At 45.9% G+C, this 72,089-nt stretch overlaps 1 long non-coding RNA gene across 1 annotated transcript; it reads left to right on the top strand.

The window, feature by feature from the left end:
• Positions 1 to 24,366: 24,366 nt before the first annotated feature.
• LOC130272781 (uncharacterized) lies at positions 24,367 to 52,114 on the top strand. Its single transcript, XR_008843745.1, has 3 exons — positions 24,367 to 24,497; positions 39,517 to 39,677; positions 51,707 to 52,114. It is a non-coding gene; the product is annotated as an uncharacterized LOC130272781 (long non-coding RNA).
• The last annotated feature ends 19,975 nt before the right edge of the window (positions 52,115 to 72,089 follow it).

The following is a 72,089-nucleotide window of genomic DNA, read 5'->3' as shown; positions in this document are numbered from 1 at the left end:
CCCCAGTGCTGAGCAGAAGGATAACTACGAGGAGGAGTTGTGTCACAGTCAGCCTTTGGAGCGTGTTGCTGAGGTAGTGGAGGTGGAAGCAGTGGCGGAACATAGCACTAATGAGACTGGTGGTGGTAGGCGTGGTGGGGATAATGATGAGGGTGAGGAAGAAGCCCATGATCAGACATCAGAAGTTCCTACTGAGAGGAGTGACGACGATGATGAGGACTGGAGTTTGATGATAAGGATGATGAAGTTTTGGACAGGCTGTAGAAACCAGATTATGAGAAGTTCAAATGTACCAGACAGAGGCATGTTGGTCTGATCGGCTCAGGAGCAGGTGACGGGGATGTTGCTGCATCTATAGATTTGAGAAAAAAAGTCTTCCAGAGGAGGGGCACAATCTGGTGGTGGCGTACCTATATCTATGGAATCCTGCCATGTGGAAATTCTTTCCTACCTTACCAGATGGGAAACCAATGCTCAGTGCCCTATGTGCAAGCGGAAAGTAAGGCATGGCGAGGGCTAGAGTTTAATCATGTCACTAACCGAACCAAGCTGTTCAAAAGTTAAGATTGCTAAAATGCTAAGAAAATTGATAGAAGTAACATAGCAATGAACGATAACGCTAAGAAGCCTTCCTTCCTTTTTTCTCTCCTTCCTTTCTTCTCTCCCCCTCTTTCTTCCTTTCCTCCTCCTTTCTCACTGCCTTTCTATCTCCCTTCCTCCTTCCTTATTCCTTTCCATCCCTCCTTCCTTTTTTTCTCCCTTCTTCTCTTCCCGCCTCCCTTTCTTCCCTCTGTTCCTTCCTTCCTCTCCCCCTCCTTCCATACTTCATCCTTCATTTCTGCCTTTCCTCCCTCCCTCCATTCCTTCATTCCCTCTCTTCCTTCCTTCTCTCCCTCCTTCAGTCCCATTCTTCCTCCCTCTCATCCTCCCTTCCAACCCTCCTTCCCTTCCTCCCTCCCTCTGTCCCTTGCTTCCGCCCTCCCTCGCTCATTGTACCCTGACTGGAACTCATAGCATCATATGGGGTACTGATGCTGTAATTTGGGTTTGTAAACCTATGGTCAGGCTAGGACACTTAGCAGTAATAAGAAGGTTAAATTGATTCAATAATACGCTCTTTTATATCTGGTCTTAGACTGTGTCCATGTGATGCGCAGTAATACAGCACCATGTAGGAAGCCACGTCAGGTTTACAATGAATAATTTTTGGTTATGACAGGTGGAGCACAAGGATTTTAGTTGACTCACCGGTACTTACCGCAAAACTGCATGTTGATCACAATGCACTACGACCATAATATTAACCTGATTTTTAGGCATAGTCTGGAGGGCCATATTGCCTTTGATATGTCACAGATCAGGGATGTCAATAGACAGCCATAGTAGCCTTGTGGGACCTGGCATTATGGGCAGAAAAGCATAGAGGAGGGAGGAAACCATTGGAAAAAACATTTTCATATATGTTTATGTCTTTTTAGATAATACTTAAAATAATGAAAAAGAAAACTATGTGATATTTATAAGATACAAAATAATTGTGTTTGACAGGTTCGCTCTCCGGTTCCTCTCCGACTCTTCTCATATATACTTACCTGATAAATCTGACCTTTGGGGTTCTTCGCAAATAGTTTGCAATATCATAGTCTATCAATCATCCCATTTGGTTTATATTTGGAAAAACTAGCAGAAGTGATTCTCGTCGAGCTTGCAAAATGTTACTTCAATTTGTTGAATATTATTCCGTGTAGGATTTAGGTCAAGAGGGGTAACGCTAACTCCAAAGCACACAGAATGTGTCTGCAATAAAATTCCCTTCTTGAATAATTCATACAGAACAGCATAGGTGACTCTTCAAGCTTTTTGAATTAAATAGAATTGATTTCTCACTTTTTTTTATGTTCGGCCTCAGAAGCTTTTTTTTTCTTTTACTTTTACTTCTCCTTAACAAATAAAATATTGATTGGGCCTCATTGTACATATGTTTTATTTAAACTTTGACCTTTGTCAACTTGTTATGGCTTCGTGTGAAAATGCTGCAATATTTTTGACTCCGGGTAAATTGCCTTCTTCTATTGAAGGTAAGATTAAATAGAATGTTCTATATATATATATTACAACTGGTGGGGGATGGAAAAATAAAAGCAATCTCTTTGTGGGGGACTTTAAATGTGAACCTTGATTGGCCAACATATTAGTTAGTTCAGCAATGTGAAATTTCAATGGTTCCTCATGTTTGACCTTCGAGAGCCTCATATTTTAAAAAAAAAAAAAGTAGGAAAAAGCTAATGGCAATACTCTCGTAGGGCATTCTGAGCTAAAGAGCTTGTTGGGCAGGATAAAATAAAAACAGGGGCATACTGGCTTTAAAAATGTATAAAAAAGCAGTACTGACCTCATTCATTCCAACACTCTTTGGATCCCCGCTGATTTCACTTTCCTAGTCTTCCTAGTCTTTCGATACTCAAGTTCATTCATTCAGTCATTCAATGGGTGAAGTTGGAACTTGTCTCAGCCAGAGATTGGATATGTAGCATTTCCTATGGTCGAGAAGGATAAAAAAAAAAACACAGAGGACAAAGTGCAGAGCTTCACATAGGTTAAAGGGATACTCTGGTACTGAACAATTTATCCCCTATGCGTAGGAGATTGCTGAAATCCCCCACAATCTCCTGTCTGGTGCCCTGACTCTCCCTATGTAACGCTCTGTCTATGGAGCTGTCTTGACCTCCGCCAGAAGCGGTGGTTGACACGCTCCCTTCATATATCTCAATGGGAGAGCCGGAGATACAAGAGCGCTGTATCTCCATCTTTCTCACAGATATGCATAGAGGGGGTGTATAAAACAGAGGTCGACATGCCCCCTCACTGTATATCCATGGGAGAGCCGGAGATACATGAACGTGTCGACACAGCTCTTTGTATGAAGCGTTGGCCCCTCTGTGCCGTAAATTAGATCGCAGGGGCTCAAAGTGGTCAGACCCCCCACAATCAGACACTTATCCCCTATCCTGTAGATACAACATAAGTTGTTCAGTACTGTAGTACCACTTAATATTATCCAATAATGGATGGAGATCCACAAACACCCCTCTACCTCTGACTGCTGATCACCTAACATTGTTGTGTCAAGTTACAACAACTATAACAGCATACAATAAAAGCCCCAGATGGATCCTCATCCAGCTATAGGGAGCAGCTAGTACATATATACCACTCACTGAAACGGGTGTGGGGGGAGGGGTTGTAGTAAAATCCTATAGCAAGCAAACCAAAAATATATAACAATGCACCATGTTATCTGTCCATCCACCGATTAACGTCCAACCAATAACACATCTCAGGAAAGGTCCACCTTAAGTGAATGAAGGGATAATGTACATGCCCTGAAACTATTGGTTAGACATTAATAGAGAAGCCTTTGCATGCATTGATTTATTGGGGGACCCTGACGAGTATCAGAATGGCAGCATTAGTTGATCAGGCAGGGCAGGTAATTCCAGTTAACTATTTTTATTAGCAGTTTATTTATTTATTTTTATTTTTTTCAACCCAGCCTGCCTGCCTTTTATATTATATATTACCAGACAAGAGTAATCCAAAATTGGAGACTTACAATAAATAAAAGCTCCAAGGTATTCATTAAGGCCTCAGTAAATCATTGCAGATAACCAACAACAGGTTTCAGGGCTAGCTTAGTCCCTTCATCAGGTCCTTTAAAAGAGAGAGTCTCTTGTCTATTAGCTAATGGAGAACAGTAACAGCAAGCATCTCTCTCTTTTTGGAAGATTGGTTTCTTTGGGCTTCTTTTTTCCCTGTGGCTGTTTTCTTCAAAGGAAATGAACACTAGAAGCAGCAATATAAAAATCAACACAAGAATAGAAAAATTACTATTGGCACTTACCTATGTAAAAAAAAAATCACTTTATTTCATCCATATTAAAAAGTCTGCCACCTTCAGTACAGACAGAGGGCATCAGCCAAAGCTGAACACATTTTTAACATCTGGCTATGGCTGAACACGAAGAGTTAAAAACTCTTGTTGGGCTGGAGCTGCTGGGAGCTCACCTGTGTCGTCTGGGTGTGGTTCTCAGCTCTGCTACCTATCAGGAAGGTGTATCCCTGATCACCTGCCCATATAAGTTAGGAGCAGTGATAAGTTCATTGTCTGTGAAAGTTATACTTTAGCTGACACCTCCTGCTTACTGGATACCTGCTTATTTATTGATCTTTGGCTTTTCCCTTGATTCTTATCTTGCTCTGCATTCCTGTACTCTGCTATCTCCTGGTACCGACCTCGGATAGACTGACATTGATTTGACCGTCTGGGTGTCTTAGTGTATCTCTGTTAGTTTGTGTGCCTCTGACTCCTACTGTTTTTGTATTTCATTATTTTGACAACACTGCCCCAGCACTTAGCAGGGAGGGTTTGTCATCTGGGTTGTCGATCCGTCACTTAGGGTGGATAGGCAATAGGTAGGGACAGCTGTGGGTGAATTAGGGCTTCACTGTTCCCTGCCCATACTTGATAGCCTTCAGCTTCGGCTGATGCACTCTGTCTGTACTGCCAGGGGCAAGCTTTTAAATTCTGATTAAATAAAGTGATTTTTTTTTTAACATAGGTGAGTTCCAATAACAATTTTTCTATCTTTGTGTCAATGTTTGCACCACTATATCAAATTTTTGTTCAGATTTTTTTCCTGTGGATTTTTTTAGTGGTACCACAACATCTTTCTTCTCATTGTGCCTTGGTATATATATATATATATATATATATATATATATATATATATCAAGCTGCCAAGCGTTGTGTGTAAATTTTTTATTATTTCTTTACTATGGTGTTTTTTTATGGGATTGAACATGACCGACTACCCATCACTACCCAAGCGCATTGATGATCTTGGTATTTTTAGTAGGTACTTACCACTGCATACCAAAAATACCTTATGATACCTTCCTTTCTCAAGATGCTTTGACCAAGTCCTTACACTCGCCAATTTTTCCTGCTGCCAACATCCCTGATCACTTATATAGTTCATAAGGTTGAAAAAAGACCAGAGTCCATTAAGGTCAACCCATAACATTATTTTATCCCCACTGTGTTGATCCAAAAGAAAGCAAAAAAAAAAAAACTCATGAGGCCAATGTCAATTGCCCAATATGAGTAAAAAAAAAATCCTTCTGACTTCAAATATGGCATCAGAATTAATCCCTGGATCAACTGTCTGTCTCTATAAATATATTATCCATAACCTGTAATGTTATTACTCTCCAGAAATGTATCCAGGCCCTTCCTGATCACTTTTACAGAGTTCCCCATAACCACCTCCTCCGGGAGAAAATTCCACAGTCTCACTGCTCTTACAGTAAAGAACCCCATCTATGGTGGTGTAGAAACCTTCTTTCCTCTAGACATAGAGGATGCCCCCTTGTTATAGATACAGTCCTGAGTATAAATATGTCATGAGATAGATCTCTGTACTGCCCTCTGATATATTTATACATAGTTATTAGGTCACCTAACCCTTCTTTTTTCTAAACTAAATAACTAATTCTGATAATCTTTTTATGGTACTGTAGTCCTCCCATACCTCTTATTACTCTGGTTACACGTCTTTGAACTCTCTCCATCTCCACTATGTAAAAAGACAAGAAGCGCTCCATAGTGCATTAAAAGGGTAATATAACTAAGCCGATATTATCGGATGCGCTTACCCAATAGGTTGTGCAAAGTCAGGCACAACACTGTAAAAGGTATTCCTCAATGCAGCCAGTCCCACCACCGCAACGGTGTAGCAAATGTAGCAAAAACCTCCAAACTCCACAAGGACTTGAATCGGCGCAGAATGGATGAGGAACAAGAAGATCACTTGGAACAACACGTTTGGAACATTATTTGGAACAACACGTTTCGACGCCAGGACAGGCATCTTTTTCAAGTTCACAACTTGTAATGGTCACATAGACATATTTATACAAGCTTAAAACACAACTCAAGTAACTTACGGCGAGTGAATCCTCAAGACACGTCGGACAGGAAGTTGTCATCAGGGTCATGGCGCGTCAGAGGAAACACAAGATCAGGGTCACGGCGTATCAGAGGAAACACAAGATGAATGGACCGGAATGCATCCAAACAGTAAGTATCAATATATACATAAAAAATCATAAACTTAGAGGTCTACAGTGCATAAAAAAACATAAAACAAGCAATAAAACCTAAATGCATCAATTATGTTACATTTTCGATCGTCTCGTTTAAACCATCAGGATGAAGGCTTTTCAGTTTAAATATCCAGTAGGATTCCTTATTGATCAGTTTGCGAAAGCGATCTCTCTGATCTTCAGGGATCTCATCAATAATGATAAGTTTTAGAAGTTCCGGATTATTATTGTGTTTCAATGCAAAATGTCGGGATACACTATGCAGTGGATATCCCTTCCTGATGTTAAAGCGATGTGCGTTCATGCGGGACCGCACCGTCTGAACGGTGCGGCCCACATACTGTAATTGACACGGGCACTCTAATAGGTAAACCGCATAGTTTGTATCGCAGTTATAATTGCGTTTAATCTGAAAAGTTTCATTGGTAATATTAGATTTAAAATTAGAACACTTGTCCTGGAGAATATTGCATTTAAAATTAGATTAGATTAAAATTTGTGTTGCAATATTCTCCAGGACAAGTGTTCTAATTTTAAATCTAATATTACCAATGAAACTTTTCAGATTAAACGCAATTATAACTGCGATACAAACTATGGGGTTTACCTATTAGAGTGCCCGGGTCAATTACAGTATGTGGGCCGCACCGTTCAGACGGTGTGGTCCCGCATGAACGCACATCGCTTTAACATCAGGAAGGGATATCCACTGCATAGTGTATCCCGACATTTTGCATTGAAACACAATAATAGTCCGGAACTTCTAAAACTTATCATTATTGATGAGATCCCTGAAGATCAGAGAGATCGCTTTCACAAACTGATCAATAAGGAATCCTACTGGATATTTAAACTGAAAAGCCTTCATCCTGATGGTTTAAACGAGACGATCGAAAATGTAACATAATTGATGCATTTAGGTTTTATTGCTTGTTTTATGTTTTTTTATGCACTGTAGACCTCTAAGTTTATGATTTTTAATGTATATATTGATACTTACTGTTTGGATGCATTCCGGTCCATTCATCTTGTGTTTCCTCTGATACGCCGTGACCCTGATCTTGTGTTTCCTCTGACGCGCCATGACCCTGATGACAACTTCCGGTCCGACGTGTCTTGAGGATTCACTCGCCTTAAGTCACTTGAGTTGTGTTTTAAGCTTGTATAAATATGTCTATGTGACCATTACATGTTGTGAACTTGAAAAAGACGCCTGTCCTGGCATTGTTCCAAATAAATCGCCTAGTGATCTTCTTGTTCCTCATCCATTCTGCGCCGATTCAAGTCCTTGTGGAGTTTGGAGGTTTTTGCTCCATCTCCACTATATATTTCTTGTACACTGGTGCCCAGTACTGTACACAGTATTCTATGTGTGGTCTGACCAATACTGTACACAGTATTCCATGTGTGGTCTGACCAGTAATGTACACAGTATTCCATGTGTGGTCTGACCAGTAATGTACACAGTATTCTATGTGTGGTATGACTAGTACTGTACACAGTATTCCATTTGTGGTCTGACCAGTACTGTACACAGTATTCTATGTGTGGTCTGACCAATACTGTACACAGTATTCCATGTGTGGTCTGACCAGTAATGTACACAGTAATCCATGTGTGGTCTGACCAGTACTGTACACAGTATTCTATGTGTGGTCTGACTAGTACTGTACACAGTATTCCATTTGTGGTCTGACCAGTACTGTACACAGTATTCAATGTGTGGTCTCACCAGTAATGTACACAGTATTCCATGTGTGGTCTGACCCAGTGGCGTTGCGACCCGGGTGCGGGGGGTGCGGCCCGCACCGGGTGACACCAACCTAATGGGGTGACACCAAGACGCTCCGCAGCACCCCCCCACCCTCCCCTCCCCAGCTACACAGACACCCCCCTCATCTGTGCCCGACCGGCCTCCCATCCGTCAGCACCCCCGCCCTGCGCTGTGTGTGCGGTGCGCCCGTCCGTCAGCAAACCCCCTCTTTCTCCTTCACTGTGCGCCCGACCGTCATCACCCCCTCCCCCCTCCTCACCTTCACCAGTACTGTGCCCGTCCTCCGCTCCCACGTCTGCGCCGGCCTGACGTCACACCGCATGGCCGCGCAGGAGGACGTGAGTTACGTCACTCGCACGGCGCCCGGTGAGAAGGAGCGCTGCGCTGGATGGGTGAGTGTGTGTCTGTCTCTCTGTCTCTATCTATGCTTGTGTGTGACTGTGTGTATGTGACTGTGTGTGTTTGTGTGACTCTCTGAGTGTGTTTGTGTGACTCTGTGTGTGTGTGACTGTGTGACTCTGTGTGTGTGTCAGTCTGTCTGTGAGTGTGTGTCTCTCTGACTGTGTGTGTGTGTGTGTGTGTGTTTGTCTCTCTGTGTTGTATGTGTTTTTTTTTTTTTTGTGTGTGTGTGTGAGGGGGGGGGGGGGGGAGGGGGTATAACCAGCGATCTATTGTGGGGAAACTTTGACCCATTGTGGGGAACCTGCAAGGGAACCTGCGGCCTAATGTGGGGAAACTACTACCAAATGTGGGGAGTCTATGCTACCTAATGTGGGGAGTCTATGCTACCTAATGTGGGGAGTCTATGCTACCTAATGTGGGGAGTCTATGCTACCTAATGTGGGGAATCTGTGCTACCAAATGTGGGGAGTCTATGCTACCTTATGTGGGGAATCTGTGCTACCTAATGTGGGGAAATTGCTACCTAATGTGGGGTAACTGGTACCTACCTAATGTGGGGGAACTGGTACCAAATGTGGGGAATCTATGCTGCCTAATGTGGGGAATAGATGCTACCTAATGTGGGGAAACTGCGACCTACCTAATGTGGGGGCACTGCTGCCTACCTAATGCTCCCCCCCTGGCAGTAGCACCCTCATCATCCACCAGCAACACCCCCCCCCCCCAGCAGCACCTCCATCAAAATATCCTGAAGGTGGATGATGGAGGTGATCCTGCCGATGGATGATGGGGGTGATACTGCCAGGGGGGATGGCCAGTAGCACCCTCATCATCCTACAGCAACACCTCCCCAGTAGTAGCACCCCCATCATTCACTAGCAACACCACCAATACCCCCCTCCCGTGGTAATAGCATCAGCTAACGGATGTTGAGGGGTGTTACTTTGTTTGTGGTATTATATTCAGACGGTGCACTGTATGGCAACGTTATATTCAGAGGGCGCAGTGGGTGGTAGTATTATATTCAGAGGGCACAGTGGGTGGTAGTATTATATTCAGAGGGCGCAGTTTGTGGTAGTATTATTAGAGATGAGCGAACTTACAGTAAATTTGATTTGTCACGAACTTCTCGGCTCGGCAGTTGATGACTTATCCTGCGTAAATTAGTTCAGCTTTCAGGTGCTCCGGTGGGCTGGAAAAGGTGGATACATTCCTAGGAAAGAGTCTCCTAGGTCTGTATCCACCTTTTCCAGCCCACGGGAGCACCTGAAAGCTGAACTAATTTATGCAGGAAAAGTCATCAACTGCCGAGCAGAGAAGTTTGTGACGAGTTTAATTTACTGTAGTTTGCTCATCTCTAAGTATTATATTCAGAGGGTGCAGTGGGTGGTAGTATTATATTCAGAGGGTACAGTATGTGGCAGATTTATATTCAGAGGGTACAGTATGTGGCAGATTTATATTCAGAGGGTACAGTATGTGGCAGATTTATATTCAGAGGGTACAGTATGTGGCAGATTTAAATACAGTGCGTACAGTATGTGGCAGATTTATTTTCAGAGGGCGCAGTTTGTGGTAGTATTATATTCAGAGGGCGCAGTTTGTGGTAGTATTATATTCAGAGGGTATAGTGTGTGGCGGTATTATATTCAGGGGTACAGTATGTGGCAAATTTATATTCAGAGGGTACAGTATGTGTTGGTATTATATTCAGAATGTACAGTGTGTGGTAGTATTATATTCAGTGGGTATGGTGTATGGAAGGTTTATAATCAAAGAGTATAGTGTATAGTAGTATTATATTTAGAGGATACAGTGTCTGGCAGGTTTATAATAATAATTGTTTTCATATAGAGGATGAGAATGCGCTGACATAGTGAGGAGACGTCTGGGCGTCACATTCTGCAGACAGAAGTTTTAGCTGGACCAGGCGGTATGTACCATCTGAATTAGATAAGGAAAGACTATAGAGAAGACGTCACCTGTAGTCACTGATATCATTGTGTATTCTCCTCACTATGTCCCATCAGAGCTGTAGTCACTTGTCCGTTCTACAGTTAGGTCAGTGAAACTACAACTCCCAGCATAACCTCACCACTGCATAAAGGGGTACTCTACTGGAAAAACATTTTTTTAATCAGCTGGTGCTACAAAGTTAAACAGATTTGTAAATTACTTCTATTTAAAAATCTTAATCCTTCCAGTACTTATTAGCTGCTGTATAAGCGATTCACAGGAAGTTATTTTCTTTTTTAATTTATTTTCTGTCTGACCACAGTGCTCTGTGCTGACACCTCTGTCCATGTCAAGAACTGTCCATAGTAGGAGCAAATCCCCATAGCAAACCTATCCTGCTCTGGACAGTTCCTGACATGGACAGAGGTGTCAGCAAATAGCACTGTGGTCAGACTGGAAAGAACAACACAACTTCCTGTGGAGCATACACCAGCTTATAAGTACTGTAAGTATTAAGATTTTAAATAGAAGTAATTTAAAAATCTGCTTAACTTTCTGGCACCAGTTGATATAAAAGTAAACGTTTTCCAGTGGAGTACCCCTTTAAGTAATTCTGGGAGCTGTATATTTCAATGGTGAAAACTTCTTTAACACTTTCCTATTCTGTGGCAACTGGTATATCTGATTATTATACTGGAATTTCTCACAATGCGCTACAACAGTGGTGTCTGTCACAACAGGCTAAAAACTTTCTGGGGGGAGGGGGTAGGTATGGGGGTGACACCATTTTCTACCGCACCGGGTGACACCAACCCTAGCAACGCCACTGGTCTGACCAGTACTGTAGACAGTATTCCATGTGTGGTCTGACCAGTACTGTACACAGTATTCCATGTGTGGTCTGACCAGTACTGTAGACAGTATTCCATGTGTGGTCTGACCAGTACTGTACACAGTATTCTATGTGTGGTCTGACTAGTGATTTGTACAGCAGTAGGATTATTTCCTTGTCGTGGGCATATATGCCCTTATTGATGCCCCCCATGATTTTATTTGCCTTGGCAGCAGCTGCCCGACACTGGTCACTACAGCTAAATTTACTGTTAACTAAACTTTTAAATCCTTTTCCACGTCAGTCGTCCCCAATGTTTTACCTTTAAATACATAATCCCAGCCTGGATTTTTGCTCCTCATTTGCATTACCTTACATTTTTCACTTGACGCCTAATACATTCCCACCCCACCAAGCACGGACGACATTGTCACCAAATTATCATTGTTATTCCCTTCACCACTCCTTTTTTGGATGATCAGTGCATATATATATATATAGTGCTCTGGTCACATTGGCACTTTCTTCAGCTTGTTAAGGACGATTAACCTAATCTGTAGCATTATTCTTAAAAATAAACAAACAAAAAATAAAAACAAATATAAAAAAATTTCCATGTTTCATTTCCTAGAACTGAAATGTTATCAGTACGAAGATAATGCCGTCTAGACCGGACTAGAAAACCAGAGCCGGACGCATTGTTTAGGAGACACAATAAGCGCCCTAAACAGTTGTCATATTCTTCTACGACGACTGTAAAGCTATATTGACATTAAGTAGATGCAGTGAATCCTGGTTATTATTACGACAGCTGGATGGTGGCTGTTCTGGAATAATATGTATTACATTCTGTCTTTTCAGATTATTCGTAAGGAAACGTGACGGCTGAATACAATCGCGCTTATGTTTTCATCCCGTCTCCTGTTTACAGGAATATAATGCTCTGTCTACACCATTATGAAGCTTATCTAATAGCAGAACACTGCTATCCTCTGCAGTAACATTAGATTTGTATTACTCAAGTATTAAGTGTATTTGAATTAATATTTTATTTATTGATTGATTTATTAAATTTTTTATTGATTTATTTATATTTATCTATTTATTTATTATTATTTTTTTTTTTTTTTTTTTTTTTTTGCTGTCTCGGTTTCTAAAGATACAGAGTAGTCTTTTTTCAAGGAGTTATTTTAACAGATGGAATGTTTTTGGCAGATTGTGTTTGTATGTGCTTATTGATGTTTTAAGCTACTTTGATCCTTATTAATGTAGGAAATGGATATTATTTCACAAGATAATCCTTTAGTGGAGAAGAGGTAGCCCAGTGAACCCGATCTTGCTCAGAACTTTAGGGTAAAAGTGTCTGGCAGAACTTTCAATCTTTGCCAGGCTCGGCTTGCATGAGCCTGGCATTGGCACTATTTTATTAGCAGAAAGGATGAGGACAAGTGGCGTTTTGGTGTCTGAATGGATAAAGGAATTACTAGGAACAGTGAGATGAAGTCAAGGTAGCCCAGCATACCTTGTAGCTAGCAGTAAGATCACATGACCCCAGGTTCGCCAATTATTGCTTGCATTATATAACATACAGCTTCCAGGCCAATCAGGAGACAGTAAAGGGGTTGGTTTAACCCCTTAAGGACACACCCCTTTTTCACCTTAAGGACTGAGCCCTTTTTCGCATTTCTGACCATCGTCGCTTTACGAATTAATAACTCGAAAACGCTTTTACCGAATATTCTGATTCTGAGATAGTTGTTTTGTGATATATTCTACTTTATTTTGGTGCTAAATTTTCGGCGTTACTTGCATCCTTTTTCGTGAAAAATCCCCAAATTTCATGAAAATTTTGAAAATGTAAAATTTTTTTTTACTTTGAAGCTCTCTACTTGTAAGGAAAATGGATATTCCAAACAAATTTAATTTTTATTCACAAATACAATATGTCCACTTTATGTTGGCATCATAAAATGGACATATTTTTGCTTTTTGAAAAATTTTGAGGGCTTCAAAGTAGAGCAGCAATTTTCAAAAATGTCATGAAAATTGCAAAATCTGAAGGGACAGATGTTACAGAACTACAACTCCCAGAAAGCCTGGGCAGTCTAGGCATGCTGAGAGTTGTAGTTTGGCAACATCTGGAGGGCTACCGTTTGGGCACCACTGTAACAGTGGTCTCCAAACTGTGACCCTCCAGATGTTGCAAAACTACAACTCCCAGCATGCCCAGACAGCCTTTGGCTGTCTGGGCATGCTGGGAGTTGCAGTTTGGCCTTCCTAGTGGTTGCCACAGTAAAGATCACTTTACTTTCCCTTTCATCCCCCCCCCCAACGTGGTTTCCCTACCTGAGCCAGGATCCAGCAGTCTCCAGCGACGATTCGGGGTCCCCAGGCATCTTCTCCTCCAGGTACCGGCCTCCATCTTCTTCCCCTGATCCCCTCGACATCCAGGGGTGGGCAGAATGGGGGGTTGCCATGGCAACCCACTGTCCTGCCCTGCCGTTGGTCAGAATCAGTTCTGACCAATGGCAGGGGATAGGAGGAGATCGCAGCACTGCGACCTCGCTCCTATCCCTCAGGATGATCAGGACTGTCCCTGACCTCTCTGATCATCCCTATTTTCTGGGTGATCAGGTCACCAGAGACCCGATCAGCCCGGAATAGCAGAAAATCGCATGTCTGAATTGACATGCGATTTTCTGCGATCGACGATATGGGGGGAGGGGGGGGTCTCAGGACCCCTCTCGGCGATGTGCCGGGATGCCTGCTGAATGATTTCAGCAGGCATTCCGGTACGGTCCCCAAGCGGCTAGCGGCGGGGACCGGAATTCCCACGGGCGTATGCATACGCCCCACGTCCTTATGGACTCGGGATGCAGGGCGTATGCATACGCCCGGTGTCCTTAAAAGGTTAAGAGGCTGAAAAAGCCCTATGCACTTCCATGTGGCCACAATCTTAGAGGTAGTGCACCATGGAACTACAGATTCCAACAAGCCTTCACAAATCCAACAGACCTGACAGTGACCTCCTGTCACCTGTATTTCTGTGTCAAGTGGTGCACTACAGATCCCAGTTGTATCACTCGCCTTTCTAGATGGTCTGTTCTATCATCTCTGTTTTTTCCCCTCTTCCCATCACTAGTGCTAAGAAGAAGGAAAGCATTAGCCATGAGGAGGAGTTGTATGAGGACAATCAGCTTTTAGACAGGGCAGCAGAACTTAAATGGGCACTCCGCTGCTAGACATCTTATTCCCTATCCAAAGGATAGTGGATAAGATGTCTATCAGCTGGGGTCCCACTGCTGGGGCCCCCCTCGATCTTCCGCAGCACCCGGTGCTCTAAACAAATGCGGATTCCTGCAGCAGTGGTCTTGATGTCATGGCCACACCCTCTTGTGATGTCACACCATATCCCATCCACTGATGTCTATGGGAGGGGTTGTGTCATCTGACACGCCCCCTCTCATAGACATGACTGGAGGCGGTGTGACGTGACATCACAAGGGGGAATGTCCCTGACATCACGATCACGTCCTCTGGCTCCAATCATTCTGAACAATATGTTCAGAATGCTGGAGCACCGGAGAACCCCTTCAAAAAAGCTTTTTTTAAAGTTTGGTTTAGCGATTTTCCGATAAAGTTTGTTTAGAAGAGAACCGGCAATGCATTTATAACATTGCCTCAGAGCTCTAAACTGCTGTCTAACACTGCTATATGCTTATGTAAGTAGTTTTAAAGTGGTTTTAATGCTCAGTTATGGTGACATGCGGTAACCATTGGTAACTAACAACTTCATTAATGCGCTGTTGGATATTGTTGGCTTATTAACAATAAAATAGAGATGCACAAATTATCCCCGGTTGTCAGTAGATACCTACATGTGTTAAAATACACACGGAGGTATCGGAAGACAGTGGCTTTTTCCAAGAGGACCTAGAATTCTTGGAACACGGAGGCAGCGTGTGATTGACCTGTTGTCCCTGCTCTATGATTGGCCAATCAGTCCCGCTATCAGTGAGGCTGGTAGCCCTAGCAATGGAACAATGCTCCCTACTGACATATATATATATATATATATATATATATATATATATAGTACAGGGGCATTGCTAGGTCTGCATAAGACCGGGGATTAGAGCCCATAGCCCAAGCCACGCCCCTAACCACACCCCAGTGACATCCCTAACCACACCCCAGTCTCTCCCCTAACCACGCCCCAGTCACACCCCTAACCAAGCCCTCATTCACACCCAATCGCGCGCAGTATACTAGTATACAAGGACAATTATCACCATACATACTACCACCATACTGTTAGTGACCATATCTAACCAAAACTAAGACCAATATTACCAATAATACTAGTACAAAAAAATAATAATTCTAAGCATCTCCAAACAAAGGTGCACACTGCTAGTTTTGTGTGTTACCAGTAGGAACAAATAACACCGCCATACAATGACCACCGCCACCATTACCACTGATGTCACGATGCCGGCTGGCAGAAGGTGGATCCTCTGTGCCAGAGAGGGATTGGCGTGGACCGTGCTAGTGGATCGGTTCTAAGTCACTACTGGTGTTCACCAGAGCCCGCCGCAAAGCGGGATGGTCTTGCTGCGGCGGTAGGGACCAGGTCGTATCCACTAGCAACGGCTCAACCTCTCTGACTGCTGAAGATAGGCGCGGTACAAGGGAGTAGACAGAAGCAAGGTCGGACGTAGCAGAAGGTCGGGGCAGGCAGCAAGGATCGTAGTCAGGGGCAACGGCAGGAGGTCTGGAACACAGGCTAGGAACACACAAGGAAACGCTTTCACTGGCACAATGGCAACAAGATCCGGCGAGGGAGTGCAGGGGAAGTGAGGTATACATAGGGAGTGCACAGGTGAACACACTGATTAGAACCACTGCGCCAATCAGCGGCGCAGTGGCCCTTTAAATCGCAGAGACCCGGCGCGCGCGCGCCCTAGGGAGCGGGGCCACGCGCGCCGGGACAGGACCGACGGAGAGCGAGTCAGGTACGGGAGCCAGGGTGCGCATCGCGATCGGGCGCCACCCGCATCGCGAATCGCATCCCGGCTGGAGGCAGGATCGCAGCGCACCGGGTCAGTGGATCTGACCGGAGCGCTGCAATAGCGAGAGTGTAGCGAGCGCTCCGGGGAGGAGCGGGGACCCGGAGCGCTCGGCGTAACAGTACCCCCCCCCCTTGGGTCTCCCCCTCTTCTTGAAGCCTGAGAACCTGAGGACCAGACTTTTGTCTAGGATATTGTCCTCAGGTTCCCAGGATCTCTCTTCAGGACCACAGCCCTCCCAATCGACCAAAAAAAAGGTTTTCCCTCTGACCTTCTTGGAGGCCAGTATCTCCTTTACGGAGAAGATGTCCGAGGAGCCGGAAACAGGAGTGGGAGAAACAAGTTTGGGAGAGAAACGGTTGATGATGAGTGGTTTAAGAAGAGAAACGTGAAAGGCATTAGGAATACGAAGAGAAGGAGGAAGAAGAAGTTTGTAAGAGACAGGATTAATCTGGCACAAAATTTTGAAAGGACCAAGATAGCGTGGTCCCAATTTGTAGCTGGGAACACGGAAGCGGACATATTTAGCGGAGAGCCATACCTTGTCTCCGGGAGAAAAAATGGGGGGAGCTCTTCTTTTCTTATCAGCAAACTTCTTCATGCGTGATGAAGCCTGTAAGAGAGAATTTTGGGTCTCTTTCCATATGGTGGAAAGATCACGAGTTATTTCATCCACAGCGGGCAAACCAGAGGGCAAGGGAGTAGGGAGGGGGGGGGGGAAGAGGGTGACGGCCGTACACCACGAAAAATGGGGATTTGGAAGAAGACTCAGAGACTCTGAAGTTATACGAGAATTCGGCCCATGGTAGAAGATCTGCCCAGTCATCCTGGCGGGAGGAAACAAAATGCCGTAAATAATCACCCAGGACCTGGTTAACTCTTTCTACTTGCCCATTGGACTGAGGATGATAAGCAGAAGAAAAGTTTAATTTAATCTTGAGTTGTTTACAGAGAGCCCTCCAGAATTTTGACACGAATTGGACGCCTCTATCCGAGACGATCTGCGTGGGCAACCCGTGAAGACGAAAAATGTGTACAAAAAATTGTTTTGCCAACTGAGGCGCTGAAGGAAGACCAGGAAGAGGAATAAAATGTGCCATCTTGGAAAATCGATCAACGACCACCCAAACAACAGTGTTGCCATGGGATGGAGGTAAGTCTGTAATAAAGTCCATACCAATCAGAGACCAAGGCTGTTCGGGGACAGGCAGAGGATGAAGAAGACCAGCGGGCTTCTGGCGAGGAGTCTTATCCCGGGCACAGACAGTGCAGGCCCGCACAAAATCAACAACATCCGTCTCCAGAGTCGGCCACCAATAGAAACGAGAGATGAGTTGCACGGATTTCTTGATGCCCGCATGGCCTGCGAGATGGGAGGAGTGACCCCATTTGAGGATTCCGAGGCGTTGGCGTGGAGAGACAAAGGTCTTCCCTGGAGGAGTTTGCCTGATGGAGGCTGGAGAAGTGGAGATCAGGCAGTCAGGAGGAATGATGTGTTGCGGAGAGAGCTCTACTTCCGAGGCGTCCGAGGAACGAGAGAGAGCATCGGCCCTAATGTTCTTATCGGCAGGGCGAAAGTGAATTTCAAAATTAAACCGGGCAAAGAACAGAGACCACCTGGCCTGGCGAGGATTCAGCCGTTGGGCAGACTGGAGATAGGAGAGATTCTTGTGATCGGTGTAAATAATAACTGGAAATTTTGATCCCTCCAGCAGATGCCTCCATTCCTGAAGTGCTAATTTAATGGTCAGTATTTCTTGATCCCCAATGGAGTAGTTCCTCTCCGCCGGAGAAAAGGTCCTAGAAAAAAAACCACAAGTAACAGCATGCCCGGAAGAATTTTTTTGTAGAAGAACCGCTCCAGCTCCTACTGAGGAGGCATCAACCTCCAATAGGAAGGGTTTAGATGGGTCAGGTCTGGAGAGCACGGGAGCAGAAGAAAAGGCAGCCTTGAGCCGTTTAAAGGCGTCTTCCGCTTGAGGAGGCCATGACTTAGGATTGGCATTCTTTTTGGTTAAAGCCACGATAGGGGCCACAATGGTGGAAAAATGAGGAATAAATTGTCTGTAATAATTGGCGAACCCCAAAAAACGTTGGATAGCACGGAGTCCGGAGGGGCGTGGCCAATCTAAGACGGCAGAGAGTTTGTCTGGATCCATTTGTAGTCCCTGGCCAGAGACCAAGTATCCTAGGAAAGGAAGAGATTGACATTCAAACAGACATTTCTCCATCTTGGCATAAAGTTGATTGTCACGAAGTCTCTGAAGAACCATGCGGACATGTTGGCGGTGTTCTTCTAGGTTGGCAGAAAAAATCAGAATATCGTCCAGATACACAACAACACAGGAATATAAGAGATCACGAAAAATTTCATTAACAAAGTCTTGGAAGACGGCAGGGGCGTTGCACAGGCCAAAGGGCATGACCAGATACTCAAAGTGTCCATCTCTAGTGTTAAATGCCGTTTTCCATTCATCCCCCTCCCTGATGCGGATGAGATTATAAGCACCTCTTAAGTCCAGTTTGGTAAAGATGTGGGCACCTTGGAGGCGATCAAAGAGTTCAGAGATAAGAGGTAGAGGATAGCGGTTCTTTACCGTGATTTTACTAAGACCGCGGTAGTCAATGCAAGGACGTAGGGAGCCATCTTTTTTGGACACAAAGAAAAATCCAGCTCCGGCAGGAGAGGAGGATTTGCGGATAAAGCCCTTTTTTAAATTTTCCTGGATGTACTCAGACATAGCAAGAGTCTCTGGGGCGGACAGAGGATAAATTCTGCCCCGGGGTGGAGTAGTGCCCGGGAGGAGGTCAATAGGACAGTCATAAGGCCTGTGAGGAGGTAGAGTCTCAGCTTGTTTTTTGCAAAATACATCAGCAAAGTCCATATAGGCCTTAGGGAGACCGGTTACAGGGGGAACCACAGGGTCACGGCAGGGAGTACTGGGAACCGGTTTAAGGCAGTCCTTGAAACAAGAGGTACCCCAAGTCTTGATCTCCCCTGTGGACCAATCCAGGGTTGGGGAATGGTGTTGAAGCCAGGGTAGTCCAAGGAGAATTTCAGAAGTGCAATTGGGGAGGACCAAAAACTCAATTTTTTCGTGATGAGGTCCGATGCACATTAGGAGGGGCTCCGTGCGAAAACGTATGGTACAGTCCAATCTTTCATTGTTAACACAATTGATGTAGAGGGGTCTGGCGAGACTGGTCACCGGGATGTTGAACCTGTTGATGAGAGAGGCCAAGATAAAATTTCCTGCAGATCCGGAATCCAAGAAGGCCATAGTAGAGAAGGAGAAGGTAGAGGCAGATATCCGCACAGGCACAGTAAGACGTGGAGAAGCAGAGTTGACATCAAGGACTGTCTCACCTTTGTGCGGAGTCAGCGTACGTCTTTCCAGGCGGGGAGGACGGATAGGACAATCCTTCAGGAAGTGTTCGGTACCGGCACAGTACAGGCAGAGATTCTCCATGCGACGTCGTGTCCTCTCTTGAGGTGTCAGGCGAGACCGGTCAACTTGCATAGCCTCCACGGCGGGAGGCACAGGAACGGATTGCAGGGGACCAGAGGAGAGAGGAGCCGGGGAGAAAAAACGCCTCGTGCGAACAAAGTCCATATCCTGGCGGAGCTCCTGACGCCTTTCGGAAAAACGCATGTCAATGCGAGTGGCAAGATGAATGAGTTCATGTAGGTTAGCAGGGATTTCTCGTGCGGCCAGAACATCTTTAATGTTGCTGGATAGGCCTTTTTTAAAGGTCGCGCAGAGGGCCTCATTATTCCAGGATAGTTCTGAAGCAAGAGTACGGAATTGTACGGCGTACTCGCCAACGGAAGAATTACCCTGGACCAGGTTCAACAGGGCAGTCTCAGCAGAAGAGGCTCGGGCAGGTTCCTCAAAGACACTTCGAATTTCCGAGAAGAAGGAGTGTACGGAGGCAGTGACGGGGTCATTTCGGTCCCAGAGCGGTGTGGCCCATGACAGAGCTTTTCCAGACAGAAGGCTGACTACGAAAGCCACCTTAGACCTTTCAGTAGGAAACTGGTCCGACATCATCTCCAAGTGCAGGGAACATTGAGAAAGAAAGCCACGGCAAAATTTAGAGTCCCCATCAAATTTATCCGGCAAGGATAGTCGTAGGCCTGAAGCGGCCACTCGCTTCGGAGGAGGTGCAGGAGCTGGCGGAGGAGATGATTGCTGAAGCTGAGGTAGTAGCTGCTGTAGCATCACGGTCAGTTGAGACAGCTGGTGGCCTTGTTGCGCTATCTGTTGTGACTGCTGGGCGACCACCTTGGTGAGGTCGGCGACAACTGGCAGAGGAACTTCAGCGGGATCCATGGCCGGATCTACTGTCACGATGCCGGCTGGCAGAAGGTGGATCCTCTGTGCCAGAGAGGGATTGGCGTGGACCGTGCTAGTGGACCGGTTCTAAGTCACTACTGGTGTTCACCAGAGCCCGCCGCAAAGCGGGATGGTCTTGCTGCGGCGGTAGTGACCAGGTCGTATCCACTAGCAACGGCTCAACCTCTCTGACTGCTGAAGATAAGCGCAGTACAAGGGAGTAGACAAGAGCAAGGTCGGACGTAGCAGAAGGTCGGGGCAGGCAGCAAGGATCGTAGTCAGGGGCAACGGCAGGAGGTCTGGAACACAGGCTAGGAACACACAAGGAAACGCTTTCACTGGCACAATGGCAACAAGATCCGGCGAGGGAGTGCAGGGGAAGTGAGGTATACATAGGGAGTGCACAGGTGAACACACTGATTAGAACCACTGCGCCAATCAGCGGCGCAGTGGCCCTTTAAATCGCAGAGACCCGGCGCGCGCGCGCCCTAGGGAGCGGGGCCGCGCGCGCCGGGACAGGACCGACGGAGAGCGAGTCAGGTACGGGAGCCAGGGTGCGCATCGCGATCGGGCGCCACCCGCATCGCGAATCGCATCCCGGCTGGAGGCAGGATCGCAGCGCACCGGGTCAGTGGATCTGACCGGAGCGCTGCAATAGCGAGAGTGTAGCGAGCGCTCCGGGGAGGAGCGGGGACCCGGAGCGCTCGGCGTAACAACTGACTTATAAAACGATATTTGTTATTGAATAAAATAAACTATACAAAAGACCATGGGAAAGATTTATCAAAACCTGTCCAGAGAAAAAGTTGCTGAGTTGCCCATAGAAACCAATCAGATTGCTTCTTTCATTTTTCAGAGTCCTTTTCAAATTGGTTTCTATGGGCAACTCTGGACAGGCTTTGATAAATCTCCCCCATATTTCCAAATACATTCACCATACAGAGGTAGATACTATCTGTACACAGGATCTGTATACCATGTAAGTGATGATATACAGAACCATGTAAAGGTATATACCAGCTGTACCCGGGTTCTGTATACCATATAAGTGATTATATACAGGACCATGTAGAGGTATATACCAGCTGTACACGGGCTCTGTATACCATATACGTGATTATATACAGGATCATATAGAGGTAGTGGGCAGCAAAATCTACTAAAGGAAACCTGCAGCAGAAAATATGTACATGTGAATGTAGCCATAAAATCACATCTAGGGACTCACAGATGGTGTCTTTTCTGATCAGCGGCATCCTCTTTTCTTTTCTTCTCCATTCGGATCATGCCAACATGACGGCTTTTTCCAGCCAAAACTTCATATCTTTGGCATTTCAGGACAAACATGTTAGCATTTTTCCAGTGCCCTCCTCAACACAATCTCCCCATCTATAGGACTTCACACTATAAAACATGCCCCCTCGGTGTCCCGCTCAGTAAAAATGGGCACATAGGTAGCCAAGTAGTCAGGTATGTAGGTAGGTAACTAGCCAGGTACTTAGGTAGCCATTTTATTAGGTAAATAGGTAGGTAGTCAGGTATGTAGCTAGGCAGTTAGGTAGGCATGCAAGTAGATAAGTTAGGTAGCCCAGTATGACAGTAGGTGAGTGTTTCCCAATCAGGGTGCCTTCAGCTGTTGCAAAACTATAACTCTTAACATGCTCAAACAGCCTTTGGCTGTCTAGGCATGCTGGGAGTTGTAGTTTTGAAACACCTGGAGGCACCCTGGTTGTGATACACTGTCTTGGAAGGCTTCTAATTCAGCGTTCCCCAACTAATGTACCTCAAGCTGTTGCAAAACTGCAACTCTCAGTTTGCTCAAACAGCCTTTGACTGTCTGAGCATGCTGGGAGTTGTAGTTTTGCAACATCTGGAGGCACCCTGGTTGTGGAACACTGTCTTGGAAGCCTTTCAATGCAGTGTTTTTTTGCAACCAAGGTGCCTCTAGATGTTGCAAAACTACAACTCCCAGCAAGCCCAGTCCTACATCTACAGAGGGACATAAGATGGCGGTGGGGTCATGGTGTGGCCAACAACTCTACCCCACCTCTTCAAAATGTGGGTCAATGTGGACAGCATAGTTCCCCCACATTAGTTAGGCAGCATAGTTTCCCCACATTTGGTATGCATACAAAATGCCAACATCTATGTGTATGTTCCCATACCATGCAAAATTAAAAACATCAAAGAAAAACCAAGGTATTCTGGGACACAAAATTCAATCTTTATTGTTTAGGAAAAAGACATACATTTAAAAACATTTAAAAAAGGTCACAAATTACCAAGATGGTCCTACAAATACACAACCGGAGGTCCATAGAACAAGGGGTTAATCCCCAAGAATACCCATATATACAAATAGCTAAAAGAGCTTACTTTATAATAACAAAGTGTCCCAAATAGTGGCTGCACCCAGTAAGGTAGCAGCCCTATACATTTATACACACAGCAAGAGGTTGTTAACTTCACCTTCTAAGGACACACCAGGGCCTTCGTCACCCTCCGTTACATTAATTAGGCAGCATAGTTTCCCCACATTCGGTAGGCAGCATAGTTTCCCCACATTAGGTAGCAGTTTCCCCACATAAGGTAGCACAGTTTCCCAACATTAGGTAGCATAGTTTCCCCACATTAGGTAGAATAGTTTCCCCACATTAGGTAGCATAGCTTTCCCACATTAGGTAGCATGGTTTCCATACATTAGGTAGCATAGATTTCACACATCAGGTAGCATAGATTCCCCACATTAGGTAGCAGTTTCCCCACATTAGGAAGCAGTTTCCCTACATTAGAAAGCAGTTTTCCCACATTAGGAAGCACAGTTTCCCCACATTAGGAAGTGCAGTTTCCCCTCATTGGGTAGTGCAGTTTCCTCACATTAGGTAGTATAGTTTCCCCACATTAGGTAGCATAGTTTCTACACATTAGGTAGCAGTTTCCTCACATTAGGAAGCAGTTTCCCCACATTAAGAAGAATAGTTTTCTCACATTAGGAAGCATAGTTTCTCCACATTAGGTGGCACAGTTTCCCCACATTAGGTAACGCAGTTTCCCCACATTAGGTAGCGCAGTTTTCCCACATTAGGTAGTGTAGTTTCCCCACATTAGGTAGCACAGTTTCCCCACATTAGGGAGCATAGTTTTCCCACATTAGGTAGCATAGTTTCCCCACATTAGATAGCGGTTCCTCCACATTAGGTAGCAGTTTCCCCACATTAGGTAGCCGTTTCTCCTCATTAGGTAGCATAGTTCCCCCCAACACAGACAGACAGACACACACACACAGACACACACACCCTCACCTGGCAGTGCTTATTTTCTCCGGCGGGTCGTTGGAGGAACATCACTTGCGCAACGTCCCATGCCAGACTCCGGCCGGCAGGCTCACTGTCTTAAAGGGGTACTCCGGTGGTTAAGATTTTTGGCTATATTGCATCTTCTTTTAATGTTCATGTTTTTTGCAATTGACATGTATTATATGTTTGTGTAGCATGTGTCTTTTTTTTCTTACCTGTTTGTGGGCCAGGAGGTTCTGTAGTTCTGTGTTGGATCTCTGACTGTTGTCCACAGGTTAGGGTTAGGCTGTGGACAAGATGTCAGAGCTTTTTTCTTTCTCTGTTCTTTGTGAACTGCATGAGAGATAGGCCATGCCCCCTCATCTCACCCTCCAGGTGGTCACAGGTGTGCATGACAGCAATAGGCCACGCCCCCTCATCTCCCCCTCCAGGTGGTCACAGGTGTGCATGAGAGAGGCCACGCCCCCTCATCTCCCCCTCCAGGTGGTCACAGGTGTGCATGACAGCAATAGGCCACGCCCCCTCATCTCCCCCTCCAGGTGGTCACAGGTGTGCATGAGAGCAAGGAGCTCCTACACAGCCCCTCACCTCCCCCTCCCCCGTCTTGTGAGGACGTAGGTCTGCACTGAAAGAAGACAGAGAAGATGTATGTGAAGGGATAACAAGGTGCACAGGCTGGGGATGTAGGGGGAGATTTATCAAAACCTGTGCAGAGGAAAACTTGCCCAGTTGCCCATAGCAACCAATCAGATCACTACTTTCATTTTTAGGAAGGCCTTTGAAAAATTAAACAAGCGATCTGATTGGTTGCTATGGGCAACTGGGCAACTTTCCCTCTGCACAGGTTTTGATGAATCTCCCCCGTATAGACTGCAGGGGAATAAATCTCAGACTGGGGATGATTTCTGTGTGTGAAGGGCGAGGGGGGGGGGGGGGGGGTTGACTCCTGAATGACACATGCTGGGAGTTGTAGTCCCTGTTATGTGTGTGTATGCTAGTGTTTACAAACCAGTCTGCCTCCAGCTGTTGCAAAACTACAACTCCCAGCATTCCTGGACAGACTTTGGGCATGCTGGGAGTTGTAGTCTTGCAACAGCTGGAGCCACACTGATTGGGAAACACTGGCCTAGCCTATTCAGTATATTACAAACAAAGTGCATTGTTTTCCAACCAGGGTGTCTTCAGCTGTATCAAAACTAAAACTCCCAGCATGCTGGTAGTAGTAGTTTTGCAACACCTGGAGGCACCCTGGTTGGGAAACACTGGTGTATGCCCTATAGAGGTGTGGTGAACTACAACCCCCAGGAGACTACAGAGGCAGCATGCTGGTGTTATACCACAGACTGAAGACTCCTGAATGACACATGCTGGGAGTAGTAGTCCCTTCTGTGTGTGTATGCCAGTGTATCCTAACCAGGGCTGATTATATTAGTGTGCTGTGTATAAGGGGGCTGACCCGGGAAAATAGTAGGGGGTGGGTTGGAACAAACAAAACAAAAAAAAAAGGAACCGCCCCAAACCAAGCAAGGCATGTGGCATGCTGGGATTTGTAGTTTTAAGCTCAGCAAGAAACAGGAAATAGAAGCAAAGATAGGAAAACAAAGTGGGGGATAAAAAGACAACAAAGAACGGAAATAGAGTCTCCTAAACAACAAGAATAGAAATGAAACAAAAGAAATAGGGTAAGTCACCAATGGAAAAACACATTGACCTCCGGAGTACCCCTTTAAAGTGGCCGCTGTGCTACTTTGCCGCAGTGGTTTTAAATCAGTGAGCAGTGGCGGCTCCGAGACCCGGGACTATTGGGGTTACACCCGAGGCTATAGACCCATTAGCCCCCTGGCGAATGTCTCTCTGTCTCTCTCTCTCTGTTTGCAGGTACGCCCTGGGTTAAAGAGGACCCATGGCCAACCACCCCCCCCAAAAAAAAAGAAAGGGGTCATTAAAGGGGTACTCCAGTGCTCCAGTGTTCTGAGCATTTTGTTCAGAACACTTGGAGCTGGAGGCTGTGATTGTGGCCACGCCCCCTCGTGATGTCACACAATGCCCCCTCTATTCATGTCTATGGGAGGGGCGTGACGACCGACCGGATGGGGCGTGACGTGACTCCACGGGAGGGCGTAGCAGTGACATCATGACCACTGCTGCAGGAACCCGGTGTTTGTTTAGAGGGTTTGTTTAGGGACCCCCCCCGATCAGACATATTATCCCTTATCCTTTGGATAAGGGAAAAGATGTCTAGCAGCAGAGTATACCTTTAAATATCTTAGGGTGCCTTGATCACACACATTTTTACAATTTCTTAATACGTCCTCCCATTCCCCAGATATTTGGGTTTATAGTTTGTCTGAAAATTTAGGGTATCAGTCAGAAGGGACTTAGTTTTCATAATGGGAGTAACTATCAGGTAATGGGCGGGATTATACATTTATGGATTGTAAATTGTTTACATTGAGTGACATGTATGAATCATAACATAATAACATAGTTCATAAGGTTGAAAAAGACCAAAGTCCATCAAGTTCAACCTATAACCCTAATGAGTCCCTACTGAATTGATCCAGAGGAAGGAAAAAAAAAAAACTAAAACCCTAAAAATTCCTTCCCGACTCCAAATATGGCATCAAAATAAATCCCTGGATCAATGTTCTGTCCCTATAAATCTAGAATCCATAACCTGTAATGTTATTATTCTCGAAAAATGCATCCAGACCTCTTTTAAATTCTATTACAGAGTTCCCCATGACACCTCCTCCGGGAGAGAATTCCACAGTCTCACTGCTCTTACAGTAAAGAACCCCGTCTGCGCTGGTGTAGAATCCTTCTTTCCTCTAGATGTAGAGGATGCCCCCTTGTTATAGATACAGTCCTGGGTATAAATAGATCATGGGGAGATCTCTGTACGGCCCCCTGATATATTTATACATAGTTATTAGGTCGCCCCTAAACCTTCTTTTTTCTAATCTAAATAACCCTAATTCTGATAATCTTTCTGGGTACTGTAGTCCTCCCATTCCCCGTATTACTCTGGTTTCACGTCTTTGAACCCTCTTCAGCTCCACTATATCTTTCTTGTACACTGGTGCCCAGTACTGTACACAGTATTCTATGTGTGTTCTGACCAGTACTGTACACAGTATTCTATGTGTGGTCTGACCAGTACTGTACACAGTATTCCATGTGTGGTCTGACCAGTACTGTACACAGTATTCCATGTGTGGTCTGACCAGTACTGTACACAGTATTCTATGTGTGGTCTGACCAGTACTGGACACAGTATTCTATGTGTGGTCTGACCAGTACTGTACACAGTATTCTATGTGTGGTCTGCCCAGTACTGTACACAGTATTCTATGTGTGGTCTGCCCAGTACTGTACACAGTATTCTATGTGTGGTCTGACCAGTACTGTACACAGTATTCTATGTGTGGTCTGACCAGTACTGTACACAGTATTCCATGTGTGGTCTGACCAGTACTGTACACAGTATTCTATGTGTGGTCTGACCAGTACTGTACACAGTATTCTATGTGTGGTCTGACCAGTACTGTACACAGTATTCTATGTGTGGTCTGCCCAGTACTGTACACAGTATTCTATGTGTGGTCTGCCCAGTACTGTACACAGTATTCTATGTGTGGTCTGCCCAGTACTGTACACAGTATTCTATGTGTGGTCTGACCAGTACTGTACACAGTATTCTATGTGTGGTCTGACCAGTACTGTACACAGTATTCCATGTGTGGTCTGACCAGTACTGTACATATTATTCTATGTGTGGTCTGACCAGTACTGTACTTAGTATTCTATGTGTGGTCTGACCAGTATTGTACACAGTATTCCATGTGTGGTCTGACCAGTACTGTACACAGTATTCTATGTGTGGTCTGACTAGTGATTTGTACAGCGGTAGAATTCTTTCCTTGTCGTGGGCATCTATGCTCGTATTGATGTCCCCCATGATTTTATTTGCCTTGGCAGCAGCTGCCCGACACTGGTCACTACAGCTAAATTTACTGTTAACTAAGACTCCCAAGTCCTTTTCCACGTCAGCCGTTCCAAGTGTTCTCCCATTTAATACATAATCCCAGCCTGGATTTTTCTTCCCCATGTGCATTACCTTACATTTATCAGTGTTGAACCTCATCTGCCACTTCCCAGCCCAAACCTCCAACCTATCCAGATCCATTTGTAACAGTGCACTGTCCTCTATTGTGTTTACCGCTTTACAAAGTTTAGTATCATCTGCAAAGATTTCCACTTTACTATTCAACCAATTTACAAGGTGAATAATAAATATATTAAACAGAACAGGATCCAATACTGACCCCTGTGGTCCCCACTAGTAACAGTCACCCAATCAGAAAAAGTAACATTAATGACCACTCTGTTTCCTATCACTGAGCCAGTTACTTACCCACTTACACACATTCTCCCCCAGCCCAATCCCTCTCATTTTATGCACCAACCTTTTATGTGGAACCATAAAAAATACTTTGGAAAAATCCAGATATATGACATCCAGCGATTCCCCCTGGTCCAGTCTGGAGCTCACCTCCTCATAAAAGCTGATCAGGTTAGTCTGACAGGACCGATCCCTCATAAAGCCATGCTGATATGGTGTCATACATTTATTTTTATCAAGATCTTCCAAAATAGCATCTCTTAGGAAACCCTCAAACAATTTACATACAACAGAGGTTAAACTAACTGGTCTATAATTCCCCGGGGTCACCTTTTGTCCCCTTTTTAAATATTGGCACCACATTTGCCATGCACCAGTCCTGGGGAACAGTCCATGTTACTATAGAGTCCATGAAAATTAAAAATAGGGGTCTGTCTATTACATTACTTAATTCCTTTAGAACACAGGGGGGTGAATGCCATCTGGACCTGGCGATTTGTCTATTTTGACCCCACCCATCACCTGCATTCAAAGATGAAGTTAGAGGCATGCAAAGGAACAACACATTCAGCAAGTTTTCAGACCCTTTCATTTGTTCACATTTCATTCTGCACTCAATACCCCATAATAACAATTTAAAATAATGTTTTACTATTTTTGCTAATTTATTAACCCCTTAACAACACCTCAATTTTTCGTTTTTCACATTTTAATTTTCTCCTCCTTGCCTTTTAAAATCCATAACTCTTCCAATTTTTTATCAGTTTTCTATCTATAGGGCTTGTTGTTTGCAGAACTTATTGTACTTTGTAATGACATCATTTTATCACAAAATATATGGTGAAGCCAAAAAAAAAATATTTGTGGGGCAAAATAAAAAAAAATAAAAAAAAAGCCATTATGCAACTTTTAGGGAGTTGCATTTCTATGTAGTGCACTGTTTGGTAAAAATAACATATTGGGGGAGATTTAGCAAGACCTGTGCAGAGGAAAAGTTGCCCAGTTGCCCAGAGTGACCAATCAGATCGCTTCTTTCATTTTTAACAAGGTCTCTGAAAAATAAAAGAAGCGATCTAGTTGCTATGGGCAACTGATCAACTTTTCCTCTGCACAGGTTTTCATAAATCTCCCCAGTTATCTTTATTCTGTAGGTCCATACGATTACAATGATATCCAATTTATATAGATTTTCTTTATTTTGCTAGTGAAAAAAATATATATAACATTTTGTAAGAAAATTAGTAGGCTTCAAATCGTCATCTTCTGACCCCTATAACTTTTTTATTTTGCTGTATACGGGGCTATATAGGGCTTAATTTTTTTGTGCCCTGATCTTTAGTTTTTAACAGTACAATTTTTTTTGGGACTTTTTTTTTATCACTTTTTAAGATTTTTTTTTCTGCTATGTGAAGTGACCAAAAATGTGCAGTTCTAGACTTTGGTATTGTTTTTGTTTGCATCATTAAAGGGGTACTCCGGTGAAAAACTTTTTTTTTTATTTATTTTTTTAATCAGCTGGTGCCAGAAAGTTAAACAGATTTGTAAATTACTTCTATTAAAAAATCTTAATCCTTCCTGTACTTATTGGCTGCTGAATACTACAGTGGAAATTCTTTTCCGTTTGAAACACAGAGCTCTCTGCTGACATCATGAGCACAGTGCTGACATCTCTGTCCATTTTAGGAACTGTCCACGGTAAAAGGAAATCCCCATAGCAAACATATGCTGTTCTGGACAGTTCATAAAATGGACAGAGATGTCAGCAGAGAGCACTGTGCTCGTGATTCAGCAGGGAGCTCTGTGTTTCAAACGGAAAAGAATTTCCACTGTAGTATTCAGCAGCTAATAATTACAGGAAGGATTACGATTTTTTAATAGAAGTAATTAACATAGTTACATAGTTACATAGTTACATAGTTAGTACGGTCGAAAAAAGACATATGTCCATCAAGTTCAAACAGGGAATTAAGGGGTAGGGGTGTGGCGCGATATTGGGAAGGGATGAGATTTTATATTTCTTCATAAGCATTAATGTTATTTTGTTCCAGGAATGTATCTAATCCTGTTTTAAAGCTGTAAATTGTTCCAGCTGTGACCAGTTCCTGAGGTAGACTGTTCCATAAATTCACAGTCCTCAAGGTAAAGAAGGCGTGTCGCCCCTTGAGACTAAACTTTTTCTTCTCCAGACGGAGGGAGTGCCCCCTCGTCCTTTGGGGGGGTTTAACCTGGAACAGTTTTTCTCCATATTTTTTGTATGGGCCATTAATATACTTATATACGTTTATCATATCCCCCCTTAAACGTCTCTTCTCAAGACTAAACAATTGTAACTCCTTTAATCGCTCCTCATAGCTAAGATGTTCCATGCCCCATATTAGTTTAGTCGCGCGTCTCTGCACCCTTTCCAACTCCGCAGAGTCCCTTTTATGGACAGGTGCCCAAAACTGAACAGCATATTCCAGGTGAGGCCGTACCAATGATTTATAAAGGGGGAGTATTATGTCCCTGCCCCTCGAGTCCATGCCTCTTTTGATACATGACAATATCCTGCCGGTTTTGGAAGCAGCAGCCTGACATTGCATGCTATTCTGTAGTCTGTGATCTACAAGTACACCCAGATCCTTCTCTACCAGTGACTCTGTCAGTTTAATCCCCCCTAAGACATACGATGCATGCAGGTTATTAGTACCCAGATGCATAACTTTACATTTATCCACATTGAACCTCATTTGCCAAGTGGATGCCCAGACACTTAGTCTATCCAAGTCATCTTGTAACTTATGCACATCCTCTATAGACTGTACCGTGCTACAAAGCTTGGTGTCATCTGCAAAGATAGAAACAGAGCTGTTAATACCATCCTCTATATATACACAGCCCCCCTCTATATACACAGCCCCCCTCTATATACAGAGCTGTTAATGCCATCCTCTATATCATTGATAAATAAATTAAACAACAGCGGGCCCAGTACTGAACCTTGGGGTACACCACTAATAACCGGGGACCAATCAGAGTACGAATCATTGACCACCACTCTCTGGGTACGATCCATAGATTTGTAACAAATCTAACAAACTAGTGACTTTGTATCCAGCGACGGGAGGTACGGAAGTAGGCAGTGCCGAATTTCTCTATTTTGTTTCATTTACAAATCTGTTTAACTTTCTGGCACCAGTTGATTTTAAAAAAAAATTGTTTTTCTCCGGAGTACCCCTTTAATAGTGCAATTTAATTAACATTATAACTTAATAATTCGGACATTTATTTTATTTTTTTGCATTATTTTATTGATTCATATTTTTATTAGGGGGAGGGGTTATACACATTTATTACTTTTTTTTATAATTTATTTATTTTTTCACATTTATTTTAGTCTCTATAAGGGACTATAACATATAATCTTGCACAGCATTGATCAGTGTTATCTGCGCTCTGCTGCTTGAGCCTGCCAAAGGCTGGAGCCACAGAATAAAGATCGGATGGTGATTTCCCTGCGGTGGTCCCGATCACCCACAGCAACCAGCCGGCAGCAATGAGCTGATCAGCTTTGATCATCAGGATCTAAAGGGTTAATAGCCTCACAGGCTATTAGCTGTGGCCCCTGACTGATGATTCCAGATAAGGGCCATGCAGTATGGAGTTGGATGACATCACAATCCCACTCTTTAGCTCCCCCCCCCCCCCCATTCCCAGGACATACCCATATGTCCTGGGGAGGGAAGGGGTTAAATAAGAAAAGTTTTAATTTTGCATAAACATAATTATTCAGACCCTTTGCTGTGACAGTCGATATTTAGCTCTGGCTTCTCCCATTTTTCTTGAATATCTCAGATGTTTATCCACCTTGATTGGAGACACCTGTGGGAAATTAAGGTGACTGGACAGAATTTGGGGGGACGCAGCCCTGTCTATAAGACTTTCTGAATGTATTGTCAACCATTGACACATAGACCTAAAGGTTGGGTTCATACGTTGCTCAAAAAAATTAAGTGAACACTAAGATAACACATCCTAGATCTGAATGAATGAACTATTCATATGAAATACTTTTGTCTTTACATAGTTGAATGCGCTGACAACAAAATCACACAAAAATTATCAATGGAAATCAAATGTATCAACCCATGGAGGTCTGGATATGGAGTCACACTCAAAATCACAGTGGAAAACCCCACTACAGGCTGATCCAACTTTATGTAATGTCCTTAATACAAGTCACAATGAGGCTCAGTAGTGTGTGTGGCTTCTACGTGCCCGTATGACCTCCCTACAATGCATGGGCATGATCCTGATGAGGTGGGGGATGGTCTCCTGAGGGATGTCCTCCCAGACCGGGACTAAAGCATCCGCTAACTCCTGGAGAGTCTGTGGTGGATGGAGCGAGACGTCCCAGATGTGCTCAGTCGGATTCAGGGGATCGGGCGGCCAGTCCATAGCATCAATGCCTTCCTCTTATAGGAAATGCTGACACACTCCAGCCACATGAGGTCTAGCATTGTCTTGTATTAGGAGGAACCCAGGGCCAACCGCACCAGCATATGGTCTCACAAGGGTCTGAGGATCTCATCTCGGTACCTAATGGCAGTCAGGCTATCTCTGGCAAGCACATGGAGAGCTGTGCGTCCCCCCAAAGAAATGCCACCCCACACCATTACTGACCCACCACCAAACCGGTCATGTTGGAGGATGTTGCAAACAGCAAAATGTTCTCCACTGCATCTCCAGACTCGGTCATGTCTGTCACATGTGCTCAGTGTGAACCTGCTTTCATCTGTGAAGAGCACAGGGCGCCAGTGGTGAATTTGCCAATCTTGGTGTTCTCTGGCAAATGCCAAACATCCTGCACGGTGTTGGGCTGTAAGCACAACCCCCACCTGTGGACGTCGGGCTCTCATACAACCATCATGGAATCTGTTTCTGACTATTTGAGTGGACACATGCACATTTGTGGCCTGCTGGAGGTCATTTTGCAGGTCATCTTGCAGTGCTCCTCCTGCTCCTCCTTGTACAAAGGCAGAGGTAGCGGTCCTGCTGCTGGGTTGTTGCCCTCCTATGACCTCCTCCACATCTCCTGATGTACTGGCCTGGACACTATGCTGACAGACACAGCAAACCTTCTTGCCACAGCTCGCATTGATGTGCCATCCTGGATGAACTGCACTACCTTAACCACTTGTGTGGGTTGTATACTCCGTCTCATGCTACCACTAGAGTGAATGCACCGCCAACATTCAAAAGTGACCAAAACATCAGCCAGGAAGCATAGGAACTAATAAGTGGTCTGTGGTCACCATCTGCAGAACCACTCCTTTATTGGGCTTGTCTTGCTAATTGCCTAACATTTCCACCTGTTGTCAGTTCCATTTGCACAACAGAATGTGAAATTGATTGTCAATAAGTGTTGCTTCCTGAGTGGACAGTGTGATTTCACAGAAGTGTCATTGACTTTGAGTTACATTGTGTTGTTTAAGTGTCCTCTTTATTTTTCTGAGCAGTGTACTATGGGATTTCTGAGCAGAATTCCACTTTGGTTCCAATTCAGGTGCAGCAGGGTCTCATTGCTGTTAAAGGGATTCAGCTTCTGCATACACTACGGAATTTCTGCGGTGGAGCTTCCCGCCTCTGAAATATCTCCGCCGGAAGAATGATCTTGTTCATTATTTTGGCAGAATACCACATAGAATACATTGCCGTCTATGAGAATTGGGCATCGAGAGCTCAGTCTTAGCGCAGAGTGATTCAGTTGTTGCGGGCCATCTGCATAGTCTCCACAAGGAATATTTTTGGGCAGAGAGTCTGTAGTGTGAATCCGGTCTAAGGGCATAATACTATGGCATCATACAGCTACTGCAGGAATGTATGGGTAAGATTGATGCCAGAGACCAAAAATATTAAGGAATATTTCTAAGTGTCCCAGAAGTGTCCATGCATTAAATATCCCAAGCTGACATTTCACTTTGTCCACATTAGTTATAGAAACTTTATTCCAAATGCAAATGAAAGTGAAATGATTAGCTGAAATAATTCTGAATACATTAACTATTAATAGCGGATCGTTCCATCGTGAAATCATTGCGTGTTATGATCTTCAATTTGAAGGCATCAGAAAAAGATTCGGAAGTGAGATAATTTATGGATCTAATGGCTACAAAACCGAATGACAATTTGACTGTCTGTATGAGACGATGCTGAACTCTTTCACAACACTTAGAAAAAGTTCTAAACCTATACTGGCTTGCCTGTAAGGGATGTTATACATCAGATATGTGTCGGCCATTCCCACAAATTTTTGCAAGACTGGACTATCATCCAATCAGTATGGGGGCTTTCTGCCTCTCTCAACTACAGATATTAGGGGAAAGAATTATTAAATATAAAAGCAGCCCTGGCGCACAGCAAGAGATGGAAAAACACCAAATGACATGGTCACATTCTAGTGACTTCCATCTTGAGCAATTACGCCCACATTATAAAACCACAATTCACCAGTGGCTGCCAGCTATCTGAAATATTTGGATAATTTAAGTCCTGAACTTAAATAGGAGCCAATTCAACTATCACTATGTCTTAAGTCTACGGGAGGAGACTACATTACAGCACACACAGATGTTGGTGTTGGTTGCCTTCTAATCTAAACAGTGCTAACAGTGCTAACCACTGCGCGGCTGTGCTGTTATACCAGTATAGGTGTTATTATCCCCTTTGACGACATGTTTTTATTTTTTATTTTTTTTGGCCTCTTTGCATTCCAGCAGTCATAAGTGGCCCTTATAAGGGTCATAAGGGTGGTTGTATAGTACCAAAAGTTTGGACACATCTTTTGTACATTTTCAAAATTGGAGATTCATATTGTAGACAAGAAAACCCTAAAGGAACACTTATACAGTAAACAAAAAAAGTGCTAAACAAATCAGAATCTGTTTTATAATTTAGATTCTTCAGTAGCCCCCTCTTTTGCTTTAGTGACAGATTTTCTCTCAATCGGCAATATCTTTGCCTTGTCAAGATTTAATTTGTGCAATTTTTTTAGATAATTACTGTATTTTTCGCCGTATAAGACGCACTTTTTCTTCCCCAAAACTGGGGGGGGGAAAAGTCGGTGCATCTTATACGGCGAATACACCCCTATCGCGGCGGTCCCTGCGGCCATCAACGGCCGGGACCCGCGGCTAATACAGGACATCACCGATCGCGGTGATGCGCTGTGTTAACCCTTCAGATGCGGTGATCAAAGCTGACCGCCGCGTCTGAAGGGAAAGTGACACTAACCCGGCTGTTCAGTCGGGCTGTTCAGGACCCGGACAGCCCGACTGAATAGCCGGGTTAGTGCTTACAGGACACCGGGAGGGACCTTACCTGCCTCCTCGGTGTCTTCTCCGTTCAGGGATCCCCTGTATGCCGGCGCTCTCCTTCCTCGTCATCACGTCGTCGCGTACGTGCGTCGGCGTGCGTAACGACGTGATGGCGGCGACGGAGAGCGAGGATACCCGGCCGGCAGCAGAGAAGTTCCGGAGCAACGGGGACACGGTGACAGCGATGGAGCGACATCCAGGGCAGTGGTGACGGGTCCGGAGCGGCGGGGACACGTGAGAACTACCTCCTATGCAGCGGTCTTCAATCTGCGGACCTCCAGATGTTGCAAAACTACAACTCCCAGCATGCCCGGACAGCCAACGGCTGTCCGGGCATGCTGGGAGTTGTAGTTTTGCAACATCTGGAAGTCCGCAGGTTGAAGACCACTATTGGGTTCAAAATCTTTATTTTTTTAGATTTTGCCCCTAAAAATTGGGTGCGTCTTATACGCCGGTGCGTCCTATAGGGCGAAAAATACGGTAGTTGCAGTGAATGAATGAATACATTAATTAATTACTTGTGTTAGTATTAATTGATTAATAAATTGTGTTGTACAGAGGTAGGATTGGTGCACATTACTATACAGTATTTAGCCCTACTCAACTACTGTTCTGCTCCACTTCATGGCAAGAACCACTCAACTAAGAAAAAAGAAACCACAGTCCATCGACACTAGAGATGAGCGAACTGGATGACCGACCAGCCATAAGCACCGACAGGTTGGTGGTCTTGGCAATGGAGATGCTACCACGCAGAGCAGAGCAATTCCTCCATGGCTAATGTCTTGCTTCTTAAAGGTAGCTTACTGATTTAAATACACCATCGAGCAGGAGTGGATGCTCAGCCAGAGACCTGATTTGCTTGGTGTCCAAACACTGATCAGCCATGAACAGTTATAGATTGGTGGCCATGGCTACCATGCTAAGTATAAAAAGCTACCAGCACTCACGTTAATACCAGGATCTTTCTATACTTACCATGAATAATTTCTAGTATGTCTGTGAGCATCAGGACGTGTCAACTGAGTGCAGAGCTCCTACCCCACCATTATTGGCTTCCATGCTAACCAGAGTATTTTACAGAAACACAGTATACATAAGGTGTGTGGGGGTGGGGGTGGATCAATTTCATTCCCTTGGATTAAAGGCATCTTAAAGGAGTACTTTGTTTTGTAAAAACTTATCCCCTATCCTAAGGATAAGTGTCAGATCACAGGGTTCTGGCCAATGGGACCCCGTACAGGGCCCTGGCAGTCCACAGGAAGGGGGAGTGTTTGACCACTGCAAGAAGCAACGTCTGATGCTCCCTAAACTTTATGGGAGAGCGAGAGCGCTGCACTTGGCAATCTCAGGCTCTGCCATAGCGCTGCATTGAGGAGGGCTGGGGTGTCGTTCGTCGCTTCATGCGGTGGTTGACACACGCTATTTGGACAGAGAGCCGGGGCCCTGTATGGGAGATATCTGAAACGTATCCACTATCCTTAGTTTTTATTTGCCAGAGTACTCCTTTAACCTTTGAAGGACCTGTATGCCCTGGTCCCATTACTGGGGTTTAAAGCGTGTTCACGTGCTATCAGCACATACACGTAAAAAAAATACCAAAGTCCAAAATTGTGCATTTTTGGTCACTTAATATACCTTACATTTTTTTTTATAAAATGCGATCAAAAAGTCCCATTAAAACAAAAAATGGTACTGAAAAATACTTCAGACCACGGCGCGAAAAATTTGCCTTCATATAGACCCGCATGCGGAAAAATTAAAAAGTTCAAAAGATGACAATTTTAAACATACTAATTTTGGTGCATGTAGTTCTATTTTCTTTTACGTAGTAAAATACAATAAAACCTATATAAATTGGGTATCCTAGTAACCGTATGGACCTACAGAATAAAAATCAGGTGTCATTTTTACTGAAAAGTTCACTGTGTAGAAACGGAAGTCGTACAATTTGCTGAATTGCATTTTTTTTATTTAACCCCACAAATAAGTTTTTATTTGTTTCACTGTAGATTATGTTATAAAATAAGTGATGTCATTGCAAAGTACAATTGGTGACACAAAAAACAAGTCCTTATTTGGGTCTGTAGGTATTTAAAATTCAACGCATTAGGATTTTTAGAAGGTGAGGTGGAAAGAACAAGAGAGTGCAAAAACAAAAATTGGCCTTAAAGGGGTACTCTGCCCCTAGACATCTTATCCCCTATCCAAAGGATAGGGGATAAGATGTCAGATCGCCGGGGTCCCGCTGCTGGGGACCCCGGGGATCGCCGCTGCAGCACCCCGCTATCATTACTGCGCAGAGCGAGATCGCTCTGCACGTAATGACGGGCAATACAGGGGCCGGAGCATCGTTACGTCACGGCTCCACCCCTCGTGACGTCACGGCCTGCCCCCCGTGATGTTACGCCCCCTGCCATAGACTTGCATTAAGGGGACGGACCGTGATGTCATGAGGGGCGGAGCCATGAGATCACGCTGCTCCGGCCCCTGTATCGCCTGTCATTACGCACAGAGCGAACTCGCTCTGTGCAGTAATGATGGCGGGGTGCCGCAGCGGCGATCCCCGGGGTCCCCGCGGCGATCTGACATCTTATCCCCTATCCTTTGGATAGGGGATAAGATGCCAGGGGCGGAGTACCCCTTTAAAGGGGTACTGCACCCCTAGACATCTTATCCCCTATCTAAAGGATAGGGGATAAGATGTCTGATCGTGGGGGTCCCGCCGCTGGGGACCCCCGCAATATAGCATGCGGCACCCACCTGTTTCTGGTCCGGAAGCGCTGGAGTCCGGAACGGAAGTTTGTGATGTCATGACTCCGCCCCGTGTGATGTCACGCCCCGTCCCCTCAATGCAAGTCTATGGGAGGGGGCGTGACGGCCGTCACGCCCCCTCCCATAGACTTGCATTGAGGGGATGGGGCATGACGTCACATGGGGGTGGAGTCATGACATCACGAACTTCTGTGATCCCCCGCTATCGGACATCTTATCCCCTATCCTTTGGATAGGGGATAAGATGTCTAGGAATGCAATACCCCTTTAAGGTGAAAATGGGCCGAGTCCTTAAGGAGTTAAAACCAGCCCCTATAATAATAGTATTTATTCATTTTTGTTACAGTATATTGTTTTGCTATACAAAATGTAATGCAAAAACATAGACAGTTTTTCTATTGTAGAATTGGTTGGTGAAATTCAAATTAATTTGTTGTTTATTTAAAAAAATAAAAATGTTGACCTTTATTCTGAACACAGAAAATTGAGAAAAGGGAAATTGTGTTTCAGTCAAGGAGCGGATAATCCGAAGCTAGGGGAATTGTCGGAGACCTGTGGAATATATTCTTGGAAGACAATGAGTTTCTTCTGCCGGGATCCTCTGTCTGGGAAGTGTATTCTTACAACTCATAAAAGTTCAATCTTGTACAATGTAATAGGCTATATACTACAGACTGTAAACAAATAAAAGCACTAACTGGCAACTATTGCAGGTCCCTCGGTGACACACACAGAAATGTCACGTCACTTCTACAGGAGAGCCGAGTCTTAGCCAGAAATGAAATAAAAAATCAAACGCGTCTTCTCAAGGATACATTGACCATGAGCCCCAATGTATATTACCATGGGGGTCGGGAAATATAAATAATAAAAAAAAAAACATGAACAAATGTAGCAGGGTTGACTTTAGCATTTGGAGAAAAAAAAACAAAAAACGATTTGTAATATTAATATGTGCTATCATTAGTTTTTCACTGAACTATACATTTCTTATATCTTTATTTTTTTTACTTGTTAGAAAAGTAAAATACATGAAATTTTGAAATTAAATAAATATTTATAGGACTTATTTTGCCCCACGGCTTTGTATAACAACCAATAAGTTAAAGGCTTATTCCGGCTTTATACATCTTATACCCTTATGCCGCAGCCTGCAATCCATCTATACTTCACAGAACTTCCCGTACCTGCTGTAGCTAGTGTCGCATGCGTGAACTAGCAAACCATTACAGAACAGTCACGCTACAGTGAGAGGATCAACATGGCATGTCAGCCACTACGAGCCCACTGACCATCAACACCCAGGAGCAGGTAAGATCTACCCTGTGTATTACTTTGAATAAACACTGCTCAAAAAATTAAAAGGAACACTAAGATAACACATCCTAGATCTGAATGAATGAACTAATTGTATGAAATACTTTCGTCTTTACATGGTTGAATGTGCTGATAAGAAAATCACGCAACAAAATATCAATGGAAATGAAATGTATCAACCCATGGAGGTCTGGATATGGAGTCACACTCAAAATCACAGTGGAAAACCCCACTACAAGCTGATCCAACTTTATGTAATGTCCTTAAAACAAGTCACAATGAGGCCCAGTAGTGTGTGTGGCCTCCACGTGCCCGTATGACCTCCCTACAACGCCTGGGCATTCTCCTGATGAGGTGCGGATGGTCTCCTGAGGGATGTCCTCCCAGACCTGGAGTAAAGCATCCACCAACTCCTGGACAGTCTGTGGTGCAACGTGGCGTTGGTGGATGGAGCGAGACATGATGTCCCAGATGTGCTCAATCGGAAGGTCTGGGGAACGGGCGGCCAGTCCATAGCATCAATGCCTTCCTCTTGTAGGAACTGTTGACACACTCCACCCACATGACCTCTAGCATTGTCTTGCATTAGGAGGAACCCAGGGCCAACCGCACCAGCATATGGTCTCACAAGGGGTCTGAGGATCTCATCTCGGTAACTAATGGCAGTCAGGCTACCACTGGCAAGCACGTGGAGGGCTGTGCGGACCCCAAAAGAAATTCCACCCCACACCATTACTAACCCATCGCCAAACCGGTCATGCTGGAGGATGCTGCAGACAGCAGAATGTTTTCCACGGCATCTCCAGACTCTGTCACGTCTGTCACATGTGCTCAGTGTGAACCTGCTTTCATCTGTGAAGAGCACAGGGCGCCAGTGGCAAATTTGCCAATCTTGGTGTTCTCTGGCAAAAGCCAAACGTCCTGCACGGTGTTGGGCTGAAAGCACAACCCCACCTGTGGACGTTGGGCCCTCATACCACCCTCTTGGAGTCTGTTTCTGACTGTTTGAGTGGACACATGCACATTTGTGGCCTCCTGGAGGTCATTTTACAGTGCTCTAGCAGTGCTCTTCCTTGGAGCTACACCCATGGAGGCAGCAGTCCTGCTGCTGGGTTGTTGTCCTCCCCAAGGCCCCTTTCGCGTTTCCTGATGTACTGGCCTGTCTCCTGGTAGCGTCTCGATGCTCAGGACACTACGCTGACAGACACAGCAAACCTTCTTGCCACAGCTCGTATTGATGTTCCATCCTGGATGAGCTGCACTACCTGAGCCATTTGTACGGGTATTTGTAGACTCTGTCTCATGATAGAGTGAAAGCACCGCCAGCATTAAAAAGTGACCAAAACATCAGCCAGGAAGCATAGGAACTGAGAAGTGGTCTGTGGTCACCACCTGCAGAACCACTCCTTTATTGGGGGTGTCTTGCTAATTACTATCAATGACGACTCGACACAACATATCAATAGCTTTTAATCATCAAACCATAAACAACACTTAGGAAGCTAATTTTAACAATGTATTAAAGTCTTAAAAACCTTATAGCTGTCACGATGCCGGCTGGCAGGTAGTGGATCCTCTGTGCCAGAGAGGGATTGGCGTGGACCGTGCTAGTGGATCGGTTCTAAGTCACTACTGGTTTTCACCAGAGCCCGCCGCAAAGCGGGATTGTCTTGCTGCGGCGGTAGTGACCAGGTCGTATCCACTAGCAACGGCTCAACCTCTCTGGCTGCTGAAGATAGGCGCGGTACAAGGGAGTAGACAGAAGCAAAGTCGGACGTAGCAGAAGGTCGGGGCAGGAAGCAAGGTTCGTAGTCAGGGTGGATAGCAGAAGTTCTGGTACACAGGCTTTGGACACACAAAACGCTTTCACTAGGCACAAGGGCAACAAGATCCGGCAAGGGAGTGCATGGGAGGAGGTCAGATATAGTCAGGGACCAGGTGGAAGCCAATTAAGCTGATTGGGCCAGGCACCAATCATTGGTGCACTGGCCCTTTAAGTCTCAGGGAGCTGGCGCGCGCGCGCCCTAGAGAGCGGAGCCGCGCACGCCAGCACATGACAGCAGGGGACGGGAACGGGTAAGTGACCTGGGATGCGATTCGCGAGCGGGCGCGTCCCGCTGTGCGAATCGCATCCCCGACGGCCATGACAGTGCAGCGCTCCCGGTCAGCGGGACCGACCGGGGCGCTGCGGAGAGAGAGACGCCGTACGCGCTCCGGGGAGGAGCGGGGACCCGGAGCGCTAGGCGTAACAATAGCAACATAATATTCAAAAGCACCAGTTGCATAAATCAACAAAGTAGTACAATTCTCCAATGATGAACACCTGTATATCCCTACGTGTTTCACCGTTTATCTAATAACATACAGCGGTTCATCAGGGGATTTTCATATACAAGAAAGATAATACTATAAGATCAGGGATAATATAAACAATATAACAATATATGGAGCTGAATTTAGCAGAAAATGCTGACATTAAAGGGGTACTCTGAAAAACTTTTTTTTCTAAAATTAACTGGTGACAGAAAGTTAAACAGATATGTAAATTACTTCTATTAAAAAAATCGTAATCCTTCCTGTACTTATTAGCTGCTGAATACTACAGTGGAAATCATTTTCCGTTTAACCTCTTCAGGACACAGGGCGTATGGATACGCCCTGCATTCCGAGTCCTTAAGGACCGAGGGTGTATCCATACACCCGTGGGAAATCCGTCCCCACCGCTAGCCGGTTGGGGACCGGAGCCGGATGCCTGCTGAAATCATTCAGCAGGCACCCTGGCACATCTCCCAGGGGGGTCCTGAGACCCCCCCCATGTTGGCGATCGGAGAAAATCGCATGTCAATTCAGACATGCGATTTTCTCCAATTCCGGGCTGATCGGGTCTCTGGTGACCCGATCACCCGGAAAATAGGGCTGATCGGAGTTGTCAGCAACAGCCCCGATCAGCCTAAAGGATTGGAGTGAGATCGCAAAGCTGCAATCTACTCCTATCCCCTGCCATTACTCAGAACGGAGTTCTGACCAATGGCAGCGCAGTACAGGGGGTTGCCATGGCAACCCCCCGTTCTGCCCGCCCCTGGATGTCGAGGGGCTCTGGGAAGAAGATGGAGGCCGTACCTGCAGGAGAAGATGCCTGGAGACCTGGGATCTTCGCTGGAGCCTGCAGGATCCTGATCAGGTAGGGAATCGACAGTGTGGGGGGGGGGGGGGAATTGAAAGTGAAAGTAAATCGATCTTTACTGTGGCAACCACTAGGGGGGCCAAATTGCAACTCCCAGCATGCCCAGACAGCCAAAGGCTGTCTGGGCATGCTGGGAGTTGTAGTTTTGCAACATCTGGAGGGTCACAGTTTGGAGACCACTGTTACAGTGGTGCCCAAACAGTAGCCCTCCAGATGTTGCCAAACTACAACTCTCAGCATGCCTTGACTGCACAGGCATGCTGGGAGTTGTAGTTCTGTAACATCTGTCCCTTCAGATTTAGCAATTTTCATGACATTTTTGAAAATTGCTGCTCTACTTTGAAGCCCTCTAATTTTTTCAAAAAGCAAAAATATGTCCATTTTATGATGCCAACATAAAGTGGACGTATTGTATTTGTGAAGAAAAATAAAATTTATTGTGAATATCCATTTTCCTTACAATTAGAGAGCTTCAAAGTTAGAAAAATGCAAAATTTTCAAAATTTTCATGACATTTTGGGATTTTTCACCAAAAAAGGATGTAATTAACGCCGAAAGTTTACCACCAAAATAAAGTAGAATATGTCACGAAAAAACAATCTCAGAATCAGAATATTCGGTAAAAGCGTTTTCGCGTTATTAATTCGTAAAGTGACGGTGGTCAGAATTGCGAAAAAGGGCTCAGTCCTTAAGGTGAAAAAGGGCTGCATCCTTAAGGGGTTAAAACACAGAGCTGTCTGCTGACATCATGAGCACAGTGCTCTCTGCTGACATCTCTGTCCATTTTTAGGAACTGTCCAGGGTAAAAGGAAATCCCCATAGCGAACATATGCTGTTCTGGACAGTTCATAAAATGGACAGCAGAGGTCAGCAGAGAGCACTGTGGTCATGATGTCAGTAGAGAGCTCTGTGTTCCAAAAAGAAAATAATTTCCTCTGAAGTATTCAGCAGCTAATAAGTACAGGAAGGATTAAGATTTTTTAATAGAAGTAATTTACAAATCTGTTTAACTTTCTGGCACCAGTTGATAAAAAAAAAAAAAAAAAAGTTTTTCACCGGAGTACCCCTTTAACCCCTTAAGGACTCAGGGTTTTTCCGTTTTTGCACTTTCGTTTTTTCCTCCTTACCTTTTAAAAATCATAACCCTTTCAATTTTCCACCTAAAAATCCATATTATGGCTTATTTTTTGCGTCGCCAATTCTACTTTGCAGTGACATTAGTAATTTTACCCAAAAATGCACGGCGAAACGGAAAAAAAAATCATTGTGCGACAAAATCGAAAAAAAACGCCATTGTGTAACTTTTGGGGGCTTCCGTTTCTACGCAGTGCATATTTCGGTAAAAATTACACCTTATCATTATTCTGTAGGTCCATACGGTTAAAATGATACCCTACTTATATAGGTGATTTTGTCGGACTTCTGGAAAAAATCATAACTACATGCAGGAAAATGTATACGTTTAAAAATGTCATCTTCTGACCCCTATAACTTTTTTATTTTTCCATGTATGGGGCGGTATGAGCACTCATTTTTTGCGCCGTGATCTGAAGTTTTTATTGGTATGATTTTTGTTTTGATTGACTTTTTGATCACTTTTTATTCATTTTTTAATGTTATAAAAAGTTACCAAAATACGCTTTTTTGGACTTTGGAATTTTTTTGCGCGTAGGCCATTGACTGTACGGCTTAATTAATGATATATTTTTATAGTTCGGACATTTACGCACGCGGCGATACCACATATGTTTATTTTTATTTTTTTTTACACTGTTTTATTTTTTTTATGGGAAAAGGGGGGTGATTCAAACTTTTATTAGGGAAGGGGTTAAATGACCTTTATTAACACTTTTTTTTTACTTTTTTTTTGCAGTGTTATAGGTCCCATAGGGACCTATAACACTGCACACACTGATCTCTCATCCTGATCACAGGCGTGTATTAACACGCCTGTGATCAGCATTATCGGCGCTTGACTGCTCCTGCCTGGATCTCAGGCACGGAGCAGTCATTCGTCGATCGGACACCGGGGAGGCAGGTAAGAGCCCTCCCGGTGTCCGATCAGCTGTTCGGGACGCCGCGATTTCACCGCGGCGGTCCCGAACAGCCCGACTGAGCAGCCGGGATACTTTCAGTTTCACTTTAGAAGCGGCGGTCAGCTTTGACCGCCGCTTCTAAAGGGTTAATACCGCACATCGCCGCGATCGGCGATGTGTGGTATTAGCCGCGGGTCCCGGCCGTTGATTAGCGCCGGGACCCACGCTTCATATCGCGGGAGCCGGCGCAGGACGTAAATATACGTCCTGCGTCGTTAAGGGGTTAACAGTAGCTAGACAAACATAGCATAACATAAAGCAGATGGTGTGTCCCTAAATTAGGGCCTTGGAGTTTTGCTTGTAGTATAATCTGGCTGTGAATCCTGTGGCAAAAAAGAAATAGACAAACCACATAGAAAGCACAAAAATACAATTACAAAAGTATATCAGCACATAAAAAAAGATCTATCATGCAATACATTTAAAGCACGTGCTACATACACAGAGATCTAGCAACATAGAACACAAAAAGGAAATACCACATGCGAAAGTAAGAAGCGGAAGGAGTAGTTAACTAAATCATTAGTAAAATATCTAAAGAGATGTGTAAGTTCTCCCAATAACAGACAACACCGAACAACTGATATTAATAAACAGAAAAAAGGGGAAGCAAAAATAGATAATAAATAATTCCCCTACCAGAACACACCTGGTGAACCTCAGAGACTTCTCTATTGTTAAAACGGGGGCTTAAGGGGGGTATCATTTACCTTTGGATACTATGTAGGGTTATTAGATGATATTATCCTGGTATGAATCACTTTGTTCAGCACTAACCAGATATCTACAATGAGGTTATAATATAACTAACTAATCCCATATCTACAATGTTTGTATCTCCTACCTCAGCTAGATTGTATGAGGTATAAACCTTAAGGGGTACTCCGCCCCTAGACATCTTATGGATAGGGGATAAGATGTCAGATCGCCGGAGTCCCGCTGCTGGGGACCCCGGGGATCGCCTCTGCAGCACCCCGCTATCATTACTGCGCAGAGCGAGATCGCTCTGCACGTAATGACGGGCAATACAGGGGCTGGAACATCGTTACGTCACGGCTCCACCCCTCGTGACGTCACAGCCCGCCCCCGTCAATACAAGTCTATGGGAAGGGGGTGTGGCGGTCGTCACGCCCCCTGCCATAGACTTGCATTAAGGGGACATGTCATGAGGGGCGGAGCCATGACGTCACGCTGCTCCGGCCCCTGTATCGCCCGTCATTACGCACAGAGTGAACTCGCTCTGTGCAGTAATGATGGCGGGTGCCGCAGTGGCGATCCCCGGGGTCCCCAGCAGCGGGACCGCGGCGATCTAACATCTTATCCCCCATCCTTTGGATAGGGGATAAGATGCCAGGGGCAGAGTACCCCTTTAAGGGAATCAATTTTCCTCCAGTACATGTAAACATCCCTTATACGATAGTTTATGTTAGTGTCGAAGATGTATATCCCCACCTACAGTAAACTGAGGGTAATAGTATCAGGCTATATACTCTCTTGATATTTCACCAAATTATCAGTTTATCCACCATCACCATAGAAACAATTCCTTGCCAAGACTAGTTACGGATAATACTCTCCTTCTAGACTCCTCCTACTAATATACAGATAGCTTCATAAATAAGTCAAATCTGCAGATGGAAAAGAACAATACTACCAAGTATAAAACATCAAAAGGATATTCTGAAAAGATTTTATTCTACAGACATCCTAAAAAGCTTCAGCTCCTTACCCCTGATCCACAAAGACTCAAGATATACGACACCACAGCCGCCGGTCCGGGTTGTAGGTACTTACTAAACTGTCAGACGCGGTCTTTATTCCCCAATCCAGCAAGCATGGTTAGGACGCCACATGCGTCACTTCGGGTTTCGCGCAGCAGATCACATGATCGCTGCATTAGGAGTAATACAACAGATATCAGGTACACTACACTTAAATCATATATTGATTTTAAAGGTGTGCTCCTCTATTATGCCCAACGATATTATTCTGTCTATTACGACAGTCGCCTGTACTGTGCCAATATTAGGCTATTGACGTCACTACTGGTCTACGGAGGTAATGCCATAGCGTCTTGTTACTATGGTATCCACTGTTACTATGGTATCCACTGTTACCAAGAGCAGCAACATCAGTATCATTGGAGCACTGGATGACAAAGATTTTAGGTCTTGTATTCCACCCTGACATGAGTCCCCAAAGGGAAGTACACCACCACCTATTCAACCAGATTGATGCATACCACAGCAGTTCCCCTTCTCTGACAGACACTATGGGGGACATTTATCAAGGGGTTTAGTCAGGTTTTCTTTACTATAATTGTCGCAAAATTGTCGCAACTGCGACTACGTGTGTTTTTGTGCGACAATTTGCATGAAGAACAAGAAAAGCAAGAAAATTCAAACTTGCTTACGTAGTAAATTTTTCAAATTGGATTAGCTTTAGTCAGGTATTTATTAACTGCGACAGTCGCAGCTTCGCAATAAAATGTCGCAATGGCCGTAAAAATTGACTATATTTATTCCAGCTCCAACATGGAGCAGGAAAAACTACTGCCGCCCGGGCTCCGACATACTTTCTCCCCGCTACCCTCACTTCGCTACAGGGACACTGCAGTGATTTACATCCCCCCCTCACCTGCCAGCGCCACACAACTCCCATCTGTCTGCTAACTGTTGCAAGACTACAAGTCCCAGCACGCCCTTACAGTGAGGACACGCTGGGAGTTGTAGTCTTGTAGCAGCGGGAGCTGAGCGGCGCGGGCGGGAGATAAGGAGGGGGATATCAGTGTCCCCATCATTATTAAGTGAGGGTAGCGGGGAGGCAGTATGAGGAGCCCGGGCGGCTGCACTGTAATGTCAGCCCGGGCTCCTTATAACATATACCGGCGCCGCAGACTCCAAAATCCCCTGCTGTCATTTCACATTTCCCGCTGGGTCCTGTGATTGGCCAGGACCAGCAGCCAATCACAAGACCCGACCGGAACATTGACATAACATTAGGGGATATAGGAGTCAGTCAGGGGGGGTCCGTCAGCCCCCCCCCCCATGGCTTTCACCTCCGCTGGGCCTGTCCGTAACACCCAAAATGTGTGTGTGACTATGTATGTGTGACTCTGTGTGTGTGTGACTATGTATGTGTGACTCTGTGTGTGACTCTATGTGTGTGTGACTCTGTGTGTGTGTGACTATGTATGTGTGACTCTGTGTGTGACTCTGTGTGTGTGACTCTGTGTGTGTGTGACTATGTATGTGTGACTCTGTGTGTGACTCTATGTGTGTGTGACTCTGTGTGTGTGACTGTTTGACTTTGTGACTGTCTGTGTGTGTGTGTGTGTGTCTGTAAGTGTGTTGTGTGTCTCTCTGACTGTGTGTGTGTTTGTGTGTGTGTCTCTGTGTGTGTCTCTCTTTGCAGGACTACAACTCCCAGCATGCTTTTACTGTAAGGACATGCTCGGAGTTGTAGTCCTGCAGCTGGGGGGCAGGGGACAAGCTTGTCACTTGCCCACACATCCCCTGCACTACACAACTACAACTCCCAGCATGTCCTTACTGTAAGGGCATGCTGGAAGTTGTAGTTGTGCAGGGTGGGAGATGTGTGGGCAAGTGATAATAAATGTACTAACCCATTTTTTGTGTTTTTTTTTTCTCTTCTCATTTCAGATCCGTGTATCCTGTGGACTCCTTCGGATTCGGTGGACTACTTAGATGACCAGCGTTTTTCTTTGTTTGATTTTAATAAAATGGTTAACGAGGGCTTGTAGGGGAGTATTTTTTGTAATAATTTTTAAAACTTGTTGTGTTTGTTCCTTACTTTACTTGACAGGCTTAGTAGTGGAAGCTGTCTTATAGACGGAGACCATTACTAAGCCGGGATTAGCGTTAGCCACAAAAACAGCTAGCGCTAACCCCCAATTATTACCCCGGTACCCAACGCCACAGGGGTGCCGGGAAGAGCCGGTACCAACAGGCCTGGAGCGTCAAAAATGGCGCTCCTGGGCCTAGGCGGTAACAGGCTATCGTTGTTTAGGCTGGGGAGGGCCAGTAACAATGGTCCTCGCCCACCCTGGTAATGTCAGGCTGTTGCTGTTTGGTTGGTATTTGGTTGGCATTTGGTTGGCATAGGGGACCCTATGCATTAAAAAAAAAAAATAAATAAATATAAAAAAAAATGCATAGGGTGCCCCCTATTTTTATTTGCAGCCAAATACCAACCAAACAGTAACAGCCTGACGTTACCAGGGTGGGCGAGGACCATTGTTACTGGCACTCCCCAGCCTAAATAACCCCAGTCTTTTTTGACGCTCCGGGCCTGTTGGTACCGGCTCTTCCCGGCACCACTGTGGCCATGGGTACCGGGGTAATAATTGGGGATTAGCGCTAGCTGTTTTTGTGGCTAACGCTAAGCCCGGCTTAGTAATGGACTTCGTCTATAAGACAGCTTCCACTACTAATCCTGTCAAGTAAAGTTAGAAAAAAACACAACAGGTTTTAAAAAAAAAATATTACAAAAAAACACTCCCCCACAAGCCCTCGTTAACCATTTTATTAATATCGAGCAAAGAAAAACGCTGGTCATCGAAGTAGTCCACCGAATCTGAAGGAGTCCACAGGATACACGGATCTGAAATAAGAAGTAACAAAAAAAATAAATGAGTAAGTACATCTAGGTAGAAAAATCAGTGATAAAAAAATTTCATAAATATACACACACGTGTATATGTATATATATATATATATATATATATATATATATATATATATATATATATATAGGATAAATGCAGGCAGCACACCAATAATAGTGCTAAATCAAAGTGCTTTTATTCCAAGGAACAAGACAACGTTTCGGCGATCTCACACCGCCATTTTCAAGTGGTTTACAAGTGATATATGTGGGGTTTAAATACACTCCCCAATCAGTGACATCACAATCATTTACAAATCACATGACATTCTGACATGGAAATAAAGTGAAAAATTTCTCATATAATGCATAATTTATGCAATCCAAACAGTGTATTATACTGTGATAAACATATATTTTATGTCCAATCTTTAATATTCATAAAAAATAAGATAAACGTGCTATCTATGTAAGTGTCAAAAGTGACGTAGTGTAGTAATTAAAAACATTACCGGGTCAAGCAGTCCCGTCTCCACACTGACCTGCTAATAAGCGCGCCATATACCGCAAGCCCGAGTCTCACATGGGACGCCGGGACTTACTTCCGGTTTCCCGGAATTCAACCAATCACAGTGACAGCGTCCCGTAGTTATGGAAACCACTTGGACTATCAGTGGTTTCCATAACTACGGGACGCTGTCACTGTGATTGGTTGAATTCCGGGAAACCGGAAGTAAGTCCCGGCGTCCCATGTGAGACTTGTTTTGATCGGACTTTTTGATCACTTTTTATTCATTTTTTAATGGTAGAAAATGTGACCAAAAATGCGCATTTTTTGATTTTGGAATTTTTTTGCGCGTACGCCATTGACCGTGCGGTTTAATTAATGATATATTTTTATAGTTCGGACATTTACGCACGCGGCGATACCACATATGTTTATTTTTTTTTTTTTTTTTACACCGTTTTATTTTTTTTATGGGAAAAGTGGGGTGATTCAAACTTTTATTAGGGAAGGGGTTAAATGACCTTCATTAACACTTTTTAAAAAAAATTTTTTTTGCAGTGTTATAGGTCCCATAGGGACCTATAACACTGCACACACTGATCTTTACCATTGATCACTGGTTTCTCATAAGATCATGCATGGATCTCAGGCACGGAGCAGTCATTCGGCGATCGGACACCGAGGAGGCAGGTAAGGGCCCTCCCGGTGTCCTGTCAGCTGTTTGGGACGCCGCGATTTCACCGCGGCGGTCCCGAACAGCCCGACTGAGCAGCCGGGTCACTTTCACTTTCACTTTAGAAGCAGCGGTCAGCTTTGACTGCCGCTTCTAAAGGGTTAATACCGCACATTGCCGCGATTGTCGATGTGTGGTATTAGCTGCGGGTCCCGGCCGTTGATGAGCACCGGTGCGATATGATGCGGGATTGCGGCGCGATCACGCTTCATATCGCGGGAGCCAGTGCAGGATGTAAATATACGTCCTGCGTCGTTAAGGGGTTAAACAATACTACCACCACCCCTGCTATATGCTGGCTACTACTACACCAGTCAAAAACTGCCTACTGTTCTATCCACTGGCTACTATATATCACACCAGTCCACCACTGCCTGCTGTACTCTGGCAACTACAACAATTACTCTTTTATCCCCCACTGCCTGCTGTCCGCTGGATACTACTTTCACCACCAGTCCACCGCCCCCCCCTGCTGCTGATACAAGCTAGGCCTAAACATACACAAATCATGATCCCCAAAAATATTTTCTTTTAATACAAAAGCTATTTCTACTTCACTCTTTGGGACACCAATCCCGTTGTTACTCCAAAATGTGAGAATTTCCAGAATGCTCGCTCGGAAAAAGTTATTGCGTCTCTTAATACCTCTAGGTGCATTTTAACACCAACAGGCATCTACCAACAACCAGGGATACTTTATGCAGCTTTCTTATAGTGTAAAAAAGCAGACAACTTTGTTAAAATTGTTGACTTACATTTTATGACATTTTTGAATTATGTTCCATATGATTTTTCCCCTTTCCTACTTTAGTACTTTTGTTATGTTACAACATCAAGTAGTTTTGGTGAGAACTTGTGCTGACATTGTAATTACAGACTTCGCACCACATCACGGTGTCCTAGACCCTAAAGAGCAAATGTCTCAGTAGTTCAGGAAGAAACGAATAAAACAAACCATGGAAATGGCCGACCACTTTCTTCTATCGAGGGATTAGCCATCGCTGACAGCTCAACCGGGCTTCTGGGGGATTCACATTTCTAAATCATCCAAAAAATTAAGGACTAAAATATTACAAGAAACAATAAAGATGGAATTGTGGCCTGCCAAGGCTTCTCAGTGCCAAGAAATCTGTAAGATTCCCTCCTGCTCCTGACGGGTTTTGCAGGTTGTCAAATACAAAGCACAGGTGTGAACTAATGGCTGCAAATTGCCTTTTTGGAAAGTAAGACGCTGACTGCGAGATATTGTCTGGTATTAAAGTGAAAGGGGATGGTGACGGTATACAGCAGCGTAAAGTAGGGTAACACCAAATATAGAAGATGACAGCATGGACTGAATGGCTGCTCTGGGACCAGATATAGAATATATTGTCTTATAAAGATCTTTTTATTTTAAGGCAGTTCAACATCTATCTATCTATCTATCTATCTACAGTATCAATCTCTCTTCTATCTATCTATCTATCTATCTATCTATCCTTTTATCCAACTATCTATCTATCCTTTTATCCAACTATCTATCTATCTATCTATCTATCTATCTATCTATCTATCTATCTATCTATCTCATATCTTTCTATATATCTCTCTTATATCTATCTACCTATATATCCTTTTACCCAACTATTTATCTATCTCATATCTATCTAATTATTTTCTATCTATCTATCTATCCATCTATCTATCTATCATGTCATATCTATCTATCTTTTATATCAACTCATATCTATCTATCTCATATCTATCCTATATCTTTCTACACTGCTCAAAATAATAAAGTGAACACATAGGTAACACATCTTAGATCTGAATGAATGAACTAATCGTATGAAATACTTTCCTCTTTACATAGTTGAATGCGCTGACAACAAAATCACACAAAAATTATCAATGGGAATCAAATGTATCAACCCATGGAGGTCTGGATATGGAGTCACACTCAAAATCACAGTGGAAAACCAACTACAGTCTGAACCAACTTTATGTAATGTCCTTAAAACAAGTCACAATGAGGCTCAGTAGTGTGTGTGGCCTCCACGTGCCCGTATGACCTCCCTACAACGTCTTGGCATGAGTGTGATTGAGTGTGTAAGTGTTCCCTATATATATATATATATATATATATATATATATATATATATATATATATTTTTAGCAATGTATATCTATCTATCTATCTATCTATCTATCTAAAACAGAATTAATCCTTGCAGCATGCCCATAAAGTGCAAAAAGTGGGAATGTATTCCCCCATCAGGACAATATACAACGTTTCAGCAGCATCACGCCACCATTCTCAAGCATGAGCAGCGTGATGCTGCTGAAACTTTGTATATTGTCCTGATGGGTGAATGAATTTCCACTTTTTGCACTTCATGGGCGTGCTGCAAGGATTAAAGGAGTACTCCGGCGCGCACTTTCTTCCTTTTATCCCGTCCGGGCAGCAAAATAAAAGAAAACACACTTTCTCTTACCTGCCAACGAGCCCCCGGAGCTCCGGTACACTCCGGTTCAGGTGTTCGGTCCCCAGGCTGTATTCTTCTTACTTCCTGTTAGCCCGGCACGTCACACGGAGCTTCAGCCTGTCACCGGCCACAGCGATGTCCCGCCTCGGCCGGTGATAGGCTGAAGCTCTGTGTGACGTGCCGGGCTAACAGAAAGTAAGAAGAATTCAGCCCGGGGACCGAACACCTGTACTGGAGTGTACCGGAGCTCCGGGGGCTCGTTGGCAGGTAAGAGAAAGTGTGTTTTCTTTTATTTTGCAGCCCGGATGGGATAAAAGGAAAAAAGTGCGCGCCGGAGTACTCCTTTAATTCTGTTTTGGATTCCTCTTCATGGTCTGCGATTGGAACCGTGTTATATGCCTGCCTGCACCCCAAGATCTTTTGGATTTCCGTTTGGTGTGCTGCTTCTGCAACTTTGTGTGGACCTATCTATCTATTTATCTTCTATATATCTATTTATCAATTTACAGAAAAATGCAGATAAAAAATGGTTTTAGGCTTTATTCATCAAGTGAAAAATGCGACATTTCGACCGTCTCACACGGTCTTTGTCAATCAAGTAACAAGTGCACAAGTGGCTCTTTAAGTAGGCAGTGCTTATGTGACATCATCATGCATAATTATGCCTAAATTTACATTAAATATTCCAGTTACAATATAGAGTCATCACTCCCAGCGTTGGATATGAATATATTGTATACATGTGCATAATACAATATATAATCGAAAGAAAAAGTAACACTGAAACATGGTAACACACCAATTAATATTTAGTACAATCTTTATTTATCAAGAAAGAAAAGATCCTGTATACACACAGTGAACATATCACAAGGACATATTAAAACTAATTAAAATAGTGGCTCACAAGAGCCTACAGCACGACCCAGGGGCGGGGCCATGAACCCCATCACCTGAGATTGACACTCGACCTCTAGGCAATTTAATGTGTAAAAATATACTAACAGTGATGACTCCAGTCAAGTAGTATAACAATTGTATGGCTGCATGCACATCACGTTTCTGCAATACAGTTCCCGTATCAGTTTTTTGATGAAAAACGGATTCCACAAAATCTGACTAAACTGTATCCAAAAAATGTGTAAAAATGTCAACCTTTATAGGGTTTGAAAAATGATGTCCGGTTGGATCCGTATTTTAATAAAAAAACGTATACTTCCCCTGTCCCCACTCCTCTACGTTCTATGTATGGAGCACTTGCTCAATGCAATACAGCAAAATCCGAATATTAAGGGGCTCCAGACTACCTCGTGCCATTGCAAATGTTCTGCCTCCGCTAATGACCTTCTCCTTTTTCTATCCGCCCTCCTCACTACTTTACCATCTCTTCTTTCTACCATCCACACCTTTTCCCACCACAGCAACTACAAACTAAACCCATCAAAGAGCGAGGCCCTCAATGTCACTCTCCCTCCTTCCATTATTCAACACCTGCATGACTCCTTTCCATTCAAATGGTGTAGCAAATCGATCACATATCTAGGGATTCAGGTCCCTGCTACCCTCTCAGACACGTTTACTCTCAATTACCCCCCTCTCTTACACCTACTGAGGATAGACTTGGCCAGATGGGAGCGCAGGGATTTTTCATGGATAGGGAGGATCAATATACTGAAGATGAATATCCTACCCCGTCTCCTGTATTTATTCTCCACAATACCAGTTGTCCTCCCCCAATCCTTTTTCAGGGAGCTCTCTGCACTCCTATCTGGCTTTGTTTGGGCAAATAGACACCCGAGACTGGCACACAGGATCCTGGTCAGACGCAGATTGAATGGAGGCCTGGGCATGCCTGACTGCCTCTTTTATCACATTTCTGCGGTTCTGGCCAGGACCCTGGACTGTTACTCACCCTCCACTGCCAAACTATGGATAGGTCTTGAACGTGATGCCTCTGAATTAGACCCCAAAACACTTATGTGGCTACCTGATGGTAAGCTCACAAAACGGTCTCTCACTGCTTTGCCACCGGTCCTAGCGAGTATGGCTCATATCCGTAGTGTTTTCCTGGCCTCCATGGCCCTTTTCACTCCCGATGGCCCACTTACCCCTATATTTGGCAACTCATCCCTTCCGCCCGCCCTTTCCACCTCCCTCTTTCTTGGGCTTTCTGAATCAGAGTCCCCCACTTTCTCTAGTCTCCTTGCATCAACATCTTTGAGACCACTTCACGACATCTTGGGAGGGGCTCCAGCTTCCTTTCTTAATGTCTTTCAATATTCTCAGCTTAGTCACTTTTATGTACAGGCCAGGGACACACTTAAATTACACCGCCCCCTTTCCACCTTCGAGAAATTGTGTATTTCAGATTCTCGGACGTTCCGTCCAATTAGCTCCATCTATGCCCTTCTTCTTGATATGCTTCGGACTGATCCACTACCTTTTTGGATCAGTTGGGAGAGGGAATTAGCCACAGCATTCGATGATGAAGAGTGGGAGAAAGCATTCCAACTTTGCCATAAGTTGTCGATTTCCTGCAGGGCACAGGAAACTAATTACAAAATTCTAACAAGATCGTACCGGGTACCAACCCTTTTATCCAAATTTTACCCAGGTGTTTCTGATGCCTGTTGGAGATGTGGTGAGCCAGGAGGGTCAATGTCCCATATATGGTTATTATGCCCGAAACTGACTCCTTTTTGGTCCCAAGCACTGGATGTAATTCACCAATTGACGTCTCTCCGTTTACCTGTGTCCCCAGGCCCCCTTCTTCTCTCCATGCTCTCACCCTCTTTGCCAAAGTGGTCCGCCCGACTAGTTAGCTTTATGCTTCTGGCAGCTCGTACGATCATCCCCCGATTGTGGAAATCTTCCTCTGCTCCCACATTCACTTCTTGGCTCCAGGAACTCTCCCATCTACATAGGATGGAGGAGTTGCTGGCAGACTCCAGAGGGCAAGTGGAGTGACACTATCTCATATGGGGACCGTGGATATCCTTTCCCTCTCTGACACATACAGAACTCTCCACTTGAACTCTCAAGAAATGTCTACTGACTGATGCCTTGAGCGTGTGCCCTTACATATGATTTCAGTCTGTCCAATGTTGGGGTTCTCGCCAGTGCACCGTGCTGAAAGGTTAGTCCTCTTTATTGTCTCTCTCTCTCTCTCTCTCTGCCTGTGTTTTTCTGTCTCCTTCCAACTCCTCCTGTCTTCCTTCCGGTCTACCTGGGAGCCTTCTCCCTTTCTCATTTATTCTTGCTCTTCTCTTTTTCTTGTAGGAACACTTGTGCCAGACTAGGTGCTGATATTTTATTGTCTGCCATGTATGCCTAAGTGTTTATTGTTGTCATGTTGGAGTCCTAAAAGACTAGTGTTACTGCTCCTAATATGACTTGTTTGCCATACTGTCACGATTCGGCTTACAGGTTGTGGATCCACTGTGTCAGCGAGGGATTGGTGTGGACCGTGCTGGTGGACCGGTTCTAAGAGGCTACTGGTGTTCACCAGAGCCCGCCGCAAAGCGGGATGGTCTTGCTGCGGCAGTAGCAACCAGGTCGTATCCACTAGCAACGGCTCAACCTCGCTGACTGCTGAGAAGGCGTGGGACAGAAGGACTAGGCAGAGGCAATGTCAGACGTAGCAGAAGGTCGGGGCAGGCGGCAAGGTTCGTAGTCAAGATGGATAGCAGGAGTTCAGGTAACACAGGCTTTGGACAACACTAAACGCTTTCACTGGCACAAGGCAACAAGATCCGGCAAGGGAGTGCAGGGGAAGTGATGTGATATAGCCAGGGAGCAGGTGGAAGCCAATTAAGCTAATTGGGCCAGGCACCAATCATTGGTGCACTGGCCCTTTAAATCTCAGAGAGCTGGCGCGCACGCCCTAGAGAGCGGAGCCGCGCGCGCCAGCACATGACAGCCGGGGACCGGGACGGGTAAGTGACTTGGGATGCGATTTGCGAGCGGGCGCGTCCCGCTGTGCGAATCGCATCCCCGCCGGCAATGTCAGTGCAGCGCTCCCGGTCAGCGGGTCTGACCGGGGAGCTGCAGGGAGAGAGACGCCGTGAGCGCTCCGGGGAGGAGCAGGGACCCGGAGCGCTCGGCGTAACAGTACCCCCCCTTAGGTCTCCCCCTTTCTTTGTCCGGCAACTGCTTCCCATGGGATGAGGACACCGGGAGTGATTGAAGGGTTTCCTCAAAGGCAGGCCGTACAGCAGGAGTGGGAATGGGGAGGGAGGGCAGGGGTGAAACATGGCACGGAACAGGGTGTCACCAGGACGGGGGCCATGAGGAGTCAAGGCACAGTCCAGATAAGCCTTGGGGGGACCAGGTGTACGAGGAGGCACTGAGGCTTGCCTGACGGGACTGGGAGGGGGGGAGAGGCATCTCTTATGGCAAGCAGAGTCCCAGTTCTTGATCTCCCCGGTGGTCCAGTCAAGGGTGGGAGAATGAAGCTGGAGCCATGACAGACCGAGGAGGACCTCAGAGGTGCAGTTGGGAAGCACAAAAAATTCAATACTTTCGTGGTGGGGTCCAATGCACATTAAGAGGGGTTTTGTGCGGTAACGCACGGTGCAATCCAATCTAACTCCGTTGACCGCGGAAATGTAGAGCGGCTTGGCGAGACGGGTCACCGGGATGCAGAATTTATTCACCAAAGAATCCAAAATGAAATTCCCAGAGGCACCAGAGTCCAAGCAGGCCACGGCTGAGAGGGAGGAGTTGGCTGAAGGAGAAATCCGCACGGGCACCGTGAGACGTGGAGAAGCAGACTTTGAACCAAGAGACGCCACACCCACGTGAGCTGGGTGCGTGCGTTTCCCAGACGTGGAGGACGAATAGGGCAATCCACCAAGAAATGCTCGGTACTGGCACAGTACAGACAAAGATTTTCTTCATTACGGCGATTCCTCTCTTCCTGGGTCAGACGAGACCGATCCACTTGCATGGCATCCTCGGCGGGAGGCCCAGGCGTAGATTGCAAAGGATACTGTGGGAGAGGTGCCCAGAGATCTAAGTCTTTTTCCTGGCGGAGCTCCTGATGTCTCTCAGAAAAACGCATGTCAATGCGGGTGGCCAAATGGATAAGTTCTTGCAGGTTGGCAGGAATCTCTCGTGCGGCCAGCACATCCTTGATGCTACTGGATAGGCCTTTTTTAAAGGTCGCGCAGAGAGCCTCGTTATTCCATGATAATTCGGAAGCAAGAGTACGAAATTGGATGGCGTACTCGCCCACTGAAGAATTACCCTGGACCAGGTTCAGCAGGGCAGTCTCGGCAGAAGAAGCTCGGGCTGGCTCCTCGAAGACACTACGGACCTCAGCGAAGAAGGACTGGACTGTGGCTGTGGCAGGATCATTGCGGTCCCAGAGCGGTGTGGCCCAAGACAAGGCCTTTCCTGAAAGAAGGCTCACTACGAACGCCACCTTAGACCGTTCTGTAGGAAACAAGTCCGACAACATCTCCATATGCAGGGAACACTGAGACAGAAATCCACGGCATAGTCTAGAGTCCCCATCAAATTTGTCCGGCAGGGACAAGCGGAGGCTAGGAGCGGCCACTCGTTGCGAAGGAGGTGCAGGAGCTGGCGGAGGAGATGGTTGCTGCTGTAGCAGAGGCAGAAGTTGCTGTAACGTGGCGGTCAACTGCGACAGCTGCTGTCCTTGTTGGGCAATTTGCTGCGATTGCTGAGCGACCACCGTGGTAAGGTCAGCGAGACTTGACAGCGGCACCTCAGCGGGATCCATGGCCGGATCTACTGTCACGATTCGGCTTACAGGTTGTGGATCCACTGTGTCAGCGAGGGATTGGTGTGGACCGTGCTGGTGGACCGGTTCTAAGAGGCTACTGGTGTTCACCAGAGCCCGCCGCAAAGCGGGATGGTCTTGCTGCGGCAGTAGCAACCAGGTCGTATCCACTAGCAACGGCTCAACCTCGCTGACTGCTGAGAAGGCGTGGGACAGAAGGACTAGGCAGAGGCAAGGTCAGACGTAGCAGAAGGTCGGGGCAGGCGGCAAGGTTCGTAGTCAAGATGGATAGCAGGAGTTCAGGTAACACAGGCTTTGGACAACACTAAACGCTTTCACTGGCACAAGGCAACAAGATCCGGCAAGGGAGTGCAGGGGAAGTGATGTGATATAGCCAGGGAGCAGGTGGAGGCCAATTAAGCTAATTGGGCCAGGCACCAATCATTGGTGCACTGGCCCTTTAAGTCTCAGAGAGCTGGCGCGCGCCCTAGAGAGCGGAGCTGCGCGCGCCAGCACATGACAGCCGGGGACCGGGACGGGTAAGTGACTTGGGATGCGATTTGCGAGCGGGCGCGTCCCGCTGTGCGAATCGCATCCCCGCCGGCAATGTCAGTGCAGCGCTCCCGGTCAGCGGGTCTGACCGGGGCGCTGCAGGGAGAGAGACGCCGTGAGCGCTCCGGGGAGGAGCAGGGACCCGGAGCGCTCGGCGTAACACATACTACCTCTCTATTTCTTTTGGGCGCATGTGCACCACATATTTTGGCCCCTTGGTCACTTGCACATTTACTACTTTGTATGTTTAAAATCTTTAATTAACTTTACTATTGAAAAAAAAAAAAAACGTATACTTTTTTAACTTTTTATTCCATTTTGAATAAAGTTTCACTTGTTTGATTGAAATTCCAAGAAAAAAACCTGCAAAGTCAAAAACCGTATGGTGGAAACCGGATGGAACCGTATGCACATACAGTTCTGTACGGTTCCCATTGACTCCCATGTTAGAAAAAATCGTACACAGTTTAATACGGTTTTTCACCTTGACAAAAAAATGTGGTAGACTAAAGTTTTGGGTACGGGTATGGATACCGTACGAAACCGTATAAGATGCAAAAACTAAACCGGAAGATGCGTTTGACATACGATTGCAATGTTAAATGGGCACTGTCACCAACTTTATTTTTTGAAATGTTGTAGTACTTATGTACTACAACATATCTCTAATATACTTTTATATATATATTTTTTTTATTAAAATGGTTTAATTTACATTTGAAAACCGGCCACTAGGGGTCTCCCTCCTAGTGGCCAGCTGCAGCCTGACGTGACGTCACACCTGAAAAAGGACAGATTTTGGCCTGGCAATCAGTCCTTTTTCAGTTAGGCTGCACTTGCTCCCTACCTGTCAAGCAGGCAGGGAGCGAGCGGATTGGCTCCCCGGCCACTGGCTTGGGAGGCCACTCCTCCCGCACATCGCCGCCGCCTCGTCGCCGCCGCTGTCCCTGCACGCCCGCTGCCGGACTCTGCAGTAAGTGTAATGAGGGAACGGGGTATGCGGGAGGGGGGTTTGTGATGGAGGGAACGGGGTATGGCGCGGGGGGGGGAGACGGAGGTGACGGGCTAGCGCCACATGTAACTAACTAATAGTTTATCTACACAGGGTGCCTCCAGCTGTTTCAATACTACAACTCCCAGCATGCCCTGACAGCCAATAGATGTCAGGGCAAGCTGGGAGTTGTAGTGATGAAACAGCTGGAGGCACCCTGTGTAGATGAACTAAGGGCGGAAGTTTCGGCCCCAGCAGGCATCAGTGATGTGGTGCCTGCTGGGGAAGTCTGCTTGGTAAGTGAGCACACTGCCAGGCAGACAAAAATAATTTTTAATATAGTAAAAATAAAAATTAAACGCAGGGATAGATTGGCAATAGGCAGGGACAGAAAAAAAAAATAGGATGGTGGGAGCTACCCTTTAAGTCAATGCATACGGTTTTCTATACGGTTCCGTATGGTTTTTAACTTGAAACCGTATAGGGGAACTGTATAGCAAAAACGTGGTGTGCATGCAGCCTTAGGTATACGTTATAAGGTGCTTAGTTAGTAAATGCAGCATCCAGATAAAGTGTCTGATACAAAATCATGTTCCAAACAGGTACCCAAATAATCATATAGGGGGGTATTTATCAATTTTGCCTGTTGACCGTTTCTTTTTATCCTTTTTTTTTTTTCACTTTGGTTTTCGTGGACATGCACCAAATTTATTATTTGGTGCAAGTTGTTAGTAATTTTGGCTCAAATGTTGAAATCAGCCGTTCACAGCGCCTTTTACACAGAACTTACCGCCACAGAGGACGCGTATTTTACCCTGTAGAGCAGCCATTTCGGAGTCCCTCCTGCAGTATATCAGCAAGCGACATGAGTTATTTTCTTTATAGCCACCATGTGAAATGGATTTTATTTTCAACTTGGGTAGCTTTTTATTTATTTATTGGTTACTTTAGTGCAGTGGTCTTCAACCCGCGGATCTCCAGATGTTGCAAAACTACAATTCCCAGCATGCCCGGACAGCCGTTGGCTGTCCGGGCATGCTGGGAGTTGTAGTTTTGCAACATCTGGAGGTCCGCAGGTTGGAGACCACTGCTTTAGTGCTTTACCTTTCCCGAACCTGTGCGGCCATATGTCCAATGCTGGCTCAATGGAGGGTGAAGGTCCCTCAGAGACAACTATGTCGCAGGATAGTATTGCGCAGCCCCGGAGGCGTCGCTGCTTTCACAAAAAATGTTTTTAATGTATTTTGCCGCCTTAACATTTTCTGACATTGCTAAGTGTGCTTTCCATGTGCAAAATTTCTTGGCAGGAATTTGCGCCCAAAAAAAAAAAACGGGATTTGCACCAAAATTGCGCCAAAGATCGATTGGCGCAAATGATGAATCACTGACTAAAGTTAAAATCACACACAGGACCGTGTTATTTTGAGAAAGTTGTAAAAATGACAGTGGAGAATAGTGTTGAGCGGCATAGGACATATTCGAATTTGCGATATTTCACGAATATATGGACGAATATTCGTCATTTATTCGCTAAATTCATATATTCATAATATTCGCATTTTATTGTCGCATATGCGAAAATACGCGTATGTGAAAATTAGCATAGGTGAAAATTAACATAAGCGGGAATTTGCATATGCAAAAATTAGCATATGCAAATTTTCGAACATACAAAAATTTGCTCGCCAGTCTCACACAGTAGTATTAGAGCCTTCTTTACACCACACAAGCTGGAAGCAGAGAGGGGTGATCACTGTGATGTGTACTGTGAAAAAAAAACAAAACAAAAAAAAACTATCTATCTATCTATCTATCTATCTATCTCATATCTATCTATCTCATATCTATCTATCTATCTATCTCATATCTATCTGTCTCATATCTATCTATCTATCTATCTCATATCTATCTATCTCATATCTATTTTTTAATCTATCACCCAATCCCATATTTATGAATCTCTTTGTCTTTCCATCCAAAACCTTTTTAGCTCAATGTCTGATTTAATGGATCATATTTCAGTATCGAGCTAAATCTTGTATCTCTACCAATGAATGCACACCCCAGTAAACCCATTAATTTTATGACTTTTTTAGTCCTTTTATTGTGCCGCTACTTAATACATAAAAGCCCGGCTCGATTATTTGTCTTTTATGCTAAATTGCTGCGCTCCATCTTCTGCTTGTTCGGCAGCAATGCGTTGCGTGAATACATATATTAAAGCCGGTAGTTTCTCACACAATTTGCTTAATTGAGGCCATAAATCTGATTTGTGATGCTTCCTTTCCAATTACAATTTTCATTTTATTTTATTTTTTTTATATATAAATGTTCCCTCTGCTAATAAACATGCCTTCAGACACGAGCGCCATCATAAAAGCAGCCTGCAAAAATCAAATGCGAGCAGAAGAGCTGGTTCAGCAAGGTAAAGGTTGCCGCAATGTTTGGTCTAGTCAACCTGTCAGGAATAGCCTACGGGGCATTTCATCAGGAGATCATTGTCACGATGCCGGCTGGCAGGTAGTGGATCCTCTGTGCCAGAGAGGGATTGGCGTGGACCGTGCTAGAGGATCGGTTCTAAGTCACTACTGGTTTTCACCAGAGCCCGCCGCAAAGCGGGATGGTCTTGCTGCGGCGGTAGTGACCAGGTCGTATCCCCTAGCAACGGCTCAACCTCTCTGGCTGCTGAAGATAGGCGCGGTACAAGGGAGTAGACAGAAGCAAGGTCGGACGTAGCAGAAGGTCGGGGCAGGCAGCAAGGATCGTAGTCAGGGGCAACGGCAGAAGGTCTGGAATCACAGGCAAGGAACACACAAGGAACGCTTTCACTGGCACTAGGGCAACAAGATCCGGCGAGGGAGTGAAGGGGAAGTGAGGTGATATAGGGAAGTGCACAGGTGTAAACACTAATTGGAACCACTGCACCAATCAGCGGTGCAGTGGCCCTTTAAATCGCAAAGACCCGGCGCGCGCGCGCCCTAGGGAGCGGGGCCGCGCGCGCCGGGACAGAACTGACGGGGAGCGAGTAAGGTACGGGAGCCGGGGTGCGCATCGCGAGCGGGCGCTACCCGCATCGCGAATCGCATCCCGGCCGGAGGTGGTAACGCAGCGCCCCGGGTCCGTGGAACCGACCGGGGCGCTGCAGTGAGGGAAGTGTAGCGAGCGCTCCGGGGAGGAGCGGGGACCCGGAACGCTCGGCGTAACAGTACCCCCCCCCTTGGGTCTCCCCCTCTTCTTGGGGCCTGAGAACCTGAGGATCAGACTTTTGTCCAGGATATTGTCCTCAGGTTCCCAGGACCTCTCTTCTGGACCACAACCCTCCCAATCCACTAAAAAAAAAGTTCTTCCCCTGACCTTTTTAGAGGCCAAAATCTCTTTGACAGAGAAGATGTCCGAGGAGCCGGAAACAGGAGTGGGAGGAACAGATTTAGGAGAAAAACGGTTGAGGATGAGAGGTTTAAGAAGAGAGACGTGAAAGGCATTAGGGATACGAAGAGAAGGAGGAAGAAGAAGTTTGTAAGAGACAGGATTAATTTGACACAAAACTTTAAAAGGACCAAGATAGCGTGGTCCCAACTTATAGCTCGGGACACGGAAACGGACATATTTAGCGGAGAGCCATACCTTGTCTCCAGGGGAAAAAATGGGAGGAGCTCTTCTCTTCTTATCTGCGAATCTCTTCATGCGAGAAGAAGCCTGTAAGAGAGAATTTTGGGTCTCTTTCCATATGGTGGAAAGATCACGAGAAATTTCATCCACAGCGGGCAGACCAGAGGGCAAGGGGGTAGGGAGGGGGGGAAGAGGGTGACGGCCGTACACCACGAAAAACGGAGATTTGGAGGAAGATTCAGAGATTCTGAAATTATACGAGAATTCGGCCCAAGGTAGAAGATCTGCCCAGTCATCCTGGCGGGAGGAAACAAAATGTCGTAAATAGTCACCCAAGATCTGGTTAATTCTCTCTACTTGTCCATTGGATTGAGGATGGTATGCAGAAGAAAAATTTAATTTAATCTTGAGTTGTTTACAGAGAGCCCTCCAGAATTTAGACACAAATTGGACGCCTCTATCCGAGACGATCTGTGTAGGCAACCCGTGAAGACGAAAAATGTGTACAAAAAATTGTTTAGCCAACTGAGGCGCTGAAGGAAGACCAGGAAGAGGGATGAAATGTGCCATTTTGGAGAATCGATCAACGACCACCCAAATAACAGTGTTGCCATGGGATGGGGGTAAGTCAGTAATAAAATCCATACCAATCAGAGACCAAGGTTGTTCGGGGACAGGTAGAGGATGAAGAAAACCAGCGGGCTTCTGGCGAGGAGTCTTATCCCGGGCACAGATAGTGCAGGCTCGCACAAAGTCCACCACATCAGTCTCTAGAGTCGGCCACCAATAGAAGCGAGAGATGAGTTGCACAGATTTCTTGATGCCCGCATGACCTGCGAGATGGGAGGAGTGACCCCATTTGAGGATCCCAAGGCGTTGGCGTGGAGAAACAAAGGTCTTTCCTGGAGGAGTTTGCCTGATGGAGGCTGGAGAAGTGGAAATCAGGCAGTCAGGAGGAATGATGTGTTGAGGAGAGAGTTCAATTTCAGAGGCATCTGAGGAACGAGAGAGAGCATCGGCCCTAATGTTTTTATCAGCAGGCCGAAAGTGAATTTCAAAATTAAATCGGGCAAAGAACAGAGACCACCTGGCCTGACGAGGATTCAGCCGTTGGGCAGACTGGAGGTAGGAGAGGTTCTTGTGATCGGTGTAAATAATAACTGGAAATCTTGATCCCTCCAGCAGATGCCTCCATTCCTCAAGTGCTAATTTAATGGCTAGAAGCTCTCGATCCCCGATGGAGTAGTTCCTCTCCGCCGGAGAGAAGGTCCTGGAAAAAAAACCACAAGTAACAGCATGCCCGGAAGAGTTTTTTTGTAGAAGGACAGCTCCAGCTCCCACTGAGGAGGCATCAACCTCCAATAGGAAGGGTTTAGATGGGTCAGGTCTGGAGAGCACGGGAGCCGAAGAAAAGGCAGACTTGAGTCGTTTAAAGGCGTCTTCCGCTTGAGGAGGCCAAGACTTGGGATCGGCATTTTTTTTTGTTAAAGCCACAATAGGAGCCACAATGGTAGAAAAATGTGGAATAAATTGCCTGTAATAATTGGCGAACCCCAAAAAACGTTGGATGGCACGGAGTCCGGAGGGGCGTGGCCAATCTAAGACGGCAGAGAGTTTATCTGGGTCCATTTGTAGTCCCTGGCCAGAGACCAAGTATCCTAGAAAAGGAAGAGATTGGCATTCAAACAGACATTTCTCTATTTTGGCATAGAGTTGATTATCACGAAGTCTCTGAAGAACCATACGGACATGCTGGCGGTGTTCTTCAAGATTGGCAGAAAAAATCAGGATATCGTCCAGATATACAACAACACAGGAGTATAGTAGATCACGAAAAATTTCATTAACAAAGTCTTGGAAGACGGCAGGGGCGTTGCATAGACCAAAGGGCATGACCAGATACTCAAAGTGTCCATCTCTGGTGTTAAATGCCGTTTTCCATTCATCCCCCTCTCTGATGCGGATGAGATTATAAGCACCTCTTAAGTCCAGTTTGGTAAAAATATGGGCACCTTGGAGACGATCAAAGAGTTCAGAGATGAGGGGTAGGGGGTAGCGGTTCTTAACCGTGATTTTATTAAGACCGCGGTAGTCAATGCAAGGACGTAGAGAGCCATCTTTTTTGGACACAAAGAAAAATCCGGCTCCGGCAGGAGAGGAGGATTTACGGATAAAGCCCTTTTTTAAATTTTCTTGGACGTATTCAGACATGGCAAGAGTCTCTGGGACGGACAGAGGATAGATTCTGCCCCGGGGTGGAGTAGTGCCCGGGAGGAGGTCAATGCGAGTGGCAAGATGGATGAGTTCATGTAGGTTAGCAGGGATTTCTCGTGCGGCCAGAACATCTTTAATGTTGCTGGATAGGCCTTTTTTAAAGGTCGCGCAGAGTGCCTCATTATTCCAGGACAATTCTGAAGCAAGGGTACGGAACTGTACGGCATACTCGCCAACGGAAGAATTACCCTGGACCAGGTTCAACAGGGCAGTCTCAGCAGAAGAGGCTCGGGCAGGTTCCTCAAAGACACTTCGAATCTCCGAGAAGAAGGAGTGTACAGAGGCAGTGACGGGGTCATTGCGGTCCCAGAGCGGTGTGGCCCAAGCCAGGGCTTTTCCAGACAGCAGGCTGACTACGAAAGCCACCTTAGACCTTTCAGTGGGGAACTGGTCCGACATCATCTCCAAGTGTAATGAACATTGGGAAAGAAAGCCACGGCAAAACTTAGAGTCCCCATCAAATTTATCCGGCAAGGATAGTCGTATTCCAGAAGCGGCCACTCGCTGCGGAGGAGGTACAGGAGCTGGCGGAGGAGATGATTGCTGGAGCTGTGGTAGTAACTGTTGTAGCATAACAGTCAGTTGAGACAGCTGTTGGCCTTGTTGCGCAATCTGTTGTGACTGCTGGGCGACCACCGTGGTGAGGTCAGCGACAACTGGCAGAGGAACTTCAGCGGGATCCATGGCCGGATCTACTGTCACGATGCCGGCTGGCAGGTAGTGGATCCTCTGTGCCAGAGAGGGATTGGCGTGGACCGTGCTAGAGGATCGGTTCTAAGTCACTACTGGTTTTCACCAGAGCCCGCCGCAAAGCGGGATGGTCTTGCTGCGGCGGTAGTGACCAGGTCGTATCCCCTAGCAACGGCTCAACCTCTCTGGCTGCTGAAGATAGGCGCGGTACAAGGGAGTAGACAGAAGCAAGGTCGGACGTAGCAGAAGGTCGGGGCAGGCAGCAAGGATCGTAGTCAGGGGCAACGGCAGAAGGTCTGGAATCACAGGCAAGGAACACACAAGGAACGCTTTCACTGGCACTAGGGCAACAAGATCCGGCGAGGGAGTGAAGGGGAAGTGAGGTGATATAGGGAAGTGCACAGGTGTAAACACTAATTGGAACCACTGCACCAATCAGCGGTGCAGTGGCCCTTTAAATCGCAAAGACCCGGCGCGCGCGCGCCCTAGGGAGCGGGGCCGCGCGCGCCGGGACAGAACTGACGGGGAGCGAGTAAGGTACGGGAGCCGGGGTGCGCATCGCGAGCGGGCGCTACCCGCATCGCGAATCGCATCCCGGCCGGAGGTGGTAACGCAGCGCCCCGGGTCCGTGGAACCGACCGGGGCGCTGCAGTGAGGGAAGTGTAGCGAGCGCTCCGGGGAGGAGCGGGGACCCGGAGCGCTCGGCGTAACAATCATTGATATCGGGTTCTCCTAGGTGGCACAGTATGAGGTGACTCGCTTCGCGCACAACTTTCAATTGACCTTTGAATAAATGAAAAGTTAAAACTCCATTTAAATATTCCTTCGTGTTCTCCGCCACCTTTAAAGCCATAATAATAAGTTGTCTCTTTGTAATAAGAGATTTCGCCTTTTTCAAGCTCCTCAGAAACATTGGGCCATTGGGTTTGACCCTAATTGCCGAATCGGTAAACCTTCCAAAGCTTTTTCTGACGTTCCACTCCATTAGAAAATGATGACATTGTTCCATATTTCTAGTGAAAAAAAAAAGGCTCATCTAGTGGATGGTTGGCGCGGGCAAGGGTAATTATATCATATATCTTGCCATTAAGATGAATGTTCATGCCGCTGGAATAAAAACACTGAAATGAGATGGAATAAAACGGGCCGTTCATTTCATGGCGTGGCTCCTTATGAGATGATTTGCAGACTGTATCACATCAGATTCCATTGGAGGTCCGCTGACGTGCTGAGGAGAGGATGTATGAGAACCATCATGGTGGTGGTGGGCGCTGAAGGCTCTAATTGATGCCACGACTAAGGATCGCCCAGTAATGAGGAAGACCAAGACGACTGAGAAGAGGAAATTCTGAACAATTCACAAGAAATTTGAATTTTTTTCTTTACATTCTTTGTATAAAATCTAATTTAAAATGACTATAGCCATCAATTGATTTGGCATATGCCATAAGGTTCTGAGGGGTGGTGGTGGTGGGACCTCTGGGACCTCCATTTATTCAGAGAAATGTCTATTTTGGTTTGTCTCCTGCCACACATCACAGGGAAATAAAACACATTGCTATAAGGTACACAAGGTTGTTACGCCGAGCGCTCCGGGTCCCTGCTCCTCCCCGGAGCGCTTGCGGCGTTCTCCTCTCTGCAGCACCCCGGTCAGACCCGCTCACCGGGAGCGCTGCACTTACACTGCCGGCGGGGATGCGATCCGCATAGCGGGACGCGCCTGCTCGCGGTTTGCATCCCAATCTCCTTACCTGTCCCGGTCCCCGGCTGCCACGTCCTGGCGCGCGCGGCTCCGCTCTCTAGGGCGCGCGCGCGCCAGCTCTCTAAGATTTAAAGGGCTAGTGCACCGCTAATTGGTGCCTGGCCCAATCACTGTAATTAGCTCACCTGCTCCAGGCCTATATTACCTCACTTCCCCTTCCCTGCATTGCCGGATCTTGTTGCCTTGTACCAGTGAAAGCGTTTTGTGTATGTCCCAAGCCTGTGTTCCAGACCTTCTGCTGTTGCCCCTGACTACGACCCTTGCTGCCTGCCCTGACCTTCTGCTACGTTCGACCTTGCTCTTGCCTTGTCCTTCTGTACCACGCCTGTCTCAGCAGTCAGAGAGGTTGAGCCGTTACCGGTGGATACGACCTGGTTGTTACCGCCGCAGCAAGACCATCCCACTTTGCGGCGGGCTCTGGTGAATACCAGTAGCAACTTAGAACCGGTCCACCGGTACGGTCCACGCCAATCCCTCTCTGACACAGAGGATCCACCTCCAGCCGCCGAATCCCAACAGTAGATCCGGCCATGGATCCCGCTGAGGTGCCGCTGCCAAGTCTCGCTGACCTATCCACGGTGGTCGCCCAGCAATCCCAACAGATCGCCCAACAAGGACAGCAGCTGTCGCAGTTGACCACCATGCTACAGCAACTTCTGCCACAGCTACAGCAACCATCTCCTCCGCCAGCTAATGCACCTCCTCCGCAGCGAGTGGCCGCTCCTAGCCTCCGCTTGTCCCTGCCGGACAAATTTGATGGGGACTCTAAACAATGACGTGGTTTCCTGTCTCAATGTTCCCTACATTTGGAGATGTTGTCGGACCAATTTCCTACAGAACGGTCTAAGGTGGCTTTCGTAGTTAGTCTTTTGTCTGGAAAGGCCTTGTCATGGGCCACACCGCTCTGGGACCACAATGATCCTGCCACAGCCACTGTCCAGTCCTTCTTCGCTGAAGTCCATAGTATCTTCGAGGAGCCAGCCCGGGCCTCCTCTGCCGAGACTGCTTTGCTGAACCTTGTCCAAGGAACTTCTTCCATAGGCGAATACGCCATCCAGTTTCGTACCCTCGCCTCAGAGCTAGCCTGGAACAATGAGGCCCTCTGCGCGACCTTCAAGAAAGGCTTATCCAGCAACATCAAAGAAATACTGGCCGCACGAGAAATCCCTGCTAACCTGTCTGAACCATTTGGCCACTCGCATCGACATGCGTTTTTCTAAAAAACACCAGGAGCTCCGCTAGGAAAAGGACCTTGATCTCTGGGCACCTCTTTCCCAGTATCCTTTGCAATCTACCCCTGTGCCTCCCGCCGAGGAGGCTATGCAAGTGGATCGGTCTCGCCTGACCCATGAAGAGAGGTCTCGTCGCAGAGATAAAAACTTATGCCTGTACTGCGCTAGTACCGAACATTTCCTAGTGGACTGCCCTATTCGTCCTCCGCGTCTGGGAAACGCACACACACACCCTGTTCACATGGGAGTGGCGTCCCTTGGTGTGAATTCTGCTTCTCCACGTCTCACTGTGCCTGTGCGGATTTCTCCTTCTGCCAACTCCTCCTTCTCAACTGTGGCCTTCTTGGACTCTGGTTCTGCAGGAAATTTTATTTTGGCCTCTTTTGTTAATAGGTTCAGCATCCCAGTAACCCATCTCGTCAAGCCGCTCTACATTTCTTCAGTCAACGGAGAAAAATTGGGCTGCACTGTGCGTTACCGCACAGAACCCCTGCTTATGAGCATTAGACTGCATCACGAAAAAATTGTATTTTTTGTTCTGCCCAACTGCACCTCTGAAGTCCTCCTAGGTCTGCCATGGCTCCAACGTCATTCTCCCACCCTTGACTGGACCACCGGGGAGATCAAAAATTGGGGTCCTTCTTGTCGCAAACGATGCCTCACATCTGCTCCCATTTGTCTAACTCCTGAGGTTCCACCCTTACCGGTCCCTCCCAAGGCTTACCAGGATTTTTCTGATTTTTTTCGGCAAAAAGCAAGCAGAGATCTTGCCTCCTCATAGCCCCCTTCCTGGTAACACTCTGCCCCGTGGCAAGCTTCACCCTCTGCCCCCCCCCCCTCCCCATTCCCATTTCTTCTGGATTGCCTGCCGTTGATGAAGTTACCCAGAAATTCTCTATCATCTGGAAGGAAACTGAAGAGTCGCTCCCAATGGTCTCGTCTCATATAAAGGGACAAGCAGATAAAAAGAGGGGGAGACCTAAAGGGGGGGTACTGTTACGCCGAGCGCTCCGGGTCCCTGCTCCTCCCCGGAGTGCTCGCGGCGTTCTCCTCTCTGCAGCGCCCCGGTCAGACCCGCTGACCGGGAGCGCTGCACTTACACTGCCGGCGGGGATGCGATCCGCATAGTGGGACGCGCCCACTAGCGGTTCGCATCCCAATCTCCTTACCTGTCCCGGTCGCCGGCTGTCACATCCTGGCGCGCGCGGCTCCGCTCTCTATGGCGCGCGCGACAGCTCTCTAAGATTTAAAGGGCCAGTGCCTCGCTAATTGGTGCCTGGCCCAATCACTGTAATTAGCTCACCTGCTCCAGGCCTATATTACCTCACTTCCCCTTCCCTGCATTGCCGGATCTTGTTGCCTTGTGCCAGTGAAAGCGTTTTGTGTATGTCCCAAGCCTGTTTTCCAGACCTTCTGCTGTTGCCCCTGACTACGACCCTTGCTGCCTGCCCTGACCTTCTGCTACGTCCGACCTTGCTCTTGCCTTGTCCTTCTCTACCGCGCCTGTCTCAGCAGTCAGAGAGGTTGAGCCGTTACCGGTGGATATGACCTGGTTGCTACCGCCGCATCAAGACCATCCCGCTTTGCGGCGAGCTCTGGTGAATACCAGTAGCAACTTAGAACCGGTCCACCAATACGGTCCACGCCAATCCCTCTCTGACACAGAGGATCCACCTCCAGCCTGCAAAATCCTAACAGGGGTTATGTTGTAGTTTCTTGGACACCTCAAGAGAGCGGATGAAGGTGGAGAAAAAACGACCCTTGAAGTGGCGCTGCTGTGTCCAGTAAAAGATGGAGGCCAGACAAGAGATACTTCAAAACACTGGATTGGTTAATTTGAAAGCATAAAAACAATAAAAAATGGATGACTCATTTCGGGGGAGCCACCCCCTTCCTCAGACACTGGTTGACACCTCTGCACTGACACTGTGGATAGGG

The sequence above is a fragment of the Hyla sarda genome, chromosome 5 (assembly GCF_029499605.1).
Source record: "Hyla sarda isolate aHylSar1 chromosome 5, aHylSar1.hap1, whole genome shotgun sequence".
Taxonomy (NCBI): domain Eukaryota; kingdom Metazoa; phylum Chordata; class Amphibia; order Anura; family Hylidae; genus Hyla; species Hyla sarda.
The sequence above is the reverse complement of the archived record's forward strand: the minus strand, read 5'-3'. Positions and strand labels throughout refer to the sequence as shown.